This window comes from Chelon labrosus (assembly GCF_963514085.1).
Source record: "Chelon labrosus genome assembly, chromosome: 4".
NCBI classification, from domain to species: domain Eukaryota; kingdom Metazoa; phylum Chordata; class Actinopteri; order Mugiliformes; family Mugilidae; genus Chelon; species Chelon labrosus.
In genome coordinates, this window is record NC_140340.1 from 1,658,070 (window position 1) to 1,726,880 (window position 68,811).

Sequence of the window (68,811 nt, forward strand, 5' to 3'; positions counted from 1 at the left end):
TTCATGCTGTTTTATTACTTTATTGTCACTGTGCTGGAGACGTCCTGTTATATGAGTTATTTGAGCATCCCCTGATAGCGGATATATTTCTTCTGTTTTGGATCATCTGCATCATGATGAGTTTTTTTTCAAATCTACCAGACGTGCTTCATCAATCTGCCCGCTGGTGTTTTGCTGAAATGTCCCTGTAGGGCTGCAGACACTGGTCCTCTGGTGATCTGAAATATGTTCAACCACCTGCTCGGAGATGTTCACGCTGATGATGCCTTCAAGCTCTGTTTTACTCTCGTGGAAGATTTAATGAGGAAAATCTGACTCCTTTATTTTGTCCAAGTGGATGATTGAGTCAGCTCACATGTTTCTGACGGGACGGTCCGTCAACATTTACCAAGTTGGAGAGGTTTGGATTAACCGGGACATTTTCCACAGACATTTTTATTCATTATTTACACTCACATGCCAGTTCATTAGGTACACTAGTGTCAGAAAGGTGGCATTTCAGCTGGATAATCATTTTGGAGGATGTAGTTCCATGTTTCCTACAGGCTACGGTAGCTAACATTAGCTAGCATGAGTTTACTGCTTTGTGTGTTTTTAACTGCGTTTAAAGTATCGCTTCTTTTGTTCTGAATATGCGGTTAGCGCCCCCTGGTGGACCGGAGTGTGGACCAGTCAATTTAGATTTAGATCAAGTTGTTGAAACATAGTCCTACATAATGCTAATTCCTTATCTGGCACGGTCAGTTAAAGAATATCTTGTAGTGTGAGCACAAAGCATCGTTAAAACATCACAGCTTCAGTCACTGCTTTGTTTTAAATCCTCGGAGGGTCCATGAACGCAGCGTCCGGCCCAGTTTAATACCAGTTGGTGCACGAGATCATGAAACACATGTTGTCCACCGTCCTGTTTCCCATCCTGCACTGGGGCAGCTCTCCTGGCGAGTCTGCAGAAGAAAGGCGGACATTAATGGTGAGGATGAATATTTGCGTTAAATCAAACCTGCGTTTCTCCAGCGGTCAGAGAAATGAAACGTAAAATAAAATGTAAAGTCAATGAACCTTCAGTTTTCTCAGACTCTGGACGTTTCTCAGTTTCCTCTTTCTTCTCCTCAGACTCCTTCTCACGGCTCTGATCTCCTCCCATCGCTGGTCGTCAACACAGGAAGTCACACCTGGACTAAAACACACAGGTACATGATGACCCTGTTCTGAATAGTATCCCATAATAATCTACAATCTTTCTGGACTTTAATGAATCATCAGAGAATTATTCATTAGAAACACGATCAGAACTTCTCCTTCTCCTAATAACAATGCTAATGGTGATGCTAACAGCTAGCATGTCAGCGCTGCTTTCCATCAGTGTGTTTCTGCTCATACAGACCTCTAAACCTAAACTAGGATTTCCAGTAACGTTCTGCTCTAGGTGGGTGTTAGCGACCGTTAGCAGTGGTTAGCATCACAGCCTGAAGGTTGTTGCCATAGAAAACCATAGACTGTATATAAACATGGACTACACGTCTCCTCTTCCTCTCATTGGTCAAACTGACTCTATGTTCCCGGGGATACGGGCGGCGCCATCTTGTGAGTTTGGATCCAGAGTCTGATCAGTACGGTCTGAGGGCGGAGCCACGTGGAGCCGTGATATTGATGCCCCGCCCACACTTCCTCCAGACTCACTCATGTTTTAGTTTAATTAATACTCCGCTCTGCTCTACCTCCACCTGTTACAAGGAGATGATGGATTATACACTGGACTTAATTTTTAAAAATTGTTTTTACAACTCTCACGGTCCTACGGGACCACTTTACAGCGCGGTTGTCATGGCAACTGGTTGTAAATAACTAAAACAAAACTTACACTTGAACATTCATCAACATTACATCAATTACCTGAAATGACAGAAACCATCCTTGAAAAAAACATATTTGATGTGTATTTTAGTGTTTTAGTTTGACCCAAGTCCCGCCCACTAACACGGAGGGGGCAGAGCTTATAACCTATACTACAGCCAGACACCAGGGGGAGCTCTACTTGATTTAGATTCACTTTAAAGGAGCTGTTCCACGGTCCATCTTTATACAGTCTATGGTTCTAACCTTCAGGCCGGCTGGGGTCTTCCCATGTGGAGGTTCCTGATGTGTTTCCTCTCACATAGACGTGACCGTTAGCTTAGCGTTAGCATGAATGGAGACTCTCTACAGGATGATACACATGAATAAATCTAAACTTTAGTTGAATGGTGTCATTTGGTTAAAGTTTGAGTTTGATTTAGTGGTTAACCAAAGGATTAGTTGGCTACTCATAAAATAGTTGATAAATTAATTGTACAAAATAATAATAATAATATTACTAATAACTTATAAACGGACTAACTGATCTGATAACCTGGAGGAATACTGTTTTGTTGCGGCTCTGATTCAAACCCTGCTGCCTGCTGGTCCGGACACATCAGCCTCCAGCTCGTGGGCTGCTGATTCTGGAACAAACGGGAACAAAATGCTGCTGAATATTTTCACACTCGGCTTCAGGCTCATTTTATTCACAGTGACGAGCGGAGACTGTAACAGCGTGTCGCCGGGCGACGCCGGGCGATAAAAACAAGGAGGAATTAATCGCCTCGCAAACGTGTCACGGCCGCGGTCCTCTGGCAGTAAAGTTGTGATCGCTCTCACATAAAAGTTGATTCTGGGCCGAGACCTAAATATAACATGAGAGGAGCTACTGCTGGACGGGAGCTGAAGCTTCAGGCCTCAGGTAGAAAGGAGGAAAACGGAGCATTTGGACATTAATTAAACAAATATGGAGAAAATTAAGATAAATTAAGACACAAAACACCTGCAGAGACAAAGAGAAACTAAATCACCACGCTAACGTTGTTGAACGCTAACGAACATTAATCCTGAGACTTCGGTGAGACGCGCTTTTATAAAATCATCTGTGGACAGGCTGTCTCTGGTGTTTAAGTCTCATTTGTGGCTGTTTTGTACGTACATGCATGAGATGAGTCTTTTACGTTAATGTTTTCCACCTTGTTGTGATTATTTCGTGTCTTATTTTATGTTTTTGTGTCTTCGGGAAAGTTCTCCAGCTTCCTCCCACCGTCCAAAGACATGCTGGTTAGGTTCATTGGTGATTCTAAATTGGCCGTAGGTGTGAGTGTCTCTCTGTGTTAGCCCTGTGATAGACTGGAGACCTGTCCAGGGTGGACCCCCCCTCTAGATCAATGACAGCTGGGATAGACTGGAGACCTGTCCAGGGTGGACCCCCCTCTAGACCAATGACAGCTGGGATAGGCTGGAGACCCGTCCAGGGTGGACCCCCCCTCTAGACCAATGACAGCTGGGATAGACTGGAGACCTGTCCAGGGTGGACCCCCCCCTCTAGACCAATGACAGCTGGGATAGACTGGAGACCTGTCCAGGGTGGACCCCCCCTCTAAACCAATGACACTTAACAGGACAAGAGGTTACAGAAGATGAATGAAAGTCCAGACGTGAAAGTCCTGGAGGAGGATTTTCTATCTATCAACGTAGAATTCGTCGCATTAAAAGCCATAAACTATTCTCAGTAATAAATGTTTTAATCAGTGTTCATTACAGCCCGTTGACGTGTCTTTTCACATCAGAACCGAGCCAGCAGAGATCAGCTCCAGATGCTTCATTCACGGCCGCGGACAGCGTCTCATTCTGCATTCAGATCGTCTCCCCTCGTCCCTCCACAGCTGTCTTAGCAGCACAGATCACAGCTGGAGACAAAGCCGGGATAAAAATAGAAAGGTTTTGTTTTGACTCCTCGGCGGCGGCGCTGCTGCTGCTGCTGCTGCCCCCTTCGCTTCACAACAAGCTGACTCAGCCGTTCGTTCATCCTCGTCTCCTCCACCTGTGACTGAAGCTGCATCAGGGGAGGTCGGTGGTTTGATTCCCGCCGAGCCGACTCACGCCACGCGGCCTCGTGGCAGGTGGACGTTAAGAAAAAATGAAAAAGTGAGGACAAATACGATGAAAGCAGCGAGAAATGAGACACAAAATGGCCGTGAAGACAGATTCAAAGACACGTCTCTTTGAATCCGTGACCTTTGCCCTCAGTGTGTTGATTTAATTCTTCTGTTTGGGGACGGGGTCCACCCACCGGGGAATAATTAAGATAAATAATCTATTTAATGAACGGAAACTATAAACCTGTATCACTCTGTGTGGTCATCGTGTAATTTTATGTTTTATATTTTAATCATTTTATGTTTTTCATCTCTTTAAAATTGTTTTGTGTCTTATAATCTTTTAAGTTTCTTTTGTGGTGATCGTATATTTTCTTTTTTTGTGTTATTTTGCAGTCATTGACACAGTTTTGTGTCTTTTTATTTCTCTTTGTGGTAATATTAGTTAATTTACCGTCTGACTTGTGCTTTTTGTCGTGTGTTTGTTCTGACTGCGGTGGTTTTATGTCTCCTCGCGGTGTCGTGTCTCTTTGTGATGTATTTTTGTGTCTTGTTTTGTGTTGTTGTGTCTCGTTCCAGTCATTTTGTGTCTCTCTGTGGTTGTTTTATTTAATTTAGAGTCTTGTGTGGTTGTTTTGAGGCTTTGGCTGTAATTGTGTGTCTCCTTGTAGTTAAATATCATGTATTTGTGGCCTGTTTGTGTTAATGTTTAGTCGTTTTATTGATAGTTTATCTGTTAAATAATGATTCAGACATATATTAGTGGTCAATAAATAGTAAATGATTAGACCTAAAACATAATCTATACAGTAGTTAAGCATGTAGCCTTTAAAGAAAGCTAACGCCACTAAAATAACTATTTAAAGTGACTTTATAAACCTTTATATCTATTTATTTATTAAAATGGTTTCCTATATTTATTCCGTAACACGTGGGCCCTAATGTGACATGTCTCGAGCTGGCCTCGTGGCTCCGCCTCCAGACGGTGGAGGAGAACAAACGGAGCTCTGAGCTGAAATTAACGTTATCCCACCTAATCGACCCCCTCAGAGCCCGAGAGACCGGTCCGTCTCCGTCTCCGTCTCCTTCGGCCGCCGGTTCCGATTAGTTTGCGGTGTTTCCAGGCAGAGAATCCGCAGCGACGTGTCACCGGAGCGGGCGACTGCAAAGATCCTGAAATATGAGAAGAGGTGCCACTCCATCACGTTTCTTTGAGGTTGGTTTCCATCTCTTCCTTGTCGTTTTGTGTCTTCGTTGTTGTTGTTGTTTTATGTCTCTTTGTCGTAACGTTTGTGTCTCTCAGACTGAGTTTGTGCTAAATTATTCTATAACAACAAAGGTTTATTGTACAGAAACGAATTCATAACAGCAGCAACTATATTTTTTTGCATTCACATTTGGTCGAGTGCTTTTCTTTGACATGTGATGTTAAATGGTGGCTAAACACGTTAAATTAATTATAATTAACGTTATAGAGAAATCTTCAAGGACACAGTGGTTTTAATTCACTGGTGTGCGTCTAAAAGTTAAATAAATAAATACAAGAAGACATTGAATATCAGACAGGAGTGATACCTCTCTCTCGTCTTCGCTGCTCTTTGCCTCCACCTCCCTTCCCGCCCCTCCCGGAGTGACGTCACGTGGGTGGCGAACTAATGGAAGTGTCAACAAACAATCACGTCACGCGACTGGTGAGACGTGATTGGCTAAGAGTGTGGCGGCCGGTGGACCGCGAGGACAGAGGAAGAGGACAGCGGTTGCTATGCAGGTTGTTGAGCGGGGGAAGACTTTCTGTGGCACATCTGGGACAAAAACACGAGAGAGCGTGAAGAATAGGAATAAAAAACGATATACAAACAATCGAGAATCTATTAAAATATTTTTTTATTTGTTGTTTTTTAAATTACGTACACATCTTAAGTAAATATACTGATACAGACGCGTAAAATTACCAGTAGAAGTCCTGAATTCAGAAGTAATATTAGCATAATGTGCCTAAAATATAAATTACCAAGCTATAAACTGATGAGGTATAAATAAAAAATTACTCGACATTAATATCAGAAAGAAAAATCAAGTTTTATAAAAGTTTGAAAGCAATTTTAGTCAACGTTTGTTCTTTTTACATTTTAATTTATAAATAAATTGACCATGACATAACAGCAATCAAGGTCATATCTTAATCAGCAGCCCAGGATGGTTTTTATGTCTTTATTGTTTATTCATCATAAATCACTAAACACATTTTTTTTTTTTTTTTTTTGTCATAAATTATTTTTTCGCGCAACTCAAATATTTATTTATTTTTTATATTAAAATGTGTTAATAATGTTTTAAGGCTTTCATATATCATTTATTTTAACTGTACGTACATTTCTTTATGAATTAAATTTATATAATAATGTTTTACACCAAATCTCATTCTGGACGCAGAAGCGGAAGTACATTGACAAAATAAAAGCATCACCGTTTCTGACTCGACGCCAAAAACTAGTTTAATTATTTATTTATTAATGTAATTCAACCTGAACTATTATCACGACGTAAACGATTAAATGCTTGTATTTATTTATTTGTTTATTTATTCATTAATTTATTTTTTTATTTCATGGCTTCCGTTGCGTCTTACGTCACGGCGTTCACCCCGGAAGATAGCACGTGTGGTGGAAGGGAATCACCACCTCGCTTGTTGAGAGGCCTCGAGAGTTTTTCAGGTGATTTAACCGCTTTTCTCTGAGCACGCGGGGTTTATTAATGAAACAGACGTCACCGCGTTTCAGGTAGAAGCAGTTTTTTTTAAGAACTGTTAACGTGACGCTTTGTTTTCTTCTTGTCAGCTGACTGGTAAACTTTTACAAACTAGCTAGCTGGTTAGCTTGTCGGCTAGCTCCGGCAGTTGCTGTGGTTTGTGGCAGCAGCTCTGCTCGTACACAGCCTGACTGGTGTCTATTTATTTATTTATTTATCTATTAACCGTCCTCTCTCTTTCAGGATCAGAAGTGAACCATCATCTCCTCCGTCATGGCTGTGAGAGCGTCCTTTGAGAAGAACAACGAGATCGGCTGCTTCGCCAAACTGACCAACACGTACTGTCTGGTGGCGATAGGCGGCTCGGAGAACTTCTACAGGTGAGCCGGTACCTGGAACACACCTGGTTAGCGTCTGGTTAGCGTCTGGTTAGCATCTGGTTAGCATCCACAGCCGTTCACACCTGAACCGAGCAGGTAATCAGAGTGTTCCTGGCTGTAGGAACGTTAGATGAGGTGTGTCCCGTTTAGATTAGTCTTTTATTTACAAACTGACGTCAGCGTCCACCCTGACTGATCTGGTTTCTGGAGACCTGGTTAAACAGGTCCAGGTGTGAACACTGATCTGGTTTCTGGAGACCAGGTGTGAACACTGATTCCTTGCCTCCTTCCTTGCCTCCTTCCTTCCTCCCACTTTCCTACCTTCATCTTTCCCTTCTCTCCTTTTCCTTCTGCCTTCTTTCCTTCCCTACCTCCTTCCCTCTGTCGTTCCTTTGTTCCTTCTTTTCCTTCCTTTCTTGTGTCCTTCCCTGTTTACTTCTTCCATGCCTTCCCTCCTCCTTCCTACCTTCCTCTTTCCCTTTCCTCCTTCCTTTCTTTCCTCCCTTTCTTTGTTCCTCCCTCCGTCCTTTGTTCCTTCCTTCCTTTCCTTCCTTCCCTCCTTACTTGTTTCCTTCCTTGCCTCCTTCCCTGTTTACCTCTTTCATCTCTAGGGCCCTATGATTTCCGCGATCACGGAATCGCGGACGGAATCGCGGAATTGGCCGATAAAAACGGAATCTACTTTTTAACGCGGAATTTGACATAATTTGACTGCAATGCTGTTTTCATGTGGAAGAGGAACGTACGTCTGGGGAAAACTGCACGGAGGGAAGCAAATCTGGGTGGCACAACAAGCCCCTTCCAAAGACTGAGCCCCTCCCCTTCAAAACATTGTAAGCATGGCGAAGCGGCTGCCCATGGCTCTGTCTTCGTCGGCGAAAAAACTGTGAAACTCGGTCGCTAACCCCCCGAGTACAGAGCCGAGCAGTTCCCGACCGATTAATATGTGTCAGGCAGAGGTTGCGCTAGACTTTATCGTTGTCTGTCATTTTGACTGACAGGGTCATAAAATCCCGTCATAATCTATTTTTACCCGTCACTTTATTTTTTTTTTAAATGATAATAATGACATATTCAATAGCATTTAATTTTCATTAATTTTTAATTAATATAGCGGTGGAAAGACTCGGACCCGGCTCATACAACCGGCTATCAAAGACGACTCAATCATGAATCTAGAGTCTGTTTAACCGGCTCAGTTGAGTCCTACCATGTTTGATTGATATATAATCAATAAACTGCACCATTCAAACATCTTACATCTCCCTCGGCAGAGAAACAAAACGTACCGCCCGACTGGACCACTAGCAAACTAAGTCACTCTCTCACTTACGCACCACACACAGAGAAACGAAACTTAACCGACTCATAACCGCTGCTCGTGGATCCCTGCTTAACCAGGAGCCAATATGCTCACTCTCCACCAAGTGGTCTGGGGTGTGAATTGCAATCTATCATTTTGACAGATTAAAATGTTGTTGTTGTTTTTTTTTATAACAAGTCAATCAAAGTTTTATTACTTAAAACTTTGATTGACTTGTTTTTGATGCACTTTAATTTTGCCATATTGAGGAAACGTGTTGTCTGTCACCTCAATAAAGTTAATTTCTATTTAATTTGTGTACATTTTAGTCATTTACATTAAAAACACACTGTTTTTATAGTAAAATAAGAGTAAAAGGTACAAAAAATGGGATTTGCAAAAACTATAATGGAAAAAACGGAATTTGGGAAAAAATAAAACGGATTTTATAGGGCCCTACATCTCTTCCCTCCTCCATTCCTTTCATCCTTCCTTCCTTCCTTGCCTCATTGCCTCCCTCCCACTTTGCTACCTTCCTCTCTTTCACTTCCCTCCATTTCCTCCTTCCTTTGTTCCTTGTATCCTTTTCTTCCTTCTCTCCTTCCTTCCTTCCTTCTCTCTCTCTTTCCTTCCTTCCTTCCTTCTCTCTTTCCTTCCTTCCTTCCTTCTCTCTTTCCTGCCTTCCTTCCTTCTCTCTTTCCTTCCTTCCTTCCTTCTCTCTTTCCTTCCTTCCTTCTCTCTCTCCTTCCTTCCATCCTTCTTTCCTTCCTTCCTTGTCTCTCTCCTTCCTTCCTTCCTTCCTTCTCTCCTCTTCTCTCCTTCCTTCCTTCTCTCTTTCCTTCCTTCTCTCTCTCTTTCCTTCCTTCCTTCCTTCTCTCTTTCCTTCCTTCCTTCCTTCTCTCTTTCCTTCCTTCCTTCCTTCTCTCTTTCCTGCCTTCCTTCCTTCTCTCTTTCCTTCCTTCCTTCCTTCTCTCTTTCCTTCCTTCCTTCTCTCTCTCCTTCCTTCCATCCTTCTTTCCTTCCTTCCTTGTCTCTCTCCTTCCTTCCTTCCTTCCTTCTCTCCTCTTCTCTCCTTCCTTCCTTCTCTCTTTCCTTCCTTCTCTCTCTCTTTCCTTCCTTCCTTCCTTCTCTCTTTCCTTCCTTCCTTCCTTCTCTCTTTCCTTCCTTCCTTCCTTCTCTCTTTCCTGCCTTCCTTCCTTCTCTCTTTCCTTCCTTCCTTCCTTCTCTCTTTCCTTCCTTCCTTCTCTCTCTCCTTCCTTCCATCCTTCTTTCCTTCCTTCCTTGTCTCTCTCCTTCCTTCCTTCCTTCTCTCCTCTTCTCTCCTTCCTTCCTTCTCTCTTTCCTTCCTTCTCTCTCTCTTTCCTTCCTTCCTTCCTTCTCTCTTTCCTTCCTTCCTTCCTTCTCTCTTTCCTTCCTTCCTTCCTTCTCTCTTTCCTGCCTTCCTTCCTTCTCTCTTTCCTTCCTTCCTTCCTTCTCTCTTTCCTTCCTTCCTTCTCTCTCTCCTTCCTTCCATCCTTCTTTCCTTCCTTCCTTGTCTCTCTCCTTCCTTCCTTCCTTCCTTCCTTCTCTCCTCTTCTCTCCTTCCTTCCTTCTCTCTTTCCTTCCTTCTCTCTCTCTTTCCTTCCTTCCTTCCTTCTCTCTTTCCTTCCTTCCTTCCTTCTCTCTTTCCTTCCTTCCTTCCTTCTCTCTTTCCTTCCTTCCTTCCTTCCTTCTCTCTCTCCTTCCTTCCATCCTTCTTTCCTTCCTTCCTTGTCTCTCTCCTTCCTTCTTTCCTTCCTTCCTACCTTGTCTCCTTCTCTCCTTCCTTCCTCCCTCCATAAATAAATCAGATGTTATCATGTGAGAGTCTTTCCATCTTGTTCCAACATCTGGATCATGTCTCCAAGTCAACCAGCAGCTGTTGATGGTTCTGATCCAGCGGTAGGTAGAGATCCATTAGAGACAGCAGCTGCTACAATATTCTACTGACCACATGATGGCGCTGCTGATTTACAGACACACACACTGAGATCAGATCTCAAGTGCTGGCTGGGGACGCATGTGGAGACACATTTAGATTAAGACCAGGTAGAGACACAGGGACTTAGAGATGGACAGGTGAGACCAGGTGAGACCTCTAACTGTGTGTGTGTGTGTGTGTCTCCAGTGTGTTTGAAGGTGAACTGTCAGAGACCATCCCGGTGGTTCACGCCTCCATCGCTGGTTGTCGCATCATTGGGAGGATGTGTGTAGGTGAGTAGAGCTCAGCTCCAGGGAGTAGTCCCCTCCTCCTCCCTGGCCGTCCAGGGAGTCGTCCCCTCCTCCTCCCGTCCCCTCCTCCTCCCTGGACGTCCAGGGAGTCGTCCCCTCCTCCTCCCTGGACGTCCAGGCAGTAGTCCCCTCCTCCTCCTCCCTGGACGTCCAGGTAGTAGTCCCCTCCTCCTCCCTGGCCGTCCAGGGAGTCGTCCCCTCCTCCTCCCTGGACGTCCAGGGAGTCGTCCCCTCCTCCTCCTCCCTGGACGTCCAGGCAGTAGTCCCCTCCTCCTCCTCCCTGGCCGTCCAGGGAGTCGTCCCCTCCTCCTCCCTGGACGTCCAGGCAGTCGTCCCCTCCTCCTCCTCCCTGGACGTCCAGGTAGTCGTCCCCTCCTCCTCCTCCCTGGACGTCCAGGGAGTCGTCCCCTCCTCCTCCTCCCTGGACGTCCAGGGAGTCGTCCCCTCCTCCTCTCTGGCCGTCCAGGGAGTCGTCCCCTCCTCCTCTCTGGACGTCCAGGCAGTCGTCCCCTCCTCTCTGGACGTCCAGGCAGTCGTCCCCTCCTCCTCCTCTCTGGACGTCCAGGGAGTCGTCCCCTCCTCCTCCTCCCTGGACGTCCAGGGAGTCGTCCCCTCCTCCTCCTCCCTGGACGTCCAGGCAGTCGTCCCCTCCTCCTCTCTGGACGTCCAGGCAGTAGTCCCCTCCTCCTCCCTGGACGTCCAGGCAGTAGTCCCCTCCTCCTCCTCCCTGGACGTCCAGGCAGTAGTCCCCTCCTCCTCCTCCCTGGACGTCCAGATCGTCATCCCCTCCTCCTCCTCCTCCTCTCTGGACGTCCAGATCGTCGTCCCCTCCTCCTCTCTGGACGTCCAGGTAGTCGTCCCCTCCTCCTCCTCCTCCTCCTCTCTGGACGTCCAGATCGTCGTCGTCCCCTCCTCCTCCTCCTCCTCCTCCTCCTCCTCCTCCTCCTCCTCCTCCTCTCTGGACGTCCAGATCGTCGTCCCCTCCTCCTCCTCCTCCTCCTCCTCCTCCTCCTCCTCCTCTCTGGACGTCCAGGTAGTCGTCCCCTCCTCCTCCTCTCTGGACGTCCAGATCGTCGTCGTCCCCTCCTCCTCCTCCTCCTCCTCCTCCTCCTCCTCCTCCTCTCTGGACGTCCAGATCGTCGTCCCCTCCTCCTCCTCCTCCTCCTCCTCCTCCTCCTCCTCTCTGGACGTCCAGGTAGTCGTCTCCTCCTCCTCCTCTCTGGACGTCCAGGTAGTCGTCCCCTCCTCCTCCTCCCTGGACGTCCAGGTCGTCGTCCCCTCCTCCTCCTCCTCCCTGGACGTCCAGGCAGTAGTCCCCTCCTCCTCCTCCCTGGACGTCCAGGTAGTCGTCCCCTCCTCCTCCTCTCTGGACGTCCAGGTGAGCTCATGGTTGTCCCGTGTCATGTGTCCTCCAGGTAACCGTCATGGCCTCCTGGTCCCCAACAACACCACAGACCAGGAGCTGCAGCACATGAGGAACTGTCTCCCAGACGTGGTGAGGATCCAGAGGGTGGAGGAGAGACTGTCTGCTCTGGGCAACGTCATCGCCTGCAACGACTACGTAGCTCTGGTCCACCCAGACCTGGACCGGGTCAGACCCCTCAACACAATACTACTACTCTTCATCTGTCTCTTCTTCTTCTTCTTCTTCTTCTACCTGCTTTTCTTCCTCTTCCTCTTCCTCATTCTTTTCCTTCTCCTCCTTCCTCCTCCTTCTTCTTCATCCTCTTCTTTCTCTTCCTCCTCTTCCTCTTCTTCCTCCTCCTCTTCTTCCTCTTCCTCCTCCTCCTCGTCCTCGTCTTCCTCTTCTTCTTCCTCCTCCTTTTCCTCCTTCCTTCCTCATCCTCCTCCTCCTCCTCTTCCTCCTCCTCTTCCCCCTCCTCCTCCCCCTCCTCCTCCTCATCCTCTTCCTCCTCCTCCCCCTCTTCTTCCTCCTCTTCCTCCTCTTCCTCCTTCCTCATCCTCCTCCTCCTCCTCTTCCTCCTCCTCTTCCCCCTCCTCCTCCCCCTCCTCCTCCTCATCCTCTTCCTCCTCCTCCCTCCTCTTCCTCCTCTTCTTCCTCCTCCTCCTCCCTCCTCTTCCTCCTCTTCTTCCTCCTCCTCCTCCCTCCTCTTCCTCCTCTTCTTCCTCCTCCATCCTCTTCCTCCTCTTCCTCCTCCTCCCTCTTCCTCCTCCCCCCCTCCTCCTCCTCCCCCTCCTCCTCCTCCCCCTCCTCCTCCCCCTCTTCCTCCTCCCTTCCCCCCTCCTCCTCCTCCCCCTCCTCCTCCCCCTCTTCTTCCTCCTCCCCCTCTTCCTCCTCCCCCTCCTCCTCCTCCCCCTCTTCCTCCTCCCTCTTCCTCCTCCTTCTTCTTCCTCCTCCTCCTTCTTCCTCCTCCCTCCTCCCCCTCTTCCTCCTCCCTCCTCCCCCTCCTCCTCCCTTCCCCACTCGCCCTCCTCCTCCCTCTTCCTCCTCCTTCTTCTTCCTTCTTCCTCCTCCTCTTCCTCCTCCTCCTCCCCCTCTTCCTCCTCCCCCCCCTCTTCCTCCTCCTCCCTCTTCCTCCTCCTCCTCCTCCTCCTCCCCCTCTTCCTCCCCCCTCCCCCTCCTCCTCCCTCTTCCTCCTCCCTCTTCTTCCTCTTCCTCCTTCTCCTCCTTCCTCCTCCTCATTGTCCTATCTTCTTCTCTCCTTCCTCCATCCTCTTCCTCCTCTTCCTCCTCCTCCCTCTTCCTCCTCCTCCCTCTTCCTCCTCCCCCCTCTTCCTCCTCCCCCTCCTCCCTCTTCCTCCTCCCCCCTCTTCCTCCTCCCCCTCCTCCTCCTCCCTCTTCCTCCTCCTCCCCCTCCTCCCTCTTCCTCCTCCTCCTTCTTCCTCCCCCTCCCCCTCCTCCTCCTCCCCCTCCTCCTCCTCCCTTCCCCCCTCCCCCTCCTCCTCCCTCTTCCTCCTCCTCCTTCTTCCTCCTCCCTCTTCTTCCTCCTCCTCCTCCCCCTCCTCCTCCTCCTCTAACCCCGTCCATGTCTCTGTCTCCAGGAGACGGAGGAGGTCCTGGCGGACACCCTGAAGGTGGAGGTTTTCCGTCAGACGGTAGCGGAGCAGGTCCTGGTGGGGTCCTACTGCTCCTTCAGTAACCAGGGGGGACTGGTCCACCCCAAGACGTCCATAGAGGACCAGGACGAGCTGTCGTCTCTGCTGCAGGTTCCTCTGGTGGTGAGTGACGAAGACGATGACGACGATGATGATGATGATGTCGTCTCTTTACTGTCACAGTAAACTCGGCAGGTTTTTCACAATAAAAGCAGAGAGGTGACATGCTAATGCTAATGCTAACTTCCTGTCCAGGCGGGCACGGTGAACCGGGGCAGCGAGGTCATCGCCGCGGGGATGGTTGTCAACGACTGGTGCGCGTTCTGCGGCCTGGACACGACCAGCACCGAGCTGTCCGTCATCGAGAGCGTCTTCAGGCTCAGCGACGCGGCGCAGCCGTCCGCCATCGCCACCAGCATGAGGGACTCGCTCATCGACAGGTAGGCGCCGCCGGCACACGGGTCCAGAGTCAGACCGGTCCAGAGTCAGACCGGTCCAGAGTCAGACCGGTCCAGGCTCAGACCGGTCCACGCTCAGACCGGTCCAGGCTCAGACCGGTCCAGAGTCAGACCGGTCCAGAGTCAGACCGGTCCACGCTCAGGTGGTTTAAGAACAGAAAACAGGGTCACGTTTATTTTAGACCTCGATCGTTTTAATATTGAGCATCAGACGATACGAGTCCTGATATGATCACATGACCATCAGTTATTAAGGGAAGGAAGGAAGGGAGGATGGAAAGAGGGGAGGAAGGGAGGGAGAGAATACGTAGAAGGAATGATGGATGAAGGAAGGACTGAAGGAAGGAGGGAGAGAAGACACAAAGAAGGAAGGAAAGAGGGAAGGGAGGAAAGGAAGAATAGAAGGAGGGAGAGAGAGAAGACGTAGAAGGAATGATGGATGAAGGGAGAATAGAAGGAAGAAGGACGGAACGACAGGAGGGAAGAAGGACTGAAGGAAGGAGGGAGAGAGGAAGGAATGATTGATGAAGGATGGAAAAAAGTAGGAAGGACTGATGAAAGGAGGAAGACACAGACAGAAGGAAAGGGAGGAAGGAAGGAAGGAAGGAAGGGCACATAGAGTATGTAAATACTCTCATTAAACCCTTATAGAGATTTTTCTGAATTAATATTAAATAATTTCTAAACTCGTTACTAAAGAACCTGATTAAAGAGAACGACTCTGTTTGACTGAAAACTATAAATAATAACTTCAGTAACTGGAGGTCTGCTTCTGTCAAACTGTTACTGTTCTATGCTAGCACCGCTAATTAGCCTAGCTCTGCTAACTAGCCTAGCTCTGCTAACTAGCCTAGCTCTGCTAATTAGCCTAGCTCTGCTAATTAGCCTAGCTCGTTGCTCCAAGCTAGCTTCTGGTCAAGTGGAGATGTTTCCTGCGTAGTCAACTAATCCTTTAATTAACTATTAATAAACTAATAAATGTAATTTAATCAACTTATCCTACCTGGTCTCAGCCGTTTCCTAAATGACTCTCAGCGTTCAGACTGGATGTGATGAGTGAAGCTGTTTATCTGTTTGTCATCAGCATGGCGTAGACGACACCTCCTCACCTCACGGAGAACGCCAACGAGGGCTGGATCTCACATTACCACCTTAAAACCCTTCCCTCCTCGTTGGCCCTTTGTTATTTTATTGTTATAAACGTCTCCAGGACGGATCCATCAAACCGGTTCAGCTCTCGTGTCTCGACCGGCTGGAGTCTGGTAGAAATTAAAGTTTAAACTAGTGTCTGTGCTGCTGCTGCTGCTCTGGGTGAAGGTCCAGCAGGAGCTGAGCACGACGACCAGAATACATCCCATAATATCAAGTGAAGGTGAAGACGCTTCATGTTTGAGCTCTGAACCAGAAAACTGACGACGAGGCAGCGAGTTAGTGTTAGTGATGATGAAGATGATGATGATGATGATGACGTAACTCGTGATATTTCTTAACCGTCTGACTTTGTAAAATAAAATGAATCCACCTCTTTTTATCTGTTTGATCCGTTTCTTCTCTTGAGACCTGGTCTCACCTGGTCTCACCTGGTCTCACCTGTCCCTCCACCTGGTCTCACCTGGTCTCACCTGTCCATCCACCTGGTCTTAATCTAAATGTGTCTCCACATGTGTCCCCAGCCAGCACTTGAGATCTGATCTCAGTTTGTGTGTCTGTAAATCAGCAGCGCCATCATGTGGTCAGTAGAATATTGTACCAGCTGCTGTCTCTAATGGATCTCTACCTACCGCTGGATCAGAACCATCAACAGCTGATTGTTGACTTGGAGACATGATCCAGATGTTGGAACAAGATGGAAAGACTCTCACATGTTAAGATCTGATTTATTTATGGAGGGAGGAAGGAAGGAGAGAAGGAGACAAGGTAGGAAGGAAGGAAAGAAGGAAGGAGAGAGACAAGGAAGGAAGGAAAGAAGGAAAGAGAGAAGGAAGGAAGGAGACAGGAGAGAAGGAAGGAGACAAGGTAGGAAGGAAGGAGAGAGAAGGAAGGAAGGAGACAGAGGAGAGAGAGAAGGAAGGAAGGACAGAAGAAGGAGAGAGGGAAGGAAGGAAGGAGAGAGGAGAGAGAAGGAAGGAAGGAGAGAAGAGAGGAGAGAGAAGGAAGGAAGGAAGGAAGAAAGAGAAGGAGAGAGAAGAAGGAAGGAGAGAAGAAGGAAGGAAGGAGAGAAGGAGAGAGAAGAAGGAAGGAGAGAAGAGAGAAGAAGAAGGAAGGAAGGAAGGAGAGAGGAGAGAGAAGGAAGGAAGGAAGAAAAAGAAGGAGAGAAGAAGAAGGAAGGAAGGAGAGAAGAAGAAGGAAGGAGAGAAGAAGGAAGGAAGGAAGGAAGGAGAGAAGGAATGAATGAATATGTGACCTCCCATCTTCCTGGTCTTAATCTAAATGTGTGTGAGTTTAAAACACTTAATCAAACAAATCAGTCGTTTTTCTTTTTAAAGGCAACTCTTTTATTCATTTATTGGCGAATGCTTTGAATATCGTCATAGCAACGCGTCTATGTACAGCCCTCCGTATAGTGACGACATCAGAAAGCCTAAAGAAGAACACACTTGGTAACACAGCTGATTATAGTCACTTATTATTATTAATAGTGTTTTTTTATTTTATTTTATTTTTTTGGTTCAAGTAAACATCTAAAAAGACTTTCTGTTTTTTCTCTCTCTCTTGAATTAAAACAAATACAATTATATCTGTAAAATCAATATACATTTATAAAAAGGAAACAATAAAACATGCAGGGATCGTAGTGCATCACATCGTCTCTAAGTTAAAGGCCGACGGGAGAGGAGCAGGTACAAAAAGAAGACTGGTTGCTATGGTTACAGTAATTAATCCTACGGATCCGTGTGCAAACGAAGCTCATTCATGTTCCTACGTTAAATACGTTAGATGAACTCTATGCTACTGTAGTGTCTCTGATCATGTTACACATTAAAGCAGGGGGAGGGGAGGGGAGGGGCCTCCGGTCACCTCAGTCACCTCAGGCTCCGGTTACAGGTTACAGGTCAAAGGTCAAATGAAAGAAACCCCTCCCCCAACCCCTCCCCCAACCCCTCCCCTGTGACCCCTCGTCCTCACGCAGGAACAGAGTCGAGCGCTTTCACCTCTTTAAACGTGTCCGTTAGTGACGTTAGACGTTAGCGTGGTGGGACTGTTGTGCTTAAAGGGGAGGGGCATGGAGGGGGGTGGGGGGGGCTGATTGTCAGGGAGAGGGAGGAGGTGGAGGAGGTGGAGGAGGTGGAGGAGCGGGGCGGCGGCGATAAACGTACGACATTAAAATGAGAGAATTAAAAGCGGTTGAAGCGGCGCGTTAGCTTCACGTTCACACGTACGCTCGCCTGCCACTTCATTAGGTACGCTAACGAACGGATGTTTTACTTGCATGATGCTCTTAATGTTAAATGTTAACGGAAACCTGTGTGTGTAGCTTTACTGGTGCATACACACACGAGACAAAACATTAGGTACACTAGTGATTACTGCTGAACTGCCACGTGTTCCTAATATTGTGGCCGCTCCATGTTAGTCAGTGGGCTCGTCACCTTTCTGGCGCTACATTAGAATGCATTCAGTGGTGTACCTAATGTTTTGGCCGGCTAGTGTCTGAAACCTGTGTGGGACTGAAAGAAGGAAGGACGAGGACGTGAAACGAGTCCGAGGCGTCGTCCGGAGCATCGGCGGCGGCTCGTGATGCGTTTACTGACCAAAGAGGAGACGGCGCTGGACGGCGACGGAGACAGAGACAGAGACAGAGACAGAGAGGACACTGATGACGGGGAGCTGCTACCTGGGCCTAGGTCCCTCCCTCCTCCCCTCCTCCCCCCTCGTCTCTCTACACCTGAAGACTCTCCCTCCCCCATCCCGTGTCCCCCTCCCTAGCAGCCGAAGGTCTCCTGCGAGGCGTAGACCATGTAGAGGAAGCCGTCCTCGTCCCTCTCCTGCTCGTAGATCTCAGAGATGGGCGTGGACACGGACACCATGCTGTGCTGGTTGACCAGCAGGAAGAAGGCCTGGGTGGGGTTGAGCTGCAGCCGGCGCCTGGAGGATAGGGGGAGGACAGGGGGGAGGACAGGGGGGAGGACAGGGGGGAGGATGGTTGTTACGGGAACACTGATTTGAAGATTTAAAACACCTGAATGAACCTTAATTGTCTGAGGATCGAATCAAACCGACGCCGGACGCTGCTCTACGCTACAGCTCATGTTTAACTTTCTCATGTTTCACCTCCTCCTCCTCCTCTTCCTCCTCCTCCTCTTCCTCCTCCTCCTCGTCTTCCGGTCTTTGCTCTTAGAGAAGCAGATCTACGACTACGTCTCAAAAGTCTGGACACCCACCAAGAGGCCGATCGATCGGCCGCAAATCAACTTTTACAGCTGAGTCACATCTTTAAATAAATTAAGTTCCTTTAGTATTTCAGCCTCCTCAGCTTTAAGAGTGGGAACAATCAACTGGATCTTTATTTATTATATCTCATCCTTTGGTGTGAAGCAGTGTGGAGGACTGTACAGGATCCTCTGGTCCTCATGCAGGCTCTAAATTTACCTACAGTGTCCGTTTACCTGATGATTTTGACCAGCTCACTCATGTTGACGTGGTCCGGCACCAGGAACTTGGTCTTGTCCAGAACAGGAAGCTGCTTCTCTCCCTTATACCTCTCGATGATCACCTGCAGACACAAAAACACAACCAGTCAGAGTCAGACGTCCTCACGCTGGATCCTCTGGGTCTGGATGTGGACTGGGGTCTTACCGGGATCTTGTTGGGGTGCTGCTCACGGATCTGCTGGACCTCTTTGCATCGGTCAGCTGTGTGGGCGAAGAGAGACAAGCCGTCAGAAAAGTTTACGACTCGTGTTCAACGGTTCATCGGTGAATTAAACCAGGAACTAACGAGATGTTAAAGCAGCGACGTCTGAACCTGCTGGTGGAAGAAATGGCTAAATGTGAACGTTGTTTATTATTTCAGTAGTAGTTTTATTTTATTTGTATATCAGTGTCATTACTATTATTTTATTTTATTCATTACATTATATTTTAATATATTAATGACTTTACTGTAGAGATGCACCGAAACTTTTCAGTCAAAAACCGAAAATGCACTTTCAGGCCATTTTCGGCCAAAAATTGCTGCAGTTGTGGCTTGTACGTGTTGTTTCGGACTTTTATCGCAGAAACGTGATGTTGTGATGATGCAAACGTGTTGTTTCGGACTTTTATTGCTGAAACATGATGCTGTGATGATGCAAACGTGTTGTTTCGGACTTTTATCGCCGTCAAATTTCGGACTTTTATCACCGAAACATGATGTTGTGATGACGCAAACGTGTTGTTTCGGACTTTTATCGCAGAAACGTGATGTTGTGATGATGCAAACGTGTTGTTTCGGACTTTTATCGCAGAAACGTGATGTTGTGATGATGCTAGCAACAACCGCAGGAATTTTCGTCCGAAAATGGCCCGAAAGTGCATTTTCGGTTTTTCGGCCGAAAAGTTTCGGTGCATCTCTGCCTTTATTTGATTTGATTTTATTATATTATTGACATTCTTTGTATTATTTATTTTATAATAATGGCATTTATTTTATTTATTTTTATACCATTTTGTTTTTTATTATATTTTTCCATTTCTATTTATTTTTTTCCATTTTTATTACTTAAATTACTTTTATTTATTTATTATATTAATGACACTACTATTTTATTATTTCTCCAGCCACAGTGAATAAATCCTGATCTGATGTGTCATGTCCGTAGCTCCTCGTCCACCACGTCTTCCAGTGTTTCCCACACATAGTTGAATCTGTGGCGGTGCGCCACAGATTCAACACCGACCAAAAAATAAAGGATTCAACACCGACCGTCACATATTGCGTTTCGTTATTCTTTTTCTACGCTATTTAAAACACGCAGCGTATTCGTTCAGCTGCATTTCCTTTCCCTGCTCTCTCTTCGTCTCTCTGTCACTCATGCGTCTCTCTCTCTCACACACACACTTGCTTTGGACCCTGCGGTTTATACAACGGATATATGGATTTTTACAGCTAACGGTCACCAGGGGCGACTATCATGTCATAGACGATGACACGAGGATTAAGAACTGACTTTTCTGGTATAGTAGGCTGGTTATTTTGATACAGTAAACCGTGTTACTGCACCTTTACTGCTGTGTTGGCTGTTTAAGAAAAAGATGCTGGTTATTTAGTTGAGCAGCGGGTTACTGCACTTTTGCTGCCGTGTTACAGGCAAGCACTTTTAAAAACGAATTAAATTTAGCCATTTAACGTTATTGCCTCGTCAAGCGTTGTAAGCTTTGTTTCTTGTTATACTGCACTACTACGGTACGATGACTGCAGGAAGTGCGCTAGGAGCGCACCGTTGTATTATTTGTGCACTGCACGAATGCTGTTTGTAATGTCAAAGATGTGAAAGTTTGATCATTGATTGATTGATTGAAAGATTTATTGTGTTTCTCAAATGTAAATAAATAGGACGCTTTGCGTTTCCAAACAGTCATTTCTGTCCCGACAATCCCCTCCGTGGTAGAAGAAACCCTTACGGTAATTAAACATTAAAACACCAGCGGCTTGGGTGCGGCTTATAGTCGGGTGCGGTTTATATATGGAACAATCTGTAGTTTCCCCAAAATTTAGCTGGTGCGCCTTATAGTCTGGAAATTACGGTATATATAGGGTGTTAAAATTAATGTAATAAAGTTCTGTGTAACCAATTATTAACTGTTTTTTTACGTTTACATTTAATACGGTTCTGATCCCCAGACTAATTATTTTTGTCAAAATGACCATGTAGCTCAAGAAACCAGGAGGCGATCAGAGCAGCTGTAACGATGTGGAAAGCAAGCAGAATCTGAAGTGTGGTCGTAGTAAATCACTTTACCCTGTAGGGGGCAGTAATACGCCCGGTAGCATCTAAACCGCAGAAGAAGACGACTTGTAATGAGACGCCTGAACAACAATCCAGATCATATTTGTCTCATACGCTGATAAAAGTATTAATAACTTCAAAAATAATATTTTAAAGTAATTTTTTAATTTATTTTTTTAATTATATTCAGTTTAGTTGATTAATTTATTTCCTCTTAGAGCTCTTTGCAGTTTCCTTTTAGTCTCTAAAAGGATCAAGTTCCTCTTTTTTCATGTGATTTGTGTCTGAACGAGGACTTTAATCCCTGCACTGTTTCCAGCTTTGAGCTTTGCAGGGTTTTTACCACCTCTCCGTCTAATTTACACTCTTTCACTCACTAACCGCTTATAAATATCCCACTGCTCCATTTCAGAGGAACTTTAGGGTCAAAGCTCGGGTGGCCAAGAGGAAAACGACTCCTTTGTTTGGGTTTCAACCCGAGCTACAGGTCAGAGCTAAATAACGATAAACAGGATGTGTACGGATTAATATATTAATTAGTCGTTTGGTTAAATTACCACTAAAACATAACTTTAACATCCGCTGTTAAACTTTTATTCCAGCGTCTTTATGTGTCTCAGATATTATCAAGAATTTAAATGTGTGTAATTACATCACCTGTATTTAATCTAAATAGTGTTTCACCTCTTATACACAAAGTAATAATAAATAAAATATATACAGATAGTGATGTCAGTAATGTAAAACATAAATAAAATAAATTCCAGTAACATAAAAATGACTTTTTATCAAATGGCTGACGTCAGGAATATAAAACACAAATAAATTCAGTAAAAAATAAAAAGTAAAATAAAAATATAAAAAAATAATGTTAAAAAATAAAGCTATATCAGTCATTTAAAAATGTATGAATTAAAGGATTACCTTAATCTCTAATAAAAAAAACATTTAAAAAAAAAATAAAATTGTCAGTCATATAAAATTAAATTAATATTCAAAATAAAAAAAATTCAATTTGAAAGCGATGTCAGGAATATAAAAGATAAAATAAATTCCAGTAACATATAAATTAATAAAAAGTAAAATAAATTTAAAAAAATAGCGCCAGTAAAAATGATAATAATTATAAATTAAAGGATTACCATATAAAATTTATAAAAGTGATGTCAGCAATACAAATAAAAATTAAGTAATGATATAATAGTAATAATAATATAATAAAATATATATATATATAAAAAAGAATGTCATTCATATTTAATAAAATAAAAGTAACACAGTCAGTATGTAAATATATTAAATCATTCATGAATAATTCAGATAAACACTAAAAGCCCAGGAGTTAATCATTGCTGGTTAATAACAGTTCATATCTTATCAGTGGGTTAAAGCAGCTTAATGAGAACAGCTGGTCCTGGTCAACACAACCAATAAACAGAAGATCAACTGTTGGTTCTTCCTCCGGGTAGAAGAATTATGCAACGGGCCGAGCGGGCTCCTCCTGCCCGGGACAGGGGGCCGTCTACCGGCGTCAAGTTACAACATAAATCAGTCAACACGTGTACTGGGATAATGTGTCAGCACATGTTGTTTTCCTCCCAGAAACACTAACTGCTTACACGGTCCTGTTAGCCGTTAGCCGTTAGCCGTTAGCCGTTAGCTGCTAGCCGTTAGCTGTTAGCTTAGCCGGCGGCGTTAGCGCTGGTCAACAAGGGCCGAGCTAGCTCCGCGGCTCGCCCGGCTAATGTGACCCAGATGATGAACCCGGATAACCCAGAGGATAATGTCGATGTCATTTAGTCAAACAGATGAGACACGTTGTTCCTGATGTTTATTTATTTCCCTCCATAAACACATAATGTCCCGAGCAGACGGCTGGAGGTTTGTGTCCCGCGCTGCTAACGTTAGGAACGGCTACAATAACAACAGCAGACACTTGTCAACAGACGGGCGGAGCTAGGCGGAGCTAGGCGGCTAACAGGCCGGCTAACCGCTCCTCCGCTCGGGTAAACGGCAGCCGCAGCAAAACAAACGTCGGCCCGGAGGGGGGTTCTTACCGAATGTCCTCCTCTGCTTGAAGGGCCTGTCGGACGGCATGTCTGTCTCGATGCGCTCTGGCAGGTTTCGTAGGGTTGTCGGTGCCGCCGGGACTCGGGAGAAGCTGGAGGTTCTGGGTCTGGGTCCGTGTCTCGGGTCCGTGTCTCGGGTCCGTCTGAGGCTCCAACGGCTCCGGACAAACAAAGCCACTGAAGCAGCGCTGACGTCACCCGCTGCGCTTAAAGGGGACGTGCGCCTTTTTTCACCGCCGAGCTTTATTATGGATTTATTATTATTTATTATATATAAATGACATTTATTTATATTCATATAATCATTTTTTATTATATTAGACATTATTTTAGTCGTGTTTTTTTTTTTTAACTTTATTTTATGTCTGTTATTTTTATATGGCCTTTTTATTTCATATTAAATACTTTTGTTTTATTTATTTTTGGTGTTTAATGGAATTTATTTTAATATTTTGTTTTATTTTTTATATATTAGTTATTGTAATTTTACATAAGACATTTTTTATTTTATTTTTATATTAATGAGATTTATTTTAATGCTATATTTTTGTTGCTATATATATATATAACTTAATAATTAAAAATTTTCTGTTACTGCTACTGAATGTTATGGAGATTAGTTTTTATTTTACATTAATGTATGTTATTAGAAGATCTTAACATGTGAGAGACTTTACAGCTTGTTCCAAAATACTGATCGTGTCCCCGAGTCATGACACACACACACACACACACACAACAAACGGCTCATTTTGACTTTTTTTAATTTCTTAATTTGTTACAAATAACCAGCAGAGACGTGACGTGAGCAGAGACGTGGTCGTAGTGTGGTTCACCGCTCACCCCGTGAAATACTGCGCTTCTCAAAACAATAAATAACAAGTTCTCCGTCGAGATGGAACCGAGGGAAACGAAGCCGGTCGGAGAGAGGGACTCGAGTGGAATGACTGGTGTCTGCGTTTCTTTACTTCCTGCTGCAGCGAGCGCAATGAAAGAAAGAAAGAAAGCTTCTGGGGAAAACAGGAGCTTTTGGTTTAGCGACAAAAAAATAAAAAAGAAACAAAAGACGGACGAACGAGAGGGGAGAGAGTCGGGCGGCGGTTCCTTCAGTCCGAGGGGTTCTGAATGACGATCAGGAAATAGTCCTTATCTGTGAAGGGAAAGAATTGAATAATTAATTTGACATTTCATCAGGTTTCAATCAAACCAGTGAGAACTGATCTGCAGCTACAATCAGCTTTACTGGCAACACGTGACCTCTTCACTGGACTTTCTGCTCCGGATTAGCCACGACACACTTTACTAAAACCACCAGAACAAACGAAGCTCAGCTCCTCCAGAGTTCAGCTTCTGTTGTTCTGAGTTTAACGTAGAGAGAAAAACGACTGAAGGCTGCGACAGAGAGGGTTCTCACCCGGAGCGATCATGATCTCGTTCTTCTTGGAGCGAACTCGGAGGAAGGTCAGGTCGTTCTGGGGGTCGATGTCTCGTATGGTGCTCCTGGCCTTCATCACCAGCTGGTGGATCAGACCCGAGTACTGCACCGTGCTGGAGTTGTCCAGAGTCGTCTTGATGGGGATTCCTGAGAGGAACAAACACGAGAGCAGACTCCAATATCACATATCAGAGAGGGTTAGGGTGTTCTCCATGTGTTCAGAAGTGTTTCCATCAGTGTAATGAGACTCAGGTGTGGTTCAGTTCCTGGTTTAGTTTCAATAAATCAGGGATTTGTCTCAGTCTGATCTTCACAACACATGTTTGTGGACAAAGGAGCTTTCTGAGGAGCTCAGAGAAAGAGTTGTTGTTGCTCATCAGGCTGGAAAAGGTTCCAGAACCATCTCTAAAGAGTTTGGAACCCACAAATAATCCACAGTCAGACAGATTGAAGACGACTGTTCCCCTCCACAGGAGTGGTCCACCAACAAAGATCACTCCATAATAGTCTGAGAGGTCCCAGAGGAACCCAGGGGAACTTCTAAGCAGCTAAAGGCCTCTCTCTCATTGGCTGATGTTAATGTTGATGAATCCACTGAACAACCATGGTGTGATGGACAAAGACACTGCTCTCCAAGAAGAACATTTCTAAACATCATGTGGACAAGACAGAAGACTATTGGGACAATGTTTAGTGGACAGATGAGACCAAAGTAGAATAGTTTGGTTTAAATGAGATGAAACAACACTGCATCATTCCAGCATCAGAACCTCATCCCTCCATCAAACATGGGGGTGCTAATGTCCTGGTTTGGGCCTGTTCTGCTGCATCTGGACCAGGACGGCTTGTCCTCATTGATGGACCAATGAATTCTGAATTCTACCAGTGAACTCTAAAAGAAAATGTCAGGACATCTGTCCATGAGCTGAATGTGAAGAGAAACTGGGTCATGCAGCAAGACAACGAGAACCAAGAACACAAGTGGTTCTACAAAAGAATGGTTAAAGAAGAACAAGATGAATGTTTAGGAACGGCCAAGTCAAAGTCCTGACCTTAATCCAATAGAAATGTTGTGGAAGGAGGCTCTGATATGTAATATTGGCTCGTTTTAGTTCTGCTTTAAGGAGTTGTGTTAACATCTGCTGAAGTTTTGAGTCATTATTAAACAGAACCGATATGTTTTTAATACAAGTATTTATATTATATTATATTTTATATAAAATAACAGCATGAAGTGGTTTTACCTTCTGAATTAACGATGATAATTCCCTGAACTCCTTTCTGGCTCTGGATTCTCTTCAGCGTTTCCTCCACTTCAGCCTGAGACACACAGGGAGGTTAGCATCAATAAATAAAATAATAAATAAAATAAATAAACCCTCACAGACATAATTAAACACAGTGTATTAGTCCTAACTAGCTGTCAACGCTGATAAATCCTGAACTACAACGCTGCTCGGGAATAAACTGACAACGCCCGGCTAGCATTAGCACGCTAGCCTGTTAGCAATTTACTGAAAAAAGTCCCGTCATTTAAAAGTGGAAATTCACAAGAGCGACGGCGGAAATGTGTCTCTGTTTTATTAAGGACACGTCGAGCTGTCCCTCTGTCCCACCATTTTAGACGTGCGAGGACAAATCCGTGTCCAGAATCAACCTGAGAGCTTCTCGCAGATCAAACAGCTAACAGTTGTGTTTGGTTGTTGCCGGGAGGAGAAGAAGAAGAAGACGACAACATCCGGGTCAGCTGACGACATGGTGCGTTAAAGGTCCGTGACAAAATGTGGGACTTTTTGCACTTTTTTCTTGTTTTAATGATTTTTTAGAATAAATAAACGAGTAAATAGACAAATAAGAGCTTGATCTCGTGTTTAACGGTGAATTCTTCCGGTTCTTTCCGTTCTGAGCTGCATCTGTGGAGTTATTCCTTTGTAAATATTAGTAAACTGATCCTGCTTATGTCATGACACACTGAATTATATAAAGATCCTTCTGTTTTTTGTCTCATCCCAGTTATGTTTGTCCTCATCATCCCTTTCATTTTACAGAATAAAAGATCCATTCTGTCTTTGTGGGTTTATCTGACAAACAAATAACAACAAACTAGATTGATTGAGTACGAATTAAGATGAAAACCATGAAAAACAAGTCAGAAGTGGATATAAGAGGCTTTTCATCCCCAGATTTGATGTTAGAAGCAGGAAAAATGTTCAAAAGGAAGAATTTAAGAGACGCTGAGGAGAACCAGACGACTGGATCAGAACATCTCCATGTTCCTGGTCTGCAGTGGTCCGAGGAAGGAGGAGAACCAGAGACAGGGTCCTGGACCAAGGATCAGTGAGAAGGAGGAAGAGGAAGCAGAGGAAGAGGAGGAAGAAAAAGAATAATAGGAGGAAGAGGAGAATGAAGAAAAGGGGGAAGAGCGAGGGGGGAAGAGGAAGAAGAGGAGGAGGAAGAATGAGAGGAGCAACAGGAAGAAGAGAATGAAGAAAAGGAGGAAGAGGAAGAAGGGGAAGAGGAAGAAGAAGATGGGGAGGGAAAGGAAGAAGAGGAGGAGGAAGAAAAGAAAAACAAGAATAGGAAGAGGAGAAAGAGGAAGATGAGGAAGAAGGAGAGGAGCAACAGGAAGAAGAGGAGGAAGAGGAAGAACAAGGGGAAGAGGAAGAAGAGGAGGAGGATGAGGAAGAATGAGAGGAGGAAGAGGAAGAGGAAGAGGAGAATGAAGAAAAAGGAGGAAGATGGGGCGGAAGAGCAAGAAGGGGACGAGGAAGAAGAAGATGGGGAGAGAAAGGGAGAAGAGGAGGAGGAAGATGAAGAAGAGGAAGAGGAGGATGAGGAAGAAGGGGAGCAACAGGAAGAAGAGGAAGAAGAGGAGGAGGAAGAATGAGAGGAGCAACATGAAGAAGAGGAAGAAGAGGAGGAGGAAGAATGAGAGGAGCAACAGGAAGAAGAGGAGGAGGAGGAAGAAGATGGGGAGGGAAAGGAAGAAAAGGATAAGGAGAAAGAGGAAGAAGAGGAAGATGAGGGAGATGAGGAAGAAGGAGAGGAGCAACAGGAAGAAGAGGAGGAAGAGGAAGAACAAGGGGAAGAGGAAGAATGAGAGGAGGAGGAAGAAGAGTTAGAAGAGCAAGAAGAGGAAGAGGAGAAAGGAAGAAGAGGAAGAGGAGGAAGAAGATGGGGAGGGAAAGGAAGAAGAGCAAGAAGAGGAGAAAGAAGAACAAGAGGAAGAGGAAGAAGAGAAAGAGGAAGAAGAGATTAGGTAAATAATGGTGAATAATAATAATTATTCTCTATAAACATATAAACAGATGTACTGACACAGAAGCTTCTGTTAGTGACAATAATTTGTCTTGATAGAAACAAACAGTTGAATAAAATAAAATTAAAACGTTTGTTAATGTTTAAAAGTTATTATGAGTCAGAGAAACATTTAAGATGGTTTTAAATGAATAAATGTTATAGAACCAGAGCTGTGAAGGGCGTGGCCAGCAGGCACGAGACGAGACAGGAAGTTAGAAGATATGACCTTCAAAATAAAACAAACCTCTGGAGCTCAGATACCAAGAGAAGAAGGCTTTTATTGTAAAAGTCCCTGGCCAGTTCATTAGGTACACCAGTGAAACCAGTCCTGTTCAGCTCTGGTTTCTAATAGAGAGACGTGGATTCATCTGTGTCTCGCTTAATGTTTACGGCCAAGGCTTTTACTTTGAAAACCCTGACCGGACGTCGTGTCTTAATGTCCCAGACTGGTCGGTGTTCACGTTTCGGAGCTCGAGTCCCGTTCAACGACGGAAAGCGGCGGAGAAATGGACGAAAAAGACGAAGATCTCGGTGAGAGCACGTGAACAAAACTGAAAGCTTTAATTTATTCAGACTCTAAACTGTTTCTACTTCCTGTTTGTCTGAGTTCAAACTGAAGTTTTTAGGGACTTGAACGTTACTCTGGGCACAAAAAGTCTCCTCTGAAGACTCCTTCAGGTCCTCAGACTCCACCTGGGTCAGAAAGTCCCTGTTTGTACTGGACTGTTAATAGAAATGAAATTAAGATGAAGGACTAAAGTTTTAAAACAAATGTTGAAATCATGAAAGGTAGAGAAACAGTTGGGAAAAATTAATCTTAACTTAGTTTTATTGCGTGTTTTATGTGAGATGCTGAAGCAGCTGGGCGGCAGATTTATGCAGAACAGCAGTTTGACTTGCAAAATACAGAAAAGTCGTAAAATGTGAGCAAAACTAGTAGCATGGTTATAAAAACATCCTGGTTTAACATGTGTTAGAGAACAGATTTGTAAAGTTTCTTAGCCTCTATATAGGGCTCATTATCATATTGTATGTTTTTTACTGGAAAAAGTAGGGATGCAGCGAAAAGTTTCGTCCCAAAAAACGAAAATGCACTTTTGGGCCATTTTTGGCCAAAAATTGCTGCGGTTGTTGCTTGCATCATCACAAAGTGTTTTTTTTGGCCAAAAGTCTTCGGACTTTTATCGCCAAAACATCACGTGCAAGCAACGACCGCGGCAATTTTCGCCCGAAAATGCATTTGCAGTTTTTCGGCCGAAAATCGTTGGACTTTTATCGAAACAATACGGCCGAAACAGGATGTTGCGATGATGCAAGCAACAAACACAGCAATTTTGCATCGATAAATTTTCGGCAGAAATTACCCGGAAAATCTTCAGACTTTTATCGCCGGAACAACACGTCGGCAATTTTCTGCCGAAAATGCATTTTAAGTTTTTCGGCCGAGAATTTTCAGCAAAATGCCAAATTGTATCATGTGAAATTACATAATTATTAAGTTTTATCTGTTTTATATAAGATGCTGCAGCAGGTTGACGCAGAACAGCGTTTCCTGTGATGCTGGAGGGTTTTAATGTCGACAAACACATTTTATGATGTGAAATTATACAAGTCTGATCTGCAAAAAGTCACCAAATCATCCAAAGTGGTGGCACAAAACATTTTATTTAAGTATCTTCTGAGTGGTTGCTGGTCCTCTGTGTGCTCTGTGTGTCTTACACATTATTGGAGTTTTGGTTGTTGCAAACATTCTGCTCTTCTAGTTGAACAGTGTGAAAACATTACGACCAAAGCCAGATCATAACTGAGATTTTACGACACGGTTAAAGTCTGTTTTGGTCACGGGCCTTGCTGAATGAGTCAGTAGTTAAATGGTTGAAATGACGGAGCCTTTGGAGTGAGTCATTAATTAGAAGAGAAACGGATGTAAAACGATGAATGAATATATTTATGAGCATCGTAAACACCTGAAGCATAGACTGTATATAAATATGGACACCACTTGAACATTCATCAACATTATATTAACTACCTAAAATGACAGAAACCATCCTTGAAAAAAATGTATTTGACGTGTATTTTAGTGTTTTAGTTTGGCCCAAGTCCCGCCCACTAACACGGAGGGGGTGGAGCTTATGACCTATACTGCAGCCAGCCACCAGGGGGAGCTCTACTTGCTTTGGCTTCACTTCAGAGGAGCTGTCCTATCTTTTTACCGTCTATGATCAGAACAGAATCAACAAAAACAGTGAAAACCACAGAATAGAACAGGCCGAGGGATATTTGGACGTAAACACTTTGTTCTCGACTCCGTAGACGAAGAAGCTGAAGTCTTTTCCGTTGTAAGTGTAGTAAGCGTGAGTCAGAGGAACCAGCTCAAAGAAAAGACCAACATGACGTTAGCATCGCTCGCTAACTCAAGCTAAACGTTCCTCTTAAAGAGGTAACGCTTCACAGTGTACTGTCGCTTTAAATCTGGTGTCTGTGGAGACACTGTTTCAGTGCTGGAACACCTATCTTTCCTTCCTTCCTTCCTTCCATCTCCATCTTTCTTTCTTTCCCTCCTTCCATCCATCCTTCCCTCATTCCTTATCTCTCTTTTCCTTCTTTCCTTGATTCCATCTCTCTTTCTGTCTCTCAATCTTTCCTTCCCTCCTTATCCCCCTCTCTTACCTTCCGTCCTTCTCTCTTTCCTTCTTTCCTTCCTTCATCTCTCTCTGTCTATCTATCTTTTCTTCCTTCCTTATCCATCTCTCTTACGTTCTTTCCTTCTCTTTTTCCTCATCTCTCTCCTCCCATCCTTCGTTCCTTCCCTCCATCTTTCTTTCCTTCCTTCTGTCCTTCTGTCTTTCCTTCTTCTTCTTCTTCTTCTTCTTCTTCCTCCTTCTGTCCATCCTTCGTTCGCTTTTTCCCTCTCTCACCTTCTTTCCTTCCCTGTGTCCTTCCTCCTTTCGTTCCTTCCTTATCTCTCTCCTTCCTTCCTTCGTTCCCTCCATCTTTCTTTCCTTCCTTCATCCATCAGTGATGGTTCTCCAGGAGAGGAACCAGATCAGCTAGTAAGGTTACAGATGTAACTCAGGTTCTAAGACGTTTCCAGGTCAGAAGAAGGAACGATCATGTCTATGAACAGATTCACATCGTTGTGTAGCACACTGAAAACCAGCTGATTAATTAATGAATTGATTAAATGATCGATTAAAGAACCGTCTGTGTTCTAGTTTAGTTCTTATTCAACACCAGTGTGGTCAAAAGTCAGCTCAGATGTATAATCATGATGAACGTGACATTTAAAAGCTCAGAGTTCTTCAGACACATTGTCCAGTTCTCACTAATCAAGCCCCGGCTCTGGTTTTATTTTTATCTTAATGGTTCTCCATCTTCCTTCCCCGGAGCCGTTCTCACACTCCGTCCATCTGGGCCCAGATCTTTTTAGGGAAACACCTTCTCGCTGATATTTTTAGCCCTCGGCCAGAGGTATTGTGAGCCCTCTGAGTCCGTTTGTATTTTTATGTGCCGCTCAAACACTCGCCGCCGCCGTCGGGTTGCTGAGAATGTGTTTGTGTTGGTCGGCGGCGTGACGCAGGGGGCGGGGCCAGTGTGCTATTGTTTATGTAATGTCACATTGTTGGGTATAAACAGCTGCTGTTTGAGATCAGTGAGGTCATAAACATAACAGCCAGTGATACAGGAGACCCTTCAACCAATCAGTTCACAGAGATCAATCTGTTGCAGGCAACGAAACACAAACAACAACTTTATTAAATTAAAGACAAATGAAGAGAAGCAGAATATTTAACCTGATAATGGTTCTAATGCAGCGTTCACGCTAAGCTACAAAAGCTACAACTAATCCAGGAGTCTGAGTCAATGCTAATAGCTAACAGTAGCTCTTCCTAGCCTCCCAGCTAACAGTAGCTCTTCCTAGTTTCCTAGCTTCCCAGCTAACGGTAGCTCTTCCTAGCCTCACTGTAACAGTAGCTCTTCCTAGCGTCCTAGCTTCCCAGCTAACAGTAGCTCTTCTTAGTCTCCTAGCCTCCCAGCTAACAGTAACTCGTTTTAATCTCCTAGCCGCCCAGTCAACAGTAGCTCTTCTTAGCATCCTAGCTTCCCAGCTAACAGTAGCTCTTCTTAGTCTCCCCGCCTCCCAGTTGACAGTAGCTCTTCCTGGTTTCCTAGCCGCCCAGTCAACAGTAGCTCTTCTTAGCATCCTAGCTTCCCAGCTAACAGTAGCTCTTCTTAGTCTCCCCGCCTCCCAGTTGACAGTAGCTCTTCCTGGTTTCCTAGCCTCCCAGCTAACAGTAGCTCCTCCTACCCTCCCAGCTAACAGTAACTCCTCCTAGCCTCCCAGCTAACAGTAGCTCTTCCTAGCGTCCTAGCTTCCTGGCTAACAGTAGCGCTTTTTCGTTTCCTCGCCTCCCAGCTAACAGTAACTCCTCCTAGCCTCCCAGCTAACAGTAGCTCTTCCTAATGTCCTAGCTTCCCAGCTAACAGTAGCACTTTCTATCTTCCTAGCCTTCAGCCTAATAGTAGCTCTTCCTAGTTTCCTAGCCTTCAATGCTAAGAGTAGCTCTTCCTAGCTTCCTAGTCTTTAAACTAATAGTAGCTATTCCTAGCTTCCTAGCCTCACAGCTAATAGTAGCTCTTCCTAGCTTCCTAGTCTTCAAACTAATAGTAGCCATTCCTAGCTTCCTAGCCTCACAGCTGATAGTAGCTCTTCCTAGCTTCCTAGCCTCCCAACTAATAGTAGCTCTTCCTAGCTTCCTAGCCCCACAGCTAATAGTAGTTATTCCTAGTTTCCTAGTCTCCCAGCTAATAGCAGCTATTCCTAGTTTCCTAGCCTCCCAGCTAATACTAGCTATTCCTTGTTCCCTAGCCTTCAAGCTAATAGTAGCTCTTCCTAGCTTCCTAGCCTCCCAACTAAGATTATCTCTTCCTAGCTTCCTAGTCTTCAAACTAATAGCAGCTCTTCCTAGCTTCCTAGTCTTCCAAATAATAGTAGCTTTTCCTAGTTTCCTAGCTTCCCAGCTAACAGTAGCTCTTCCTAGTTTCCTATCCTCCTAGCTAACAGTAGGTTCTGGTGTGTCCAGGTGTGCTATGAAGTGCCGACATTTCCGTCACTGCCTCAGAGAGCTGTCGATCTTTTCTTCTTTTCTGGTCGTGTTTTATTTACAGAAATGTTGGTGATTTATAACTTAACCCTTAAACACACAGATGTCAGTGGACACAGGGTGTGGCTGTAAACACTGTTGGTGTTCTAGCTTGTTCTGTATCTTGTTCTGTCCTACAGGACTACACCCTCCAGCTCCACTTTAGTTCCACGTTGTTTTGGTCTTTTTATTCTTTATTTTATTTGAAGTCTGACTTAGCACATTGCCACTGTAGTTTAGAGTGTGTCAGGGTGGGGTCTGTTAGGGAGGTCATTTAAAACTCATCCTTTAACCTTTGACCTCGTCATCTTCCTGCCCGGTTTCAAACCCGTCTCCTTCCTGAGACATTGTTGTCTTAGTTAGAGGCTGCAGCGTCACATCAGGACACGTTTCACTGACGTTAGAGTTGATCTGTCTTTGGAGGACGGGTTGTTTCTTCAGGCTACGATTGGTTTCCTCTCAGGAGGAATGAATCCTTCCTGAGACACAGCAACACTGTCCCCCACTGTCCCCCACTGTCCCCCACTGTCCCCCACTGTCCCCCACTGTCCCCCACTGTCCTCCACTGTCCCCCACTGTCCTCCACTGTCCCCCACTGTCCTCCACTGTCCTCTACTGTCCACTGTCCCCCATTGTACCCCACTGTCCACTGTCCTTCACTGTCCTCCACTCTCAGATGATGAATTTGAGTGAAGATCACTCAGGAATAAAATGTTCCACATACCTAGTCTCAGCTTATCATGTCTTCTCATGTCTAGTCTCGTCTTATTTCGTGTCTAGTCTCATCTTATCATGTGTCTAGTCTCGTCTTATCATGTCTTGTCTCGTCTTATCGTGTCTAGTCTTGTCTGATGTTTCTAGTCTCACCTTCTTGTGTCTTATCGTGTCTTGTCTTGTCGTATTGTGTCTAGTCTCGTCTTATCTCGTGTCTTCTCGTGTCTAGTCTCGTCTTCTCATGACTAGTCTTGTCTCATCTTGTCCTCTCGTGTCTAGTCTCGTCTCATCGTGTCTCGTCAGTTTGTCAGAGACACTGATGAAGAGTGTCTTTTGTCTTTTCAGGAGAGTTTGACCCAAACATCCCAGAGGAGGGACCGTCAGCGCCCCCTCCTGGCTGGCTGGACGTCATCCATGGATACCAGGACCATAAGGGAGGAGGTGAGTCGTGTCCTCTGTTCTTTTCTCTTTTATTCAACATCTCCGTCCCTTCATGTCTTCTGTGTTTGTGTCCAGAGGACAACAACCCGTTGTACCCGCCTCCTCCGGCGTACAACCCCCAACCTGAACTCAACAGGAACACCTCAGTGCCCAACGTCAGGTGATCATCAGTGAATGTCCTTCTCTATAAAATACGTTGCTGATGATTCTGAGTTGATTAAATGAGATTTAATGATGGTCCAGTGTCCCCTCGGTGTCGGAGGACGTGGCCAGAGACGCCTTGCTCAAGTTTGTGGAGTCAAAGTGGACGTACAGCTCCAAACCAGCCAGGAACCTGACCTTCAAAGAGCTGAAACCCCTCACAGTCTACAGGGTACGTCCACAGTACTTCATTTATTTATATTTAATAATAATAATAATAATATGATTTTATTTGTTAATGAAACTAAAGTCCTCCTCCTCCTCCTCCTCTTCCTCCTCCTCCTCCTCCTCCAGTATCGACTAGAGACCTACACTGAGACCCGAACCAGCGCCTGGCAGTTTGAACCCTACAACGGTAAACTCTGCTGTTGCATGAGGACAAAGACGTCTCAGTGTCCTCCATTCAGAGACTTTAATGTGTCGTACGTCCCTCTGTCTCTCCCTCATGGTTTCATGGTCACATGGTTTCATGGTCTCATGGTCTCATGGTGTCATAACAGATCACCGTCTGTGTGTTTGTCAGTAGTGTAATGACGTACCAAGCAGCTCTCTGCATTCATTACTTTTACTCTAACAGGTCAGATGGTGGACGGTCCTCAGTTTGGTATGAGTCCTCCACCCTGGGACGTCCCAGTGACGCTGCCTCCCAGATACACCGACAGGGAGGAGAAGATCAGAGTACCACACTCGTCCTTCGTCAAGGTTCATTTGTTTCTCTGTTTCCTCCTGATCTGAGCAGGAGACTGGGAGGAAGGAAGGAGAGAGGGAAGGAAAGAAGGAGAGAGGGAAGGAAGGAGAGAGGAAGGAAGGCGAGAGGGATGGAGGGAAGGAAGGAAGGTGGGAGAGATGGAAATAGAAATGGAAGTGAGGAAGGAAGGAAGGAGAGATGGAAAGAAAAAGGAAGGAAATGGAGAGAAGGAAAGAAAGGCAATTAGTCCTTGTTTCCTAGTTTCCTTGTTTAATCGTTTCCTTGTTTCCTAGTTTCCTTGTTTCACTGTTTCCTCGTTTCCTAGTTTCCTTGTTTCATACTTTCCTTGTTTCATAGTTTCCTAGTTTCCTTGTTTCCTAGTTTCCTTGTTTCCTTGTTTCCTTGTTTCATACGTTCCTTGTTTCCTTGTTTCATACTTTCCTTGTTTCCTAGTTTCCTAGTTTCCTCATTTCCATGTTTCCTAGTTTCCGTGTGTCCGAGTTTCCGTGTTTCCTTGTTTCCTTGTTTCCTAGTTTCCTTCTTTCATCGTTTCATCGTTTCCTAGTTTCCTAGGCCTAGTTTCTTAACCCTTTAACTACCCGCTCAACCATATGGTTGAGCACATTTTGGGTCACTATATCTTAATGAGAGGAGTGCCTAACTTAACTCAACCTTGTTGAGCCATCTCTACCACTTGGCTGAGGTATGTTATGCTAAAAAAATCCATTAGAGGGCGCTTTGTCTTTAAATCGTAGTCTTCTTCATCCCCCCTCCAATCAGGAAGTCAGAAACGGGAAAATTGTCTCATACATGTTGACTGTTTTTACTAAAACTTTGAAAGGTAGGAATAGTTTTATTACATATGATGGTGTTAGAGACCCTACTAAACATAATTATGTTACTTGATGCCACCTAAAAACCTAAATTTAGTGTCTAATAATTTTTTAAAAACATGCTCAACCAAATGGTTGATTTGTCACTTCATGGTAAATGTAGCAAATAAAACAAATGTAATTAAAATAGACTTTTTTTGCTATAAAATCAAATTTTCTTTTCATCTATTGCTGTAAATATAAAATCAAGTGTTGTTACCATCATATACATCGTGAATATGATGAGAGAATTACTTTACTAAGTCATTTTTGTGACTTTCTGAGTTGATATTGGTAAATATGGTAAAAATCTAGAATAAATGTGGGGAAATCATAATTTTCACAACTAATTCCCTTTCAACTAAATGACACAAGCTGGTATATCAATATTACTACCACTAGAGGTTTTTAATTATAATTTAATTTTAACTTGTACTACAACTACACGATGGACGCTAAAACCTTCTACGGTACAACACATCCTAAAAACTGTTCCCATGGAGGATACAGATGACAACCCTGACCCAAGTTACACACCAGGTCCAAACAAAAGCACAAGAAGAATCTGGAAGCATGAAGACATTGAGAAGTTCCAGGTTCCAAATTCAAAATTTGAACCCCCTGCCCAGTACTTCAAAATACTCTTCAACGATGAGATTATTCAAGATTTGAACACCCTTCCAGTACTTCAAAATGCTTTTCACTGATGAGATGATTCAACATATTGCACATCATAACAATTTGTACTCTGCTCAAGAGTTTGGGGATCCCTAAAGAGATAGAGCATTTCTTCTCCGGACCGATTTTACAAAATCAGCAATAATAGTTCAATCAATCCAGAAAACCAGCAATAGTAAACTAATATAACCAATATAACTAGCAATAGGAAACCAGCAATACTAGTTCAATCAATCCACCAGAAATGTGATTCTTTTGTCCCAAAAAACACAACTGCTGTTGCACCAACGCAGACAAGGTGTGCTGAGATAGTAATGCGACAAATGCAAATGTTTCTATTGTTCTACAGTATTTTCTTTTCCTTTTTGAATGCAAAAATTTATGTTTTGCACTGTTACATATAATCAGAAGTGGATTGAATGTGAGACTTTTGTGCTGTTGCACTTTAACACGGATACAGTCAAGATGGGAAAATTAGAAATATTGCATTTCTACTTTTCCTTGTTCGAAGCAATAAGTTCCTTGGTTGAGATAAAAAATCAGTGGTGTTTTGTGGCATACTGACAGATATAAAGTGTAACCAATGTCCCAGACATTTTTTGTTGTTTATTTTTTCATAAATTAGCATTTTATTTGAATTTATCTACCGTTTCTGGTATTTGTATTAAGTTCCGCACTTAAACCATTAAGTGGCATCTCAACCATTTGGTAGAGATCAATATTTTAAAAACCACAGGGTCTGTTGAAAAAAAAATTATTGATTGTGCTTATGACTCACCCAAGGGTAAAAGAAATGCAAAGAAAAAATTTTTTCACTGCTTTTTTCTTGGTGGGGTTGTTAAAGGGTTAATTTCCTTGTTTCCTAGTTTCCTCATTTCCTAGTTTCCTAGTTTCCTTGTTTCCTAGTTTCCTTCTTTCATCGTTTCCTAGTTTCCTAGTTTCCTCATTTCCTAGTTTCCTAGTTTCTTCATTTCCTAGTTTCCTAGTTTCTTCATTTCCTAGTTTCCTAGTTTCCTTCTTTCATCGTTTCCTAGTTTCCTCATTTCCTAGTTTCCTAGTTTCCTAGTTTCTTCATTTCCTAGTTTCCTTGTTTCCTAGTTTCCTAGTTTCCCTGTTTCTTCATTTCCTAGTTTCCTTGTTTCCTAGTTTCCTTCTTTCATTGTTTCCTAGTTTCCTCATTTCCTAGTTTCCTCCTCATCTAACAGGTGTTTGTGTTTCAGTGCTGTCACAAATGCAGTGGCTGTGGAAAGACTCGCTGCAGCGCCTGCTTTGGTAGAGGACAGGTGAGATAAAGATGTTTAAATATGACATTAATGATATTGTGATCTGAACGTTAAATGTAAACGTGTTCAACTCTTCTTCTTCTGTAGAAACGTTGTACGTTCTGTCACGGCCGCGGTCGCTCCAGGAACAAGAGATGCACTTCCTGTCACGGTCGAGGACGAAAGAGGTCAGAGTCTTTGTTTTATGTCTTTATGTCCAACACTGATCTGATCTCAGTTTGTGTGTCTGTAAATCAGCAGCGCCATCATGTGGTCAGTAGAATATTGTAGCAGCTGCTGTCTCTAATGGATCTCTACCTACCGCTGGATCAGAACCATCAACAGCTGCTTGTTGACTTGGAGACATGATCCAGATTTAGGAACAAGATGGAAAGACTCCGAACCGTCACCTTATCGTGGTGGAGGAGTTTGGGTGTCCTAATGACCCTAGGAGCTATGCTGTCCGGGGCAATTTGCCCCTCATAGGGCCTCCCAAGGCAGACTGGTCTTAGGCGAAGGGCCAGACCAAGAACGGTTCAGAAGACCCTTAATGAAGAAGAACATTAAGAGACCGTGTACCCACCCTGGAGCCAGGCCTGGGGCTGGGGCCCATGAGCGAGCACCTGGTGGCCGGGCCTTTGCCCATGCGGTCTGGCCGGGCCCAGCCCGAACGGGAGACATGGGCACGCCTCCCTGTAGGCCCACCACCCGCAGGAGGAGCATGAAGGGTCCGGTGCTGTGTGGATCGGGCAGCAGACCAAGGCGGGGGCCTTGGCGGTCTGATCCTCAGTTATGGAAGCTGGTTTTTGGGACATGGAATGTCACCTCTCTGGTGGGGAAGGAGCCGGAGCTTGTGGAAGAGGTTGAGCGCTATCGACTAGATATAGTCGGCCTCACCTCAACACATAGCGTCGGGTCTGGAACCCAAGTCCTTGAAAGGGGTTGGACTCTCTTCTTTGCTGGAGTTGCTCCGGGTGAGAGGCGGAAGGTCGGGGTGGGCTTTTTGCTTACCCCTGGACTAGCTGCCTGTACGTTGGGATTCTCCCGGGTGGAAAAAAGGGTTGCTTCCCTGCGCCTTCGGGTCGGGGAGTGGGTCCTGACTGTTGTCTGCGCATATGCGCCAAACAGCACTTCAGAGTACCCGCCCTTTTTGGAGGCCCAAGGATGGATGCTGGATGGCGCCCCGACTGGGGACTCCATTGTCCTGCTGGGAGACTTCAACGCTCATGTGGGCAATGACAGCGTGACCTGGAGGGGCGTGATTGGGAGGAACAGCCTGCCTGATCTGAACCCGAGCGGTGTTCAGTTATTGGACTTCTGTGCAAGTCGCAGTTTGTCCATAACTAACACCATGTTCGAACATAAGGTCGTTCATCGGTGCTCTTGGCACCATGACAGCCTTGGTCGTTGGTCCATGATTGACTTTATAGTCGTATCATCTACCCTGTGACGTATGTTCTGGACATTCGGGTAAAGAGAGGAGCAGAGCTGTCAACTGATCACCACCTGGTGGTGAGTTGGATCAGATGGCAGGGGAAGACGCCACGCAGACCTGGTAGGCCCAAACGCGTTTTGAGGGTCTGCTGGGAACGCCTGGTGGAAGAACCTGTCAAGATGGTCTTCAACTCTCACCTCCAGCAGAGCTTCAACCGTGTCCTGGGGGCGGTGGGGGACATTGAGTCCGAATGGGACACCGGAGGTGAGGGGAACCGTCAGGCTAAAGAAGGAGGCCTACAGAGCATGGCTGGTCTGTGGGTCTCCTGAAGCAGCTGACCGGTACCGGATGGCTAGGTGGTCTGCAGCGAGGGCAGTCGCTTAGGCAAAAACTCGGGCATGGGAGGAGTTCGGTGAGGCTATGGAAGAAGACTATCGATCGGCCCCCGAAGAGGTTCTGGCAAACCGTCCGTCGCCTCGGGGGGGGTAGGCCGCAACACGCTCACACTGTTCTCAGTAGGGGTGGTGAGCTGCTGACATCAACTGGGGATATCGACGGGCGGTGGAAGGAATACTTTGAGGAGCTCCTCAATCCCACCAACACGTATTCCATAGAGGAAACAGAGCCGGAGGGCCTGGGGTTGGGTCGTCCAATCTCTGGGGCAGAAGTCGCCGAGGTAGTGAAGCAACTCTGTGGCGGCGGAGCTCCGGGAGCGGATGAGATCCGCCCTGGGTAGCTCAAGGCTCTGGATGTTGTAGGGCTGTCCTGGCTGACACATCTCTGCAACATTGCGTGGACATTGGGGGCAGTACCTCTGGAGTGGCAGACCGGGGTGGTCCCGATCTTTAAAAAAGGGGACCAGAGGGTGTGTTCCAACTATAGGGGGATCACACTCCTCAACCTCCCCGGCAAGGTCTATGCCAGGGTGCTGAAAAAGAGGGTCTGGTCGATTGTTGAACCTCAGATGGAAGAGGAACAATGCAGTTTTCGTCCCGGACGTGGAACCATGGACCAGCTCTTTACCCTCAATAGGGTACTGGAGGAGAAATGGGAGTTTGCCCAACCAGTCCACATGTGTTTTGTGCTTAACCGGTCGGTCGTGGTGAAGAGAGAGCTAAGCCAAAAGGCGAAGCTCTCAATTTACCGGTCGATCTACGTTCCAGTCCTCACCTATGGTCATGAACTTTGGGTAATGACCGAAAGAACAAGATCGCGAATACAAGGGTAAGGAGCTCGGACATACGGGAGGAGCTCAGAGTAGAGCCGCTGCTCCTCCACGTCGAGAGGAGTCAGTTGAGGTGACTGGGGCATCTAGTAAGGATGCCTCCCAGACGCCTCCCGGGAGAGGTGTTTCAGGCATGTCCCACCGGAAGGAGACCTTGGGGCCGACCCAGGACACAATGGAGGGATTATATTATATATTATATCTCTCGTCTGGCCTGGGAATGCCTGGGGGTTGCTCCGGAGGAGCTGGTTGAAGTGGCTGGGGAGAGGGCTGTCTGGGCTTCCCTGCTGATGCTGCTGCCCCCGCGACCCCGACGGATAAGCAGGAGAAGACTACGACGACGACTGTGATCCTGATTTCCTTTTCCCAGTGACTCTAACTAATAACATCCTGTCAAACCGTCTCATTGTTGTTTTTTAGCCATTCATGGACCTTCAGCATCTTCAATCCTTCCTCTGACTCTCTCTCAGGTTTCTTTTATTTTCTATCTTTTCCTTCACGTTGTGTTTCGTCTCTCCTTCCTCCAGATGTGGCGCTTGTCACGGTCACGGCTACAAAACCTGCTCAGTTTGTCACGGCAGCCAGAACCTGCTGCATTTCATCCAGCTCACGGTCACATGGTATTTAACAACCGTAGTATTATTAGGAGTATTATTAGTAGTATTTCTACTATTTCTCGTCTTCTGTTATTACCTTTGTTATTCTGTTCTTCTTCTTCATGTTTTTGTGTTTTTATTTGTGTGTAGGAAGAACAACGTCGCTAATTTCATTCCAGACCGTCAGCCTGATTTCCCCGACAAGAAGTTTGAGAAGGTTTCAGGAGATCCTTTCTTCATTGACGAGAACGTGCTGGTAAATATATATATATATTAATAAAACACGTCTTTTCAGTCGTTCCTGTCCACAACAACCCTCAGGACAATATTTCACAAATTACAGAAAGAATGATTTACATGTCGTCTTTAAAATAGAAATTATAATGTTTCTGCCTTTGGACCAATTTTCTGCTCATATAAAGAGCTGGAAGCTCAGAATGTTCTACATAAAAATGACTTCAAACATGAACAGAGTCCTGAAAGTAGACAAAGAGAAGCCAATCAAACACATGAAACAGAAATGTTACACTAGTGTATTTATTTAGTCAACACAATGAATTATGTGTTCATATCATGTCCTCCTTGTCTCCAGTATCTCCTGTGACCTCCTTGTAACTAAATGTTTCTGGTAACAGCTGATCAGTGGTCTACAGCAGCTTGGAGGAATTTTAGCCCATTCCTCAGAACAGAACCACTTCAGTTCTGAGATGTTGGTGGGTTTCCTCACATCAACTGCTTGCTTCAGGTCCTTTTATAAAGAAAGTTATCATCTCTAGCTTCAACATGTCTTAAACTCTAAACACAATCATCTACTTCCACCACCAGATATTAAATGTGTTTTCATTGGTTGCAGTGATGTACTGACCCAACACCATGACGACAAAACTACAATTTATATGATCACTGACATTGATTAGTTGTTACAGCCCAATACACATTTATAATCATAATGTTTATCTCTAACTGATCTGATTTACTGGTAATATCTTCACTGGGCGTTTATCTGAAGTGTTAACGTGTGGAAACATCCTCTCAGTGAAAGTGTGTGTGATGGTGTGTATGTGTTTGTTAGTATCAAGATCAGAGAACGACAGATTTCCTCTGTTCCAGTCCAGATTCACTCTGATCCTCTGGAGCTTCTTCTCCACTGAGAGATCAGTGGGAGGAGCTGGTGGTGATTCTGTTGAGTATTTACCTCCCAAGAACTTTATTGTCCACAGTGCAGATTGTGTGTATCCCCTCCTCTGGGCAGACTCTGCTGACACACCCAGTCTCCAGAATGTGTTATCTCCAACCTCAACATCCCAGCTGTGAGTCCCTGAGTTAAAGCCCTCAGAGCCCAGGACAGACCAGTAAGAATCAAACCTCTCTGGATTATCAAGAAGATGTTGTTCACCTCCTCGTCTCACACTGGTCAGATCTTTAGACAGGATCAGTCTTGGATAAGCAGTGTTTGGATCCAGAATGACAGGAGTGTAGGAGACCATGTCCTTCATGTTGTTCCAGATCTTGAAGGTCAGGTTGCCCAGATGTTTGGCCTGGTCTATCAGAGCTCCTGAGGGCAGCTGTGGATCATCCAGCAGGGGGCAGCGCTGGACTCTTTCCACTGCAGCCTTGTAGTTGTTCAGGAATGAGACGTCTTCAGCTCTCAACTCCTCCTCTATGGCTCTGACTGTGTCTGAAAGAGCTGCTATCTCTCTGCTCAGAGTCTCCATCTTCCCCTTCATCATCTGACTCTTCTGCTTCTCTTCCTCCCTCAGTGCAGCCATCCTGGCCTCCTCTTCCTCTTCTAGAAACTGGTGAAGCTTCTTGAACTGCTCCTTAATCTGCCTCTTTGTGTGTCGGGCCTGGACCTTGATGTGTTTTTCTGTTTCATCAAACTTCACTTTAACTTCTTCACAAACCTTTAACTTCTTCTTTAAGGGCTCCAGAGTTTCCTGAAGGTTCTTCTTGTGCTGTCGTGCAGCTTCATCGATGGGACTGAATCTGTGGTTGGAGTGTTTTTTTGAATCTCTGCAGACGACACACACTGGCTGCTGATGGTCCAGACAGAAGAGTTTGAGTTTCTCAGAGTGCAGACTGCAGAGAGACTCTGGAGATCTCTGATCTCTCTCCTGTAAGAAGGACTCACACTGGTTCCTCAACACCAGGTTTGAAGGTGGATCATCTCTAGAAGATCTTCTCTTACAAACTGGACACTGGTGTGTTGGTTTCTCTCTCCACCAGTTCTTCAGACAGACTTTACAGAAGCTGTGGCTACATGACAGAACAACAGGATCTCTGAAGACGTCCTGACAGACCGGACAGCAGAGATCCTCCTCTGATCTGGAAGCCATTTAGTCTCTGAGTGAAGCTGAAACACAGCAGACACAAAGTACAGTCAGTCATGGCTCTCCTCCATCTTCTACTAACTTCCCTGAAACTTCCTTTGACTTTGAGTCCTGTTTTTGGTCAAACTCACCTTCAGTGTGTGGAGATTCAGCAGCTTGAAGCAGCAGTGTTGTAGTTTTCCACTTTTCTCTCCTGTAGCTGGACTCACTCAGAGGAAGGTGTTAGTTTGGTCTTAAGGTGAATCTGATCGTCTGTGTCTCTCTTTAGTCTCACACAATAATAAACTGTTTCCTGGTTTGTCTCAGGTGAATCGGGTGAGAGGGCGGAGCTTTACCTGAACTCCTCTCATAAATGTAGAACTTTGACCTCAGGGGAGTGGTTCAATCCAAAGATGTTTGATTGGGGAGTGCCAACAGATTTTCATACAAGTCCTGAAAGTAGACAACGATAGAACCCAATAAACACATGGAACAGAAACATTAGACTAGACTCATTTTTTTTCTGCATAAATCTCTTAAACCACTTCAGCACAAAAAAACATCATTATGAGGATTTTAACCCTTTAAAGTCCAGTTTGATTACTTAAAGTCACTGTTGCCACTGTCACAGCCATGACACAATATTCATTCTGGAATATTAGGGTCATTTCTCATTCATAGGGCCTATCCATAAAATGTTTGTTATTTCATTCGTTTTTGTGCTTGTGTTATTGAGCTTAGCAGGATATTATAACATGTGTGTCTGTTGGACCGTGCTTTTATTTTCTTGAAAGAGTGCATATATGGTTGTGTGTACACACACACACACACACAAATGAAACCCTAATGATGATTTTTTTTTGGTATTTTTCTAACGTCCTGATGTGGTTTAAGAGATTTATGCAGGAAAAAATATTAATCAGTTTTTATAGCAGTTTTTGGACGTGTACATTTTTGTCCTTAAAGGGAAATTACTGTTTTTTACAACCTGGACCTTATTTCTGGCATAAAATACGGTCATTTACTCACCCATATAACTTTTGTGTAATTTGTATTGAGATATTTAGATTAGCGTATATCCATATAGTGGGAGTGACTGGGTCACCGAGACACAGCCTCTAAATAACACATTATCTGCCACGAAACTCGTTAATTTCACCAATATTTTGTTATCGTACGCTAGTGCTATTCTCTGTTGAGTCCGTGGAGTTACCTGTTGTCATCATCCAGGGTCTGTAGGTCAATCTACAGACCTCTGACCTGGATGATGATTATATTGACGTGGATTTGTTGAAGCCTGAGTTTCCCGCTCTCTGTTCTGACAGGTTTACCCGATCCACGGTTTCCCCGACCAGGAGATCTGTGATGTTTCCACTAAACTGATCAACGAACACCTTCAGAGGTTTACTGCCACCAGCCGAGTCCTACAGCAGGTACTAACTCTGATCTGGAGTTTATCTACTGAAGGAGGAAGGATGGATGGAAGGATGGAAGGAAGGAAGGATGGAAGGATGGAGGGAAGGAAGGAAGGAAGGAAGGGAGGAAGGAAGGATAGAGGAAATAAAGGAAAGATGGTTGGAAGGATGGATGGAAATGAAGGAGGAAGGAAGGAGAAAGGAAAAGAAAGGAGGAAGAAGAGAAGAAGGATAGAGGGAAGGAAGGAAAGATGATGGAAGGAAGGAGGGAAGGGAGGATGGAGGGAAGGGAGGAAGGGAGGAAGGAAGGATAGAGGAAATAAAGGAAAGATGGTTGGAAGGATGGATGGAAAAGAAAGGAGGAAGAAGAGAAGAAGAAGGATCGAGGGAAGGAAGGAAAGATGATGGAAGGAAGGAGGGAAAGAACAAGGAGGAAGGAAAGAAGAAGAAACAGTGTCTCCACATTCATTAATACACAGGATTAGATGTTACATCCCTTGTGCCAAGATCCCAGGCAAAACACATTTAGTCATGTGATATGACGCTTAACCTACAATCCAAATGAACTAAGTAAATGCTGCTGGCTTGTATGGCCCGCTCAGCAGCAGACACTAACTCAAACCTTGTGAAATAAAAGTTAACCAAATGCTGCTGGCTAGCTTAACCTACAATCTAAATGAACTAAGTAAATGCTGCTGGCTTGTATGGCCCACAGAGCAGCAGAAGATAATTCAAACATTGTGAAATATAAGCTAACCTAACGCTGCTGGCTTGTATGGCCCGCTCAGCAGGTAACCATAGCTACCAAGCAACATGAAGACATCAGGAACCTGGCCTAAACAACAGCAGTATGCAGCATGTCATTGGGGTTTTCAAGAGGGCACCTCCCTTCACCGATGTTTCGTTAAGTTAGGCCCACGACACCTCAAGAAGGCTTAACAGTGAATTCCAGCGTCCTGGAGTCACCCCCCTCCACGCTGCCACTGCAAAACCCCGTTTTTCTCACCATTAATATGAGACAACAACTAATATTTCAATAATTAGCCTAGTCCTTTTATGAATCACGAAACAAACACATCTACCGTGATTCGCCCCGTTAATGCGGACTGAAACACGAACCAATCGACCACATCTATCATGATTTGTAAACACACTAAAGTCACACAGCCATCCTTACCTTTAGCTAGCTCCCCAGCTAGCATGCTTCCTACGTACCCTTAGCCACTTCTCTGGCTTTTTCCCCGTATGCCCAGCTCGCTCAGAAGGGCAATCGCCGATTTTGCCACAAATCCACGGCAGCCCACTTCTACCGGGTGGACATAAGCCCTCCAGCCATTCTCTCTGCATCTGCTGCTAACTCTGCATACTTGGCTCTCTTACGCATTGTTAGCCTCCTCAACTCTGTCTTCCCACGGGACAGTCAGCTCTATGAAATAGACTACTTTCTCTGGCTCAGACCACAACAGCAGATCTGGCCGTAGTCCTGTGCTAACTATCTCGGCTGGAATAACCAGCTAATCATGAAGCGACACATCTAAATCCGCCCTCATCTCCCAGGCTCCTCCTACTCTTAGCTGTCCCGTGTTATGCCTGATGCCTGATAGTCTAGCCTTTTCTCCCTCCCGTACAAACTTAATGCATCTATTCTCTCTGTTAACGGCCATGGAATTTACATTCACCCGTTTTTCCTCAATTACAGCTGCTAAACATTTCAGTACCTGGTTGTGACGCCAGGTATAACGTCCTTGGGAAAGACTAACCTTACAACCTGTCAGAATATGGCTAAGCGTGCAGACACAACAGTGGGCGCTGCACTCCTAACCACTGGATCCTTTGACTGAGTGAGAGTCATTTCCAGTCTAACTTTAGCGCACTTAAACTCCTCTGTTAAGCTGGTAACTGGGAGCTCCAATATGCCTTTCCCATACAAGGCTGTGTCACTTAAGCAGCGTGGGACACCAAGCCACTTTCTGATAAATGAATTAATCATCCTTTCTAACTTTTCTACCTTTGACAGGGCAACCTCATACACTGTTAGCGGCCACATTAGCCGAGGCAGTAAACCAAATTGCAAGCACCATAATTTTAACTTCCCCGGTAGCCCTGACCGGTCTATGCTTGAAATGCCTTGAATCATTTCCTGCCTCAACCCTTCAAACTGCGCCTTATCACTGAGACTTGCATCTTCCAAAACTCTTCACTGGCTTCTCCAGCACTGTGGGAACTACCTCATCATTTATAACAAACTTCTTATCTACTACCTTTCCTTTAACAATGGAAATACTCGGCTTCATAGCCCACTGCCGGTTGCTGTTTAGCTTATCCAGCAATCTTCTGGTACAAGGAGCGGTTGACGTCGTAGTCGTCATGTCGTCCATGTAGGCCCTAATTGTGAGGCGAAGCCCTCCCTGCAGCCTTTCTCCACCTACCACCCATTGGAAGCCCTAATAATGACCTCCATTGCCATTGTAAAGGCTAGTGGAGAGATTGTACACCCTGCCATAATGCCTACCTCCAGCTGCTGCCATGCTGTAGTGCACTCTGCTGTGGTAAAGCAGAGTTGAATGTCTAAAAAGTAGGCTTTGACTAAGTTTTTTATACTAAATGCTTCCCATAACAAACAGACACCAGATTTAAAGCGACAGTACACTGTGAAGAGCTTCCTCTTTCAGAGGAACGTTTAGCTTGAGTTAGCGAGCGATGCTAACGTCATGTTGGTCTTTTTTTGTGTCTCATCAGCGTCAGACCATCGAGCTGGTTCCTCTGACTCACGCTTACTACACTTACAACGGAAAAGACTTCAGCTTCTTCGTCTACGGAGTCGAGAACAAAGTGTTTACGTCCAAATATCCCTCGGCCTGTTCTATTCTGTGATCAGCGACACATTATTTAACCACTACTATAAACTAATCAGTATATCCCAACCACTATATACAGTATGTAGGCCTACACCATCTGTACGTTTAGAAGGAGCTGGAAACAGCTGCTTTCTAATCAAGGACAAAAATGTAGAGTTTACATTTGAAGTAGGAATCCAGAATGAGTTTTAAATCTGGTCAGGTTAAAACCTGGACAGTAATCCTTCATGATTAATCTGATAAAGTATAATCCTACTTTAACTGATGGTCACATTAATATTTACACTTCAAATCAAATCACAGCTTTAAGAGATTCACTAAAAGGAAGACACCGTCAGCCAGCTGCTCACCAAACACATTCCAAATACCAGGATGTGATCTTGGCCCGCCCATTTTTCTTTTCTTCCTTCCTTACTTCCTACTTCTTTCTCTCTTTCCTTCCTACTTCCTCTTTCTATCCTTCCCTTCCGTCCTTCCTTCCTTCTCTCTCTGTTCCTTCCTTCCTTCCTTCCCTCCTTCCTTCCCTCCTTCCTTCCTTCCTTCCATCCTTCCTCTGGTAAACTGGATGCTTCCACTCAGATCTTAACAGATCCACGTACGTCTCATCTAAATCTTTATTATCTCATCACTTCTTAACTTCCTCTTGCTGCTCCGTGTGCCGTTGAATCTTTCTGGATTTTTACTTTTCATTTTTTTTCATAATTCTTTCTAAACTGAACTCAACAGACACTCAGGGTTTATTCTGTCATGTCTATCAATCAATAGAAGCTTCATTCTGCCTTTAAAAACATTTTCATCTTTAGTTCACTCATTCATTATCAGACCATCCTTATCAGACCATTATTATTTCTTGCTGTCACTCCTGACGTCTATGATGATTCACAGTCACTCATAAATACTTTAGACATTCATCTGGAGATTTTAGACTTTACGACTTTTTTATTCACGTGTGATGAACTGAGAAAACAAAAAGAAAAACTCATTTAAAGACAAACATCAATAGTAAGTGCTGCCTTCAGGGTCCATCACATTTCATTTACAAATGTCTCAGATACATTTCTTTACTTGCTATAGACTGTAACACCAATCTGCCATAACATTATGACCTGGTTCTCATGTCTCCTGTCAGCGGGTGGACATATCAGACACCACCTTGAACATTTGATCCTTAAAGTTGATGTTAGAAGCAGGAAAAATGTTCAAGAGGAAAGATTTGACTTTGAGGAGAACCAGACGACTGGATCAGAACATCTCCATGTTCCTGGTCTGCAGTGGTCAGTATCTATCAACAGAGGTCCAAGGAAGGAGGAGAACCAGAGACAGGGTCCTGGACCAAGGATCAGTGAGTCTGACCCGTGTGGTTCTGATCCAACAGACGAGCTACTGGAGCTCAGACTGCTGAAGAAGTTGATGAAGTAAAACAGGATCTTCCTGAACGTTTCATGTCACATTAAAACACTTTGAAGACCAGTTTTCAGGAGTTTCTCTGGTCGTTCTGTGGAGTTTGTGTTATAATACATGAATCTGTCTGGTTTTCATGTTTGTTTGATTTATTCTTGATAAATGAGTGAATAAACGCTTCACTGCCTCTTGTCCTTGTTCATCAAAGCTAATAATTATCTAAATATCTCTAATGAGACGTGATGAGGACTGATTCTGCTTCACTTCTCTGTCATGTGGTTTCAGCTAATTTTCAGCACATTATCGCCCCCTAGTGTCTAGAAGACACATTCCCTCAACTAAATCAAATCAAATAAAACTTTAGTGACAGATTTCACACACATGCCTTATTATTAACGTTGATTTAAAGTCATATCTCCTGGGAAGGGTTTTCTGAAGTGAAAGAGGGCATAGTATTTTATATTATATTTAATAAGTGAGTCAATGAAATAATACAGAAAGAAAAGGAAAAAAGTGTCACAGTCTATGGGAAAATCCAAAGTTGTATCCCGTTCCAAATAGTCCAAGCTGTTCTGAAGCATCCTAATTACCCTGATTCATTGGAAACAGCTGTTTTAATCAACTCAACAGGTGAAAAACAGCAGCTCTCTGCAGTTGGATTGTGGACAGTCATGGCTAAGACAAAAGGGAGCTTACTGAGGACCTGAGGCTGCTCACAAGTCAGGAAAGGGCTATAAGGCCATATCTGAATGTTTGAAAAATACAAGATGTTCCACACTGTGGAAGATCTCAGAGGATGTGGTCGGAAGCCTGAAGTGACACCTGTGCTGGCCAGGAGCATAGTGAGAGAGGTGAAAAAGAATCCAACGATCACCACCAAGGCCGTCCTGGTGAATATGGGCTCTGCTGGTGGCAACGCCCCAAGGCAGACAGTCCAACAGACCCTGGACACCGCTGGGTTCCACGGACACTGACCAAGGAGGATGCCACTTCTCCAGATAAGGCACACAAAAGCCCGCTTGGCCTTTGTAGATGCTCATCTGGACAAAGAAGAAGACTTCTGGTCGTCTGTTTTATGGTCAGATGAAACAAAAATGTAATTGTTTGGCCACAATGATGTATCCTTCATTTGGTGTAAGAAAGAAGAAGCCTTCAACCCTAAAAACACCATCACCACTGTCAACCATAGAGGTGGGAACCCAATGCTTTGGTGGGTGTTTTTCAGCCAGTGGACCAGGAAACCTAATCACAGTAAACGGCACCATGAAAAAAGTTAGCTCCAAAATGCATGTCATGACTATCTACGGTATCTACTACTGTGTGCTGTTCAGTGTTTTAAGTTTGTTAAGAGTTGCTACCTTCACTAGTTTTGGTTCATCAAGTGCAAATACAACAGAGGCCCAAATCGAATTTGGTCAGGTGCAATAACGAGCAACTCTGGTTACGTTAACGAGCGGTCGCTCAGCATGTTAGCCGGGTAATTTCAATGAGGAGTCTATTATAATTAGTTTTAGCTGTATTAACTTATTTTCTGAAGTTTGTTTTCCAACTATGTTAAACATATGCGGTATTATTAAGCTAATTTGCTGTTTTGTTTAGGCTTGAACACAGAGCTGTTTCTTGCTATAGGCAAACTAGGCGAATGCTCAGGACCCCCAAACCACCAGGGGCCCCAAAGCTGCATATTCGTCCTCATCTGAGAATTAAAATGTCCTGTCTTTATCTGTTGCTATCTCTGTGTTTGTTACATCCCTTATATGCATAGAAATAAACATAGCTTATAAATAAAATAAACTGCAATGATAAGCTGTGGCTGATGTTTTTATGGCATCATTACATCATATTCGTTGGACCACATTGTCATACAGTGAGTGACGTACTGGGCCACCAACAGGTATGATGGGAATGACTGACAGCTACCCATCTTTCCCATTAGCATGAATATTAAACAAAACAAACACAGTAATGATATCAAAAAGGAGTTATCTCAGTGGCGCAGAAAAATGGTAAAAAGATAAAGATAAGGCATTTGTTGGTGATGTGGCCTGGATAGGTGGAAGTGAAAAACCTTTTTTAGTTAGTTTAGCTAGTCCTGGATAAATATTAGCTAACCAGCTAGCTAGGCCTGAATAAATGTTAGCTAGCCAGCTAGCTAGTCCTGGATAAATGTTTGCTAGCCCTGGATAAATGTTAGCTAGCTAGCCCTGGATAAATGTTAGCTAGCCAGCTAGCTCGTCCTGGATAAATGTTAGCTAGCTGGCTATGATTTCTTTGTCATAAACTCAGGTTTAGTGTTTGGTTCATGAAAGTTGGCTAATATAAAATGACTATGTTGCATGTGAATGGACAGTCTGTCCTGATATGTAATGACTGACTGACTCCAGACCCCTTTATTATTATTATTATTATTATTATTATTATTATTACTAGTAGTAGTACTACAGGGAGGGAGGGCATGTTGTTATCATCTTCTCTGTTATTGTTCAGTGGAAGTTGTCTCTCAGATATTTGACACTTAACATTATTTTAGCATTACTTAGGATTAATTTACAAAGTTTAGTGTGTGTTTTATAGGCCTCTAATTAGAAGTGTGTGACTGTTATAATTTAAATCAGTATTTTAAAGGTTTGGTTTTTAAGTGATTTATAAATATAAGGCATTGTGTTTATTATTTTAGACTATTGTAGCAGTGGATCATTTATCTCAGTTTTATTTCTTTAGCTAGTCCAATTAACGTAGAAAACTCTTTAAAGTGACAACTTTGTAATTAGGTACAAGCTTTAAAGGGACACTGTACGTCACAATGTTTAATATGAAAACAGATTAATTTAAATTTTCTGTATTACTGCTACATCACTGCAGTTATATAGTATGAATATGCCCTCATGATGTATTTTGCTTGATAAGGAGCTTTGTCTTTGCAGGAGCAATACTCAAATATTTTGGAGCTCCAGATGTTGAGCCAGAGGATCTTCTGAACTTCCTGACCAGGAAGCTCCAGGACCGTCACATTCCTCATCAACCATACATGAGATGGATCACTGTTGTTGTTGTTTATTCTTGCACTTAAAATATATGTTGGTTCGTTGTATTTTATTTATTTAAAGTCAACTCTCAAAATCTGTTTTTTTATTGACGCATAGAGGATTGTTGATTTCCTTGTATTTTATCAGTTTAACTTGCCTGAGTGGCTAAACTTAAGATGTTTAATTTTAACTGTAGCCTGTTTTGCTCATGAAGTGTAATAGATTTTTGATTTAGTCACATTTTTGTCAGTTTTATCTTTTATGGTTTGAGACCAATTTCCTGCTAATATACAGAGCTGGATGTTCTACATAAAAATGACTCAAAACATGAACAGAGTTCTGAAAGTAGACAAGGAGAACCCAATAAAATACATGAAACAGAAATATTACACTAGTGTATTTATTTAGTCAGCACAATTAATCATGTGTTTGTATCATTTCCTCCTTGTGTCCAGTATCTGCTGTGACCTCCTTGTAACTAAATGTTTCTGGTAACTGCTGATCAGTGGTCTACAGCAGCTTGGAGGAATTTTAGCCCATTCCTCAGAACAGAACCACTTCAGTTCTGAGATGTTGGTGGGTTTCCTCACATCAACTGCTTGCTTCAGGTCCTTTTATAAAGAAAGTTATCATCTCTAGCTTCAACATGTCTTAAACTCTAAACACAATCATCTACTTCCACCACCAGATATTAAATGTGTTTTCATTGGTTGCAGTGACGTACTGACCCAACACCATGACGACAACATTATCACTGACATTGATTACTTGTTACAGCCCAATACACATTTATAATCATAATGTTTATCTCTAACTGATCTGATTCACTGGTAATATCTTCACTTTATCCACAGTTCTAATGTATGGAAACATCCTCTCAGTGAAAGTGTGTTTGAAGGTGTGTATGCGTTTGTTAGTATCAAGATCAGAGAATGACAGATTTCCTCTGTTCCAGTCCAGATTCACTCTGATCCTCTGGAGCTTCTTCTCTACTGAGAGATAAATGGAAGGAGCTGGTGGTGAATATGTTAAGTATTTACCTTTGTGGAACCCTATTTCCCATAATCCAGATTGTATGATTCCCTTCCTCTGGACAGACTCTGCTATCACACCCAATAACCACCATGTGTTATCTCCAACTTCAACATCCCAGCTGTGAGTCCCTGAGTTAAAGCCCTCAGAGCCCAGGACGGATCTGTAAAGAGCAATCCTCTCTGGATTATCAGGAAGATGTTGTTTATCTCCTCGTCTCACACTGGTTAGATCTTCAGACAAGATCAGTCTTCTTCCAGCAGTGTTTGGATCCAGAATGACAGGAGTGTAGGAGACCATGTCCTTCATCTTGTTCCAGATGTTGAAGGTCAGGTTGCCCAGATGTTTGGCCTGGTCTATCAGAGCTCCTGAGGGCAGCTGTGGATCATCCAGCAGGGGGCAGCGCTGGACTCTTTCCACTGCAGCCTTGTAGTTGTTCAGGAATGAGACGTCTTCAGCTCTCAGCTCCTCCTCTGTGGCTCTGACTGTGTCTGAAAGAGCTGCTATCTCTCTGCTCAGAGTCTCCATCTTTTCCTTCATCATCTGAATCTTCTGCTCCTCTTCCTCCCTCAGTGCAGCCATCCTGGCCTTCTCTTCCTCGTCTAGAAACTGGTGAAGCTTCTTGAACTGCTCCTTAATCTGCCTCTGTGTGTGTCGGGCCTGGACCTTGATGTGTTTTTCTGTTTCATCAAACTTCACTTTAACTTGTCCACAAACCTTTAACTTCTCCTTTAAGGGCTCCAGAGTTTCCTGCAGGTTCTTCTTGAGTTCTGTTGCAGCTTCATCGATGGGACTGAATCTGTGGTTGGAGTGTTTTTCTGAATCTCTGCAGATGACACACACTGGCTGCTGATGGTCCAGACAGAAGAGTTTGAGTTTCTCAGAGTGCAGACTGCAGAGAGACTCTGAAGATCTCTGATCTCTCTCCTGTAAGAAGGACTCACACAGGTTCCTCAACACCAAGTTTAAAGGTGGATCATCTCTAGAAGATCTTCTCTTACAAACTGGACACTGGTGTGTTGGTTTCTCTCTCCACCAGTTCTTCAGACAGACTTTACAGAAGCTGTGGCTACATGACAGAATAGCAGGATCTCTGAAGACGTCCTGACAGACCGGACAGCAGAGATCCTGCTCTGATCTGGAAGCCATTTAGTCTCTGAGTGAAGCTGAAACACAGCAGACACAAAGTCCAGTCAGTCATGGCTCTCCTCCATCTTCTACTAACTTCCTGTTTTTGGTCAAACTCACCTTCAGTGTGTGGAGAGTCAGCAGCTTGAAGCAGCAGTGTTGTAGTTTTCCACTTTTCTCTCCTGTAGCTGGACTCACTCAGAGGAAGGTGTTAGTTTGGTCTGAAGGTGAATCTGATCGTCTGTGTCTCTCTTTAGTCTCACACGATAATAAACTGTTTCCTGGTTTGTCTCAGGTAAATCAGGTGGAGGGGCGGAGCTTTACCTGTACTCCTCTCATAAATGTAGAACTTTGACCTGTTAGTCAGGGGAGTGGTTCAGTCCAAAGGTGTTTGATTGTGGAGTGCCAACTGATTTTCATATAAGTCCTGAAAGTAGACAAAGATAGAACCCAATAAACACATGGGACAGAAACATTAGACTAAAATGAGCCACTTTGGTCTCATCTGTCCAATAAACAGCTCCTTCAGTTGCCTGAGCTCCTCCTTTGTCCGTTGCCATCATAGAATAGAATAGAATAGAATAGAATATAAAGCCTTTATTGTCATTATACACAGTACAATGAGATTTAAAGCAGCTCCTTAAAAGTGCACCCAGCGCATACACTTCCACAAACATGTGTTGTGAAGATCAGACTGAGACAAATCCCTGAGTTTTGTCTTTGTTCATCTAAAACCTTTAGGATTGTACTAGTTCACATTTTAACCCGCAGGCTATGAAAACTGTGTAATGTTTCTTCCTTTTTTTCTTCAAAATCTCTTAAACCACTTCAGCACTTTACAAAAAATCCATAATTTTGAGGATTTTAACCCTTTAAGGGTCCGGTGCTGTGTGGATCGGTCAGCAGACCAAAGAGGGGGCCTTTGCGGTCTGATCCTCGGTTATGGAAGCTGGCTTTTCGTAGGTTAATGATTGACTTTATAGTCGTATCATTTGACCTGCGACCATATGTTCTTTACATTCGGGTAAAGAGAGGACCAGAGCTCTCAACTGATCACCACCTGGAGGTGAGTTGTATCAGATGGTAGGGGAAGACGCCACTCAGACCTGGTAGACCCAAACGAGTAGTGAGGCTCTGCTGGGAACGCTGAGGCATGACTTTGCTTCACTTCGTTGGGAAATGGTTTCGGCTCATTTTCTGCACATTGGCGCCCCCTAGTGTCTAGAAGACACATTCCCTCAACTGAATCAAGTAAAATAAAACTTTAGTGTCAGATTTTACACACATCCCTTATTGTTAACGTTGATTTAAAGTCATATCTCCTGGGAAGGGTTTTCTGCTAACCCGTATTCCAGGCTCTGCAGTGAGCATTTCAGTAAAATAAACATGACATTTATTTATAACCTTTTTTAGAAGGTCTGTTTATTTGTCCAGCTAGCTAGTCTTGGATAAATATTAGCTAGCTAGCCCTGGATAAATGTTAGCTAGCTAGTCCTGGATAAATGTGGCCTGGATAGGTGGAGGTGCAAAACCTTTTTTAGAAGGTCTGTTTATTTGTCCTGCTAGCCAGCTAGCTAGTCTTGGATAAATATTAGCTAGCCAGCTAGTTAGTCCTGGATAAATGTTAGCTGGCTGGCTATGATTTCTTTAGTGTTTACTTCATGAAAGTTGGCTAATATAAAATGACTATGTCGCATGTGAATGGACAGTCTGTCCTGACATGGAATGACTGACTCACTGACTCCAGACCCCTTTATTATTATTATTATTATTATTATTACTAGTAGTACTACAGGGAGGGAGGGCATGTTGTTATCATCTTCTCTGTTATTGTTCAGTGGAAGTTGTCTCTCAGATATTTGACACTTAACATTATTTTAGCATTACTTAGGATTCATTTATAAAGTTTAGTGTGTGTTTTATATGCCTCTAATTAGAAGTGTGCGACTGTTATAATTTAAATCAGTATTTTAAAGGTTTGGTTTTTAAGTGATTTATAAATATAAGGCATTGTGTTTATTATTTTAGACTATTGTAGCAGTGGATCATTTATCTTAGTTTTATTTCTTTAACTAGTCCAATTAACATAGAAAACTCTTTAAAGTGACAACTTTGTAATTAGGTACAAGCTTTAAAGGGACACTGTACGTCACAATGTTTAATATGAAAACAGATTAATTTAAATTTTCTGTATTACTGCTACATCACTGCAGTTATATAGTATGAATATGCCCTCATGATGTATTTAGCTTGATAAGGAGCTTTGTCTTTGCAGGAGCAATACTCAAATATTTTGGAGCTCCAGATGTTGAGCCAGAGGATCTTCTGAACTTCCTGACCAGGAAGCTCCAGGACCATCACATTCCTGATCAACCATACATGAAATGGGCAAGTATCTGTCATATGAGGACATCACTGTTGTTCTGTTTTCATTCTGGCTCTTAAAATAGATGTTGGTTTGTTGTATTTTTTTATTTAAAGTAAACTCTCAAAATCTGTTTTTTATTGACGCATAGAGGATTATTGTTTTCCTTGTATTTTATCAGTTTAACTTGCCTGAGTGGCTAAACTTAAGATGTTTAATTTTAACTGTAGCCTGTTTTGCTCATGAAGTGTAATAGATTTTTGATTTAGTCACATTTTTGTCAGTTTTATCTTTTATAGTTTGAGACCAATTTTCTGCTCATATACAGAGCTGGAAGCTCAGAATGTTCTACATAAAAATGACTCAAAGCATGAACAGAGTCCTGAAAGTAGACAAAGAGAACCCAATCAAACACATGAAACAGAAATATTACACTAGTGTATTTATTTAGTCAGCACAATTAATCATGTGGTCACATCAGAGTCTCCGTGTTTCCAGTATCTGCTGTGACCTCCTTGTAACTAAATGTTTCTGGTAACTGCTGATCAGTGGTCTACAGCAGCTTGGAGGAATTTTAGCCCATTCCTCAGAACAGAACCACTTCAGTTCTGAGATGTTGGTGGGTTTCCTCACATCAACTGCTTGCTTCAGGGCCTTTTATAAAGAAAGTTATCATCTCTAGCTTCAACATGTCTTAAACTCTAAAGACAATCATCTACTTCCACCACCAGATATTAAATGTGTTTTCATTGGTTGCAGTGACGTACTGACCCAACACCATGACGACAAAACTACAATTTATATGATCACTTACATTGATTAGTTGTTACAGCCCAATACACATGTATAATCATAATGTTTATCTCTAACTGATCTGATTCACTGGTAATATCTTCACTGGTAATATCTTCACTGGGTGTTTATCAGTGTCAATGTATGGAAACATCCTCTCAGTGAAAGTGTGTGTGATGGTGTTTATGTGTTTGTTAATATCAAGATCAAAGAACGACAGATTTCCTCTGTTCCAGTCCAGATTCACTCTGATCTTCTGGAGCTTCTTCTTTACTGGGAGATCAGTGGGAGGAGCTGGTGGTGAATCTGCTAAGTATTTACCTTCATAGAACCATATTCCCCAGAATCCAGACTTTATCTCTCCCTTCCTCTGGACAGATTCTGCTAACACACCCAGTGTCCATCTTGTGTTATCTCCAATCTCAACATCCCAGCTGTGAGTTCCTGAGTTAAAGCCCTCAGAGCCCAGGACAGACCAGTGACAATCAAACCTCTCTGGATAATCAGGAAGATGTTGTTCATCTCCTAGTCTCACACTGGTCAGATCTTCAGACAGGATCAGATATGGATGAGCAGTGTTTGGATCCAGAATGACAGGAGTGTAGCAGACTATGTCCTTCATGTTGTTCCAGACCTTGAAGGTCAGGTTGCCCAGATGTTTGGCCTGGTCTATCAGAGCTCCTGAGGGCAGCTGTGGATCATCCAGCAGGGGGCAGCGCTGGACTCTTTCCACTGCAGCCTTGTAGTTGTTCAGGAATGAGACGTCTTCAGCTCTCAGCTCCTTCTCTGTGGCTCTGACTGTGTCTGAAAGAGCTGCTATCTTTCTTCTCAGAGTCACCATCTTCTCCTTCATCATCTGACTCTTCTGCTCCTCTTCCTCCCTCAGTGCAGCCATCCTGGCCTCCTCTTCCTCGTTTAGAAACTGGTGAAGCTTCTTGAACTGCTTCTTAATCTGCCTCTCTATGTGTTGGGCCTGGACCTTGATGTGTTTTTCTGTTTCATCAAACTTCACTTTAACTTGTTCACAAATCTCTAACTTCTCCTTTAAGGGCTCCAGAGTTTCCTGAAGGTTCTTCTTGAGTTCTGTTGCAGCTTCATCGATGGGTCTGAATCTGTGGTTGGAGTGTTTTTTTGAATCTCTGCAGGCGACACACACTGGCTGCTGATGGTCCAGACAGAAGAGTTTGAGTTTCTCAGAGTGCAGACTGCAGAGATCCTCTGAAGATCTCTGATCTCTCTCCTGTAAGAAGGACTCACACAGGTTCCTCAACACCAAGATTGAAGGTGGATCATCTCTTGAAGATCTTCTCTTACAAACTGGACACTGGTGTGTTGGTTTCTCTCTCCACCAGTTCTTCAGACAGACTTTACAGAAGCTGTGGCTACATGACAGAAGAACAGGATCTCTGAAGACCTCCTGACAGACTGGACAGCAGAGATCCTGCTCTGATCTGGAAGCCATTTAGTCTCTGAGTGAAGCTGAAACACAGCAGATACAAAGTCCAGTCAGTCATGGCTCTCCTCCATCTTCTACTAACTTCCCTGAAACTTCCTTTGACTTTGAGTCCTGTTTTTGGTCAAACTCACCTTCAGTGTGTGGAGAGTCAGCAGCTTGAAGCAGCAGTGTTGTAGTTTTCCACTTTTCTCTCCTGTAGCTGGACTCACTCAGAGGAAGGTGTTAGTTCGGTCTGAAGGTGAATCTGATCGTCTGTGTCTCTCTGTAGTCTCACACAATAATAAACTGTTTCCTTGTTTGTCTCAGGTAAATCAGGTGGAGGGGCGGAGCGTTACCTGAACTCCTCTCATAAATGTAGAACTTTGACCTGTCAGTCAGGGGAGTGGTTCAATCCAAAGATGTTTGATTGGGGAGTGCCAACAGATTTTCATACAAGTCCTGAAAGTAGACAACGATAGAACCCAATAAACACATGGAACAGAAACATTAGACTAAAATGAGCCACTTTGGTCTCATCTGTCCACTAAACAGCTCCTTCAGTTGTCTGAGCTCCTCAGAAAGCTCCTTTGTCCGTTGCCATCATACACTTCCACAAACATGTGTTGTGAAGATCAGATTGAGACAAATCCCTGATAGTTTTGTCTTTGTTCATCTAAAACCTTTAGGATTGTGCTAGTTCTCATTTTAACCCTCAGGCATTAACAACTGTGTAATGTTTCCACATTTTTTTTCTTCACAAATCTCTTAAACTACTTCAGGACATCACAAAAAACAAACAAAAAAAACATCATTTTGAGGATTTTAACCTTTAAATTCCATTTTGATTACTTAAAGTCACTCTTGTTTGTCAAATCAGTCCTGGTTGTGACCACGATTATCTAAAATATTTACTTGGATGCATTATTCGTTTTTGTGTAGCATCAGATTTAAAATATACCATCCGCTGGAACAGTGATTCTTAACCATTGGGCCGTGGCCTGTTGTTGAAAAAAAAATTAGTTCTGCACTTGTGGGCCGCGAGGGCCACGGGACCGCAATACAGCTTCCCACCTGTTGGTGGCAATGATGCATTAGCCAGCTGTTAGCACGCTCCAATGAGCACCAGCAGAAGAAGCTGGCTGCGCTCTTTTCCCTTAAGTGATGGAGAAGTTTTTAAACGAAAAAATCAAGATGAAAGTGATGCCAACCCCTCCTAAAAGGCTAAATTTGTGCACAACCCTGACTTTATTAAGTTCGGCTTTGTGAATGGAGGTAGCGGGGCGGAGTCGAGGTTATCGTGTCACTGACTCGTCTCATCTCGTCTCATTTTCCCCCGCTTTTCCGGGTCCGGGTCTTCAGCCAGCTCCTCCGGAGGAACCCCCAGGCGTTCCCAGGCCAGACAAGAGATATAATCCCTCCATCGTGTCCTGGTTCGGCCCCAAGGTCTCCTTCCGGTGGGACATTCCCGAAACACCTCTCCCGGGAGCTATCCTGACCAGATGCCCTAGCCACCTCAACTGACTCCTCTCGACCTGGAGGAGCAGCGGTTCTACTCTGAGCTCCTCCCGTATGTCCGAGCTCCTTACCTTATCTCTTAGGCTGAGCCCAGCCACCCTGCGAAGGAAACTAATTTCAGCCGCTTGTATTCGCAATCTTGTTCTTTCGGTCATTACCCAAAGTTCATGACCATAGGTGAGGACTGGAACGTAGGTTGACTGGTAAATTGAGAGGCCTTGCCTTTCGGTTTAGCTCTCTCTTCCCCGCCACCGGTTAAGCATCCGCATCACTGCAGATGCCTCTCTGATCCCCCCCCCCCGAGGCGCTGGACGGTTTGCCAGAACCTCTTGGGAGCCGATCGATAGTCTTCTTCCAAAGCCTCACCGAACTCGTCCCACGCCAGCATCCGGTACCGGTCAGCTACTTCAGGAGACCCACAGACCAGCCATGCCCTGTAGGCCTCCTTCTTCAGCCTGACGGCTCCTCTCACTTCTGGTGTCCACCAGCGGGTTCAGGGATTACCGCCGCGACCAGCACCAGCAATCCTGCGGCCGCAACTTGCGACAACCACCTCCACAATGGTGGAGTGGAACATGGCCCATTCTGACTCAATGTCCCCCACCACCCCCGGGACGCGGTTGAAGCTCTGCCAGAGGTGGGAGTTGAAGACCATCTTGACAGGTTCTTCCGCCAGGCGTTCCCTGCAGACCCTCACTACTCGTTTGGGCCTACCAGGTCTGCGTGGCGTCTTCCTCTGTCATCTGATCAGTTGACAGCTCTGCTCCTCTCTTTACCCGAGTGTCCAGAACATATGGTCGCAGGTTAGATGATGCGACTACAGAGTCAATTATCGACCTACGACCAAGGCTGTCATGGTGCCAAGAGCACAGATGAACAACCTTATGTTCGAACATGGTGTTAGTTATGGACAAACTGCGACTCGCACAGAAGTCCAATAACTGAACACTTTTTTTGTCAGTCGGGTTAATTTCTGTTTCTACTTCCTGCTTCACTTTCAACAATGACGACTGAAACTTCTCTTCTCTTCTCTTCACCGAAATTTCACCAAAGATGAGTTGTAGTCTGGGACACAGAGCAGAGCATTCACCATTGTTGAAAGTGAAGCAGGAAGTAGAAACAAAAATTAACCTGAATAGAGAAAAAGACACAGCGCCCCCTAGTGTTTGGGTGGAGTTGTTACAGAGTGAGTCAGACTGATGAGGTACAAGTAGGCTACGTACGTAGGTTATGGTGTCCACGTCCTGTAGTACTATAAATGAAACTTAACGATGTAGTCTCGCATGCACCTCTCCAGAACTGTAACTATGTATCACAGACCTCAAGAGCTGTGATTGGTCCTCTTGGTAGTAGTGTATTTCCACTTCTCCATCTCCGCAAGTTTTGAATTGATCATTTTAGATCAATAAAGATGGAACACATGGAGGAAAGGTTAACTGAGGAGGTTCAGAGATATGACATGTGCGTATGATACGGCTTCTATGTCCTGCAGGACCTTAAATGATCTTTAAAGGCTCATTCAAAGTCCTAAATGGAAGCTAGTGTGACACGTACTGAACTGACATGTCTCTCCACATTGTGCCGCGTTGCCGTTGCCATAGTTGCTCCACAAATGAGACATACACGTGTTTCTTTTTCTGTTTTAAAAAACAAACGCTTCTTTCCACTCACTGTGAAAATGGTTTCTTTCTCTTTTCTTCATGTTTTCTGTTGTTATGACACATCTAGCTCCTCAACGTAGCCGCACCAGCTGCTTCCATATATCGGTAAAAAGAAAGATGGTGGTTTGTCTTGCGCGTGATATTGAACTTTGACACCAGACAGGTCAGAGTTCATATAGACATAAAACATTAAAATATATATGATTTTATATTATAATTATAATGCCATGTTCAAATCTACATTATTGCACTTCATGTAGTCCCTGTGGGCACAATGTTGGTTACCCCTGCATGGATCTCTACCTACTGCTGGATCAAAACCATCAACAGCTGGTTGTTGACTTGGAGACATGATCCAGATTTTGGATCAAGATGAAAAGACTCTGATCCTGTTTTCTTTTCCCAGTGACTCTAACTAATAACGTCCTATCAAACCGTCTCATTGTTTTTTATATTTAACCATTCATGGACCTTCAGCGTCTTCAATCCTTCCTCTGACTCTCTCTCAAGTTTCATTTATTTTCTATCTTTTCCTTCACGTTGTGTTTCGTCTCTCCTTCCTCCAGATGTGGCGCTTGTCACGGTCACGGCTACAAAACCTGCTCAGTTTGTCACAGCAGCCAGAACCTGCTGCATTTCATCCAGCTCATGGTCACATGGTATTTAATAATCGTAGTATTAGTAGTATTATTAGTATATTGGTATCTCTACTATTTCTCATCTTCTGTTATTACCTTTGTTATTCTGTTCGTCTTCTTCTTCTTCATGATTTTGTGTTTTTATTTGTGTGTAGGAAGAACAACGTCGCTCATTTCATTCTAGACCGTCAGCCTGATTTCCCCGACAGGAAGTTTGTGAAGGTGTCAGGAAATCATTTCTTCATTGACAAGAACGTGCTTGTAAATATATATATATATATATATATATATATATATTAATAAAACATCTTTTCATTTGTTCCTGTCCACAACAACCATCAGGACAATATTTCACAAATTACAGAAAGTAAAACTCAGGGTGTTACCTATGTGGGGCCGGTAGGGACATCATTCATAATTAGCCTCTCACATACACACATCAAATGCAAAACTCTTACACACGTCAAACGCTCTCACATACACACGTCAAATGCAAAACTCTTAAACACACACGTCAAACGCTCTCGCATACACACGTCAAATGCAAAACCCTCACATACACACGTCAAACGCTCTCACATACACACATCAAATGCAAAACTCTCACACACACACGTCAAATGCTCTCACATACACACGTCAAATGCAAAACTCTCACACACGTCAAACACTCTCACATACACACGTCAAATGCAAAACTGTTACACACACACGTCAAATGCTCTCACATACACACGTCACATGCAAAACTCTTACACATACGTCAAATGCTCTCACATACACACATCAAATACAGAACTCTCACATACACACGTCAAATGCTCTCACATACACACGTCAAATGCCAAACCCTTACACACACGTCAAACGCTCTCGCATACACACGTCAAATGCAAAACTCTCACATACACATGTCAAATGCTCTCACATACACACATCAAATGCAAAACTGACACACACACGTCAAACGCTCTCACATACACACGTCAAATGCAAAACTCACACACGTCAAACGCTCTCACATACACAGGTCAAATGCAAAACTCTTACACACACGTCAAATGCTCTCACATACACACGTCAAATGCAAAACTCACATACACACGTCAAATGCTCTCAAATACACTCGTCAAATGCAAAACTCTTACACACACACGTCAAACGCTCTCACATACACAAGTCAAATGCAAAACTCTCACACACGTCAAACGCTCTCACATACACACGTCAAATGCAAAACTCTTACACACACACACGTCAAACGCTCTCACATACACACGTCAAATGCAAAACTCTCACACACACACGTCAAATGCTCTCAAATACACTCGTCAAATGCAAAACTCTTACACACACACATCAAACGCTCTCACATACACACATTAAATGCAAAACTCACATACACACGTCAAATGCAAAACTCACATACACACGTCAAATGAAAAACTCTTACACACACGTCAAACGCTCTCACATACACACGCCAAATGCAAAACTCTCACATACACACGTCAAACGCTCTCACATACACACGTCAAATACAAAACTCTCACATACAAATGTCAAATGCTGTCACATATACATGTCAAATGCTGTCACATATACATGTCAAATGCTCACACATATACACGTCAAAATGCTCTCACATTCACATGTCAAATGGAAACCTCCCACATTCACATGTCAAACGCTCTCACATTCACATGTCAAACGCTCTCACATACACACGTCAAATACAAAACTCTCACATACACATGTCAAATGCTCTCGCATATACATGTCAAATGCTCACACATAAACACGTCAAAACGCTCTCACATATACATGTCAAATGCAAAACTGTCACATACACATGTCAAATGCTCTCACGTACACACATCAAATGCAAAACTCTCACATACACACGTCAAATGCAAAACTCTTACACACACGTCAAACGCTCTCACATACACACGTCAAATGCAAAACTCACATACACACGTCAAATGCTCTCACATACGCACATCAAATGCAAAACTCTTACACACACACGTCAAACGCTCTCACATACACACATCAAATGCAAAACTCTTACACACGTCAAACGCTCTCACATACACACGTCAAATGCTCTCGCATATACATGTCAAATGCTCTCACATTCACATGTCAAATGTTCTCACATATACATGTCAAATGCTCTCACATATACACATCAAAATGCTCTCATATATACACCAAGATTATAATATTTTTAGATTTTTCATTTACTTTTTTCCCTCCAATTATGTTAGTTTTAATTCGTTTTTAGTTGTGGGTTTGCGAGTTTTTATATTTCCAAAAATGCTTTGTTTTAGTTTAGTTTTTATTAGTTTTAGCATTATTTTCTTGTACTTTGGGTTATTTGTCAGGGGCAGAATTCAAAAAGGAGGGTGAGTTAATAATGACTGACTTTTTATTTTAGGGTGAACTATCCCTTTAATTTTTCTCTTTCTCGGCGGTGGCGGCGGACTCACAGAGGCTAGCTTGTTTTGGTACTTGACATTAGCTGCCTTGTGCGAGCTTCTTAAACAGACGTTGAGATTCGTGCGGTGTCTCCCCTTGGGAAGCAAGTCACATATTTTGTCACAGTCTGTTTCCACTACAAGACACTTTTTTTATTTTTAAAAAGAAGGCAGGGAAGGGCAAGGCAGGGCAGCGGATGATCAACCCGTTTTGCGTCTGTTTCGCGCTTTCACCTGACTTCCGCTTTTACTCGAACAACTTCCTTTTCTATTTGACGTGTGTATGTGAGAGCGTTTGACGTGTGTATGTGAGAGCGTTTGACATGTGAATGTGACAGCATTTTGACGTGTATATGTGAGAGCATTTTGACGTGTATATGTGAGAGCATTTGACGTGTGTATGTGAGAGCGTTTGACGGGTGCATGTGAGAGTTTTGCATTTGACGTGTGTATGTGAGAGTGTTTGACATGTGTATGTGAGAGCGTTTGACACGTGTATGTGAGAGTATTTTGACGTGTGTGTGAGAGTATTTTGACGTGTGTATGTGAGAGCATTTGACGTGTGTATGTGTTTTGCATTTGACGTGTGTATGTCAGAGCGTTTGACGTGTGTATGTGAGAGCATTTGACGTGTATATGTGAGAGTATTTTGACGTGTATATGTGAGAGCATTTTTGATGTGCATATGTCAGAGCATTTGACGTGTATATGTGAGAGCGTTTGACGGGTGTGTGTAAGAGTTTTGCATTTGACATCTGTATGTGAGAGGCTAATTCTGAATAATGTCCCTAATGGCCCCTTATAGTTACCTGTGTTCATTTTAACAGACATTTTTGATTTAGTCACATTTTAGTCAGTTTTATCTTTTATGGTTTGACGAAAAGTCATTGCATGTTTGTCAACTGATAATTATGACATTTAGTCAAACTACAACTCCCAACATTCATCTTTTCAGCTGATTTATGTGTCGTCTTTAAAACAGAAATTACAATGTTTCTTTGGACCAATTTTCTGCTCATATACAGAGCTGGAAGCTCAGAATTTTCAACATAAAAATGACTTAAAACATGAACAGAGTCCTGAAAGTAGACAGAGAACCCAATCAAACACATGAAACAGAAATTTTACACTCGTGTATTTATTTAGTCAGCACAATTAATCATGTGTTCATATCATTTCCTCCTTGTTTTCAGTATCTGCTGTGACCTCCTTGTAACTAAATGTTTCTGGTAACTGCTGATCAGTGGTCTACAGCAGCTTGGAGGAATTTTAGCCCATTCCTCAGAACAGAACCACTTCAGTTCTGAGATGTTGGTGGGTTTCCTCACATCAACTGCTTGCTTCAGGGCCTTTTATAAAGAAAGTTATCATCTCTAGCTTCAACATGTCTTAAACTCTAAACACAATGATCTACTTACACCACCAGATATTAAATGTGACCCAACACCATGACAACAAAACTACAATTTATATGATCACTGACACTGATTACTTGTTACAGCCCAATACACATTTATAATCATAATGTTTATCTCTAACTGGTCTGATTCACTGGTAATATTTTCACTGGGAGTTTATCCCCAGTTAAAATGAATGGAAACATCATGTCAGTGAAAGTGTACGTGAAGGTGTGTATGTGTTTGTTAGTATTAAGATCAGAGAACGACAGATTTCCTCTGTTCCAGTCCAGATTCACTCTGATCTTCTGGAGCTTCTTCTTTACTGAGAGATTAGTGAGAGGATCTGGTGGTGACCATGATGAGTATTTACCTTCATAGAACTCTATCCCCCACAATCCAGATCCTATGTCTCCCTTCCTCTGGACAGACTCTGCTGACACGCCCAGTGTCCACCATGTGTTATCTCCAACATCAACATCCCAGCTGTGAGTCCCTGAGTTAAAGCCCTCAGAGCCCAGGACAGCCCAGAAATAATCAAACCTCTCTGGATTATCAGGAAGATGCTGTTTATCTCCTCGGCTCACACTGGTCAGATCTTCAGACAGGGTAAGTGTTGGATAAGCAGTGTTTGGATCCAGAATGACAGGAGTGTAGGAGACCATGTCCTTCATGTTGTTCCAGATGTTGAAGGTCAGGTTGCCCAGATGTTTGGCCTGGTCTATCAGAGCTCCTGAGGGCAGCTGTGGATCATCCAGCAGGGGGCAGTGCTGGACTCTTTCCACTGCAGCCTTGTAGTTGTTCAGGAATGAGACATCTTCAGCTCTCAGCTCCTCCTCTGTGGCTCTGACTGTGTCTGAAAGAGCTGCTATCTCTCTGCTCAGAGTCTCCATCTTCTCCTTCATCATCTGACTCTTCTGCTCCTCTTCCTCCCTCAGTGCAGCCATCCTGGCCTCCTCTTCCTCGTCTAGAAACTGGTGAAGCTTCTTGAACTGCTCCTTAATCTGCCTCTCTGTGTGTCGGGCCTGGACCTTGATGTGTTTTTCTGTTTCATCAAACTTCACTTTAACTTGTTCAGAAACCTTTAACTTCTCCTTTGAGGGCTCCAGAGTTTCCTGAAGGTTCTTCTTGTGCTGTCGCGCAGCTTCATCGATGGGTCTGAATCTGTGGTTGGAGTGTTTTTCTGAATCTCTGCAGATGACACACACTGGCTGCTGATGGTCCAGACAGAAGAGTTTGAGTTTCTCAGAGTGCAGACTGCAGAGAGATTCTGGAGATCTCTGATCTCTCTCCTGTAAGAAGGACTCACACAGGTTCCTCAACACCAAGTTTAAAGGTGGTTCAGTCTTTGAAGATCTTCTCTTACAAACTGGACACTGGTGTGTTGGTTTATCTTTCCACCAGTCCTTCAGACAGACTTTACAGAAGCTGTGGCTACATGACAGAACAACAGGATCTCTGAAGATGTCCTGACAGACCGGACAGCAGAGATCCTCCTCTGATCTCGAAGCCATTTAGTCTCTGAGTGAAGCTGAAACACAGCAGATACAAAGTCCAGTCAGTCATGGCTCTCCTCCATCTTCTACTAACTTCCTGTTTTTGGTCAAACTCACCTTCAGTGTGTGGAGAGTCAGCAGCTTGAAGCAGCAGTGTTGTAGTTTTCCACTTTTCTCTCCTGTAGCTGGACTCACTCAGAGGAAGGTGTTATTTTGGTCTGAAGGTGAATCTGATCATCTGTGTCTCTCTTTAGTCTCACACAATAATAAACTGTTTCCTGGTTTGTCTCTGGTAAATCAGGTGAGGGGGCGGAGCTTTACCTGAACTACTCTCATAAATGTAGAACTTTGACCTGTTAGTCAGGGAGTGGTTCAGTCCAAAGGTGTTTGATTGTGGAGTGCCAACAGATTTTAACAGAAGTCCTGAAAGTAGACAAGGATAGAATCCAATAAACACATGGAACAGATACATTAGACTAAAATGAGCCAATATTACATATCATTTCCTCCTTGTTTCCAGTATCTGCTGTGACCTCCTTGTAACTAAATGTTTCTGGTAACTGCTGATCAGTGGTCTACAGCAGCTTTGGGGTTTTTTTTGGCTTTTGGGTTTCCTCACATCAACTGCTTGTTTCAGGTCCTTCCACAACATTTCTGTTGGATTAAGGCCAGGACTTTGACTTGGCCGTTCCTAAACATTCATCTTGTTCTTCTGTAACCGTTCTTTTGTAGAAC

The 68,811-nt window shown here is 43.9% G+C and overlaps 8 protein-coding genes and 1 long non-coding RNA gene across 13 annotated transcripts; 2 read left to right on the forward strand and 7 right to left on the reverse strand.

Moving 5' to 3' along the window:
- Nucleotides 1-429: 429 nt before the first annotated feature.
- LOC311487441 lies at nt 430-5,148 on the reverse strand. Of its 4 annotated transcripts, none has more exons than XR_014699035.1 (4): nt 4,972-5,148; nt 2,390-2,480; nt 1,060-1,172; nt 430-944 (listed from the first exon to the last, which is right to left on the reverse strand). It is a non-coding gene; the product is annotated as an uncharacterized lncRNA (long non-coding RNA). The 4 variants fall into 4 exon arrangements; XR_014699036.1 differs by having other exon boundaries at nt 1,060-1,177; XR_014699037.1 differs by having other exon boundaries at nt 1,060-1,177; nt 2,378-2,480.
- A 1,441-nt stretch (nt 5,149-6,589) lies between these two features.
- On the forward strand, nt 6,590-15,663 carry eif6 (eukaryotic translation initiation factor 6). Of its 2 annotated transcripts, none has more exons than XM_084543703.1 (7): nt 6,590-6,718; nt 6,930-7,066; nt 10,516-10,601; nt 12,035-12,210; nt 13,623-13,799; nt 13,932-14,116; nt 15,219-15,663. In XM_084543703.1, the coding sequence occupies exons 2-7, from the start codon at nt 6,960-6,962 to the stop codon at nt 15,226-15,228; spliced, it is 741 nt and encodes a 246-aa protein (XP_084399829.1). In that variant the 5' UTR covers nt 6,590-6,718; nt 6,930-6,959; the 3' UTR covers nt 15,229-15,663. The 2 variants fall into 2 exon arrangements, with proteins under 2 accessions (XP_084399829.1, XP_084399828.1); XM_084543702.1 differs by having other exon boundaries at nt 6,590-6,652.
- Nucleotides 15,664-16,070: 407 nt separating this feature from the next.
- On the reverse strand, nt 16,071-23,263 carry map1lc3a (microtubule-associated protein 1 light chain 3 alpha). Its single transcript, XM_084543707.1, has 4 exons — nt 23,120-23,263; nt 18,932-18,987; nt 18,742-18,848; nt 16,071-18,220 (listed from the first exon to the last, which is right to left on the reverse strand). Exons 1-4 carry the CDS (start codon nt 23,157-23,159, stop codon nt 18,058-18,060), a joined length of 366 nt encoding a protein of 121 aa, XP_084399833.1. The 5' UTR covers nt 23,160-23,263; the 3' UTR covers nt 16,071-18,057.
- Nucleotides 23,264-23,878: 615 nt separating this feature from the next.
- Nucleotides 23,879-26,273, reverse strand: dynlrb1 (dynein, light chain, roadblock-type 1). Its single transcript, XM_084543708.1, has 4 exons — nt 26,183-26,273; nt 25,811-25,886; nt 24,546-24,713; nt 23,879-24,281 (listed from the first exon to the last, which is right to left on the reverse strand). The coding sequence occupies exons 1-4, from the start codon at nt 26,183-26,185 to the stop codon at nt 24,238-24,240; spliced, it is 291 nt and encodes a 96-aa protein (XP_084399834.1). The 5' UTR covers nt 26,186-26,273; the 3' UTR covers nt 23,879-24,237.
- Nucleotides 26,274-27,783: 1,510 nt separating this feature from the next.
- LOC311487421 (protein SSUH2 homolog) lies at nt 27,784-51,066 on the forward strand. The gene is made up of 13 exons (XM_084543688.1): nt 27,784-27,825; nt 28,312-28,397; nt 34,073-34,168; nt 34,244-34,328; nt 34,412-34,541; nt 34,664-34,724; nt 34,947-35,071; nt 37,828-37,890; nt 37,978-38,057; nt 41,057-41,149; nt 41,276-41,381; nt 44,760-44,867; nt 47,589-51,066. Exons 2-13 carry the CDS (start codon nt 28,373-28,375, stop codon nt 47,721-47,723), a joined length of 1,107 nt encoding a protein of 368 aa, XP_084399814.1. The 5' UTR covers nt 27,784-27,825; nt 28,312-28,372; the 3' UTR covers nt 47,724-51,066.
- Nucleotides 42,085-43,476, reverse strand: LOC311486846 (E3 ubiquitin-protein ligase TRIM35-like; the record flags this gene model as incomplete). The annotated part of the gene is made up of 1 exon (XM_084542868.1): nt 42,085-43,476. The coding sequence occupies exon 1, from the start codon at nt 43,459-43,461 to the stop codon at nt 42,085-42,087; it is 1,377 nt and encodes a 458-aa protein (XP_084398994.1). The 5' UTR covers nt 43,462-43,476.
- Nucleotides 51,067-52,944: 1,878 nt separating the features above from the next.
- On the reverse strand, nt 52,945-54,330 carry LOC311487430 (E3 ubiquitin-protein ligase TRIM35-like; the record flags this gene model as incomplete). The annotated part of the gene is made up of 1 exon (XM_084543697.1): nt 52,945-54,330. The coding sequence occupies exon 1, from the start codon at nt 54,313-54,315 to the stop codon at nt 52,945-52,947; it is 1,371 nt and encodes a 456-aa protein (XP_084399823.1). The 5' UTR covers nt 54,316-54,330.
- A 3,194-nt stretch (nt 54,331-57,524) lies between these two features.
- On the reverse strand, nt 57,525-58,913 carry LOC311486869 (nuclear factor 7, ovary-like; the record flags this gene model as incomplete). Its single annotated transcript, XM_084542886.1, has 1 exon — nt 57,525-58,913. The coding sequence occupies one exon, from the start codon at nt 58,911-58,913 to the stop codon at nt 57,525-57,527; it is 1,389 nt and encodes a 462-aa protein (XP_084399012.1).
- Nucleotides 58,914-66,717: 7,804 nt separating this feature from the next.
- LOC311487431 (zinc-binding protein A33-like) lies at nt 66,718-68,109 on the reverse strand (the record flags this gene model as incomplete). Its single annotated transcript, XM_084543698.1, has 1 exon — nt 66,718-68,109. Exon 1 carries the CDS (start codon nt 68,092-68,094, stop codon nt 66,718-66,720), a length of 1,377 nt encoding a protein of 458 aa, XP_084399824.1. The 5' UTR covers nt 68,095-68,109.
- Between the last annotated feature and the right edge of the window lie 702 nt (nt 68,110-68,811).

What these genes read in the sequence shown, in the direction of transcription:
- LOC311487421 (XM_084543688.1), top strand. Translation starts at nt 28,373, where the DNA reads ATGGACGAAAAAGACGAAGATCTCG. An exon ending in ATCCAGCTCACGGTCACATG is followed by an intron (nt 41,150 to 41,275) that starts GTATTTAACAAC and finishes ATTTGTGTGTAG; the next exon opens with GAAGAACAACGTCGCTAATT. An exon ending in CCAGCCGAGTCCTACAGCAG is followed by an intron (nt 44,868 to 47,588) that starts GTACTAACTCTG and finishes GTGTCTCATCAG; the next exon opens with CGTCAGACCATCGAGCTGGT.
- dynlrb1 (XM_084543708.1), bottom strand. An exon ending in TATCATCGTTAATTCAGAAG is followed by an intron (nt 24,714 to 25,810) that starts GTAAAACCACTT and finishes TGTTCCTCTCAG; the next exon opens with GAATCCCCATCAAGACGACT. An exon ending in CGAGATCATGATCGCTCCGG is followed by an intron (nt 24,282 to 24,545) that starts GTGAGAACCCTC and finishes TTCCCTTCACAG; the next exon opens with ATAAGGACTATTTCCTGATC.
- eif6 (XM_084543703.1), top strand. Translation starts at nt 6,960, where the DNA reads ATGGCTGTGAGAGCGTCCTTTGAGAAGAACAACGAGATCGGCTGCTTC. An exon ending in GGCTCGGAGAACTTCTACAG is followed by an intron (nt 7,067 to 10,515) that starts GTGAGCCGGTAC and finishes GTGTGTCTCCAG; the next exon opens with TGTGTTTGAAGGTGAACTGT. An exon ending in CATTGGGAGGATGTGTGTAG is followed by an intron (nt 10,602 to 12,034) that starts GTGAGTAGAGCT and finishes TGTGTCCTCCAG; the next exon opens with GTAACCGTCATGGCCTCCTG.
- map1lc3a (XM_084543707.1), bottom strand. Translation starts at nt 23,159, where the DNA reads ATGCCGTCCGACAGGCCCTTCAAGCAGAGGAGGACATTCG. An exon ending in CAAGCAGAGGAGGACATTCG is followed by an intron (nt 18,988 to 23,119) that starts GTAAGAACCCCC and finishes TCGCCCACACAG; the next exon opens with CTGACCGATGCAAAGAGGTC. An exon ending in AGCACCCCAACAAGATCCCG is followed by an intron (nt 18,849 to 18,931) that starts GTAAGACCCCAG and finishes TTGTGTCTGCAG; the next exon opens with GTGATCATCGAGAGGTATAA.